The sequence below is a fragment of the Helianthus annuus genome, chromosome 5 (genome assembly GCF_002127325.2).
Source record: "Helianthus annuus cultivar XRQ/B chromosome 5, HanXRQr2.0-SUNRISE, whole genome shotgun sequence".
Lineage (NCBI taxonomy): Eukaryota > Viridiplantae > Streptophyta > Magnoliopsida > Asterales > Asteraceae > Helianthus > Helianthus annuus.
In genome coordinates, this window is record NC_035437.2 from 136,988,494 (window position 1) to 137,049,904 (window position 61,411).

The following is a 61,411-nucleotide window of genomic DNA, read 5'->3' on the forward strand; positions in this document are numbered from 1 at the left end:
CGCCAGTCCTTTTCGTCAAAAAGAAGGATGGGTCGTTCAGGATGTGCGTCGACTATCGGGAATTGAATAAGTTAACCATCAAGAACCGCTATCCCCTGCCTCACATTGACGATTTGTTTGATCAGCTGCAAGGTGCTACGTGTTTCTCGAAGATCGATCTACGCTCAGGCTATCACCAGTTACGCATTCAAGAGGAGGATATACCCAAAACCGCGTTTCGCACCCGTTATGGCCATTATGAATTCGTTGTTATGCCTTTCGGTTTAACCAACGCACCTGCGGTCTTCATGGATCTGATGAATCGAGTGTGTAAACCATATCTCGACCGTTTCGTCACCGTGTTTCAAAAGTCAAAGTCAAAGTCAAGATTGAAGTCAAAGGAAGAAAAGATTGCTAATTACGATCTGTCACTCCTTGCTCAAATCCTGTTTTGACTTCTTGGACTTATAATCAGTCTATTTTATCGTTTACGTTGGTTGTATTATGTGGAGTATCTGTTAATAATCGATATTTATCACTATTTATCGCATGTTTAATCGCTTTATCGCTTATCGCAATCGCGCTCGCAACTCGAAATACGCATTTTGGTTATTGATATATGTGGGTGTGTGCCTTATGTGTTACTTGTGCATGCTTATTTATGTTGTATGTGGTAATCAATCGAAACGCAATCGAAACTCAATCGCAAATCGAAATGGTATAATAATTGGTGGAAAAGAGATAGTGCGAGATATGAGTAGTTGGGATTAAAAGTAATTTGAATAAGAAACTATATCGCATTCGCATCGCTCGCAATCGCAATCGAAATGGAAAAACTCGTCAAAACAATTGACTGATCGATCAGGCAGCTGACTGATCGACCAGCCAGTCGGCCGGCTTGCCAACCGATCGACCAGCCCCTTTCCTCTTTAGGTAACCCTATAAATACCCCTTGTCACCATCATTCTTTCTACTTTTGGCAACTGACGTCCGAACAGCTTGCTCTCCTCACTTTTCTTTAGATTTCTCTCGATTCCGGTAAGATCTCGTCCTAAATCTTGTACTTCCTTAATCTACACGCACTCCTACACCTTTCTATCTTTTGAATCTTAACTTTTAACCGTGAAATCACCAAGATTCAAGGTGTTCTAGGATGACGTCATCATGTGTTCTTGAAGAACTTCATGTTTTGGCCTCAATCCATCAAGAACAACTTAGATCTAACCAATTTCCACATAAATAAACAAAGATCTTCCATAGATCTAAACATATTCACAATGAAAAGGATTCAAAGATGGTTTTTCTAACTTTCTTTCAACTCTTTTACACTCAATGCCTTCAAAACTGATCGAAACGGAGCTTGTGCCGACCTACTACTCATTCTTGTGGTTGTGTGGCTCAAGATCTGGATTCTATCCACGAGGTTCACCGATTTCGGTTAAACATGGAAACCGCCTCGAACAGTTAACTAATCGGATTTGGGTGATTCCTGTCCGATCAGGAGTACCAAGTATTGACGAGGTTTATGTTGTTTAGCACGTTATCACAACACCTCGATAAAAACGACAAACAATCAAAACAACCAAGTGTAAGACGAACAGGTCGACCAGGACGGAGTGCCGTTCGATCGGACTGTTGTCCGATCGAACAACCAATCCGAACGACTGGCCAAACCGAACAACTTGCACCTTGGGTCCCACACTTAAACTATTCACCAACATTTGAAGTCTGATCGTTGAACGAGTTGTCCGATCGAACTACCATCCGACCGGGTTAACCACTCGAACATGTGACAATTAAACTTCAACACTTAAACAATTTTCAACATGTTCAATGCACTAGGAATGCCACCCGATCAAACTGTTGTCCGATCGAGTGACAGCCTGCTGTGAACTTGTTCTCACTGAAATGCCCAACCAATCAGGTTGCTGGCCGATCGACCGATCGTCCGATCGACCGACCTGAAAGGTAGAGATACTTCAATGTTTTCAAAATGCTACAACAAAAACTTCAAAAGTCAAGCCATCATACACAAACACATCTTCCCCAAAGGAAGTAAGAATCCACTCGAACGGCCGTCCGACCGGACAGCCGTCCGAACGGACTGTCACTCGCACGATCAGCTGTCCGATCGGACTACCATCCGATCGACCAGCTGTTCGACCCACCAACACTTGTTTCGTTTTACGCGTCACTTATCGTTATGCTATCGAACTATTCAGTTTAACCCTACTCTCTAGCGCTCCCTTCAATCCATCAACCGCTGTGAGTATACTCGATCCCTTTTTGCTTTACGTACTTTTGGGTGTTACATACGTTACTTATACTAAATCACATCGAACACACTACGCAATACTTTAAACGCTAACCGTTACCGCATGTTATACGTGACTTAATGAATGCTTGTTTGTTATGTTTACACATGGAATGCTGTCTACCTGCCTTAGCAACGGTAGTACTATTTGTTTTTACTCAGCACCCGTTCACTCAGGGGTTGTTAAGGACAATTACCTACATGGCTCACAATGGTGAGAATGTATCGCGAACTGCGTTGGGCAGTCAACCCGCAGTCATTGGTATCGATAGGTTCATGTCGATAACTAACATGCCTCATTTTACACTGTGTACATGCTGGTAACGCTTTCAAACTCTATATGCTATTATCAAACTTGTATGCTCGCCTTTACACTATGTGTAATGACTTTTACTTTAACGTATGTGAAAGGTGCTTAAGTTGCTAGGATGCTTATTTGCATGGTGATGAAATTGAGGCTAGCGAAGGTCTATAAACAATAAACAATTGTCTGTAATAAAAATCTGAGTCGTCGGAACAGAACAATTTGCCTAGATCTTTTCTGTAATAATTGTATTATCTTATATGACATGGTATGGGACGTGTTGCTTTTAATATTTGGTAAATATAGTCGTTATGGAAACTTCTGGACAATCTGTTTCGCTCAGTGCCGCGCCCCGATGTTTCCGCCATCGGTTGGGGTGTGACACAAATTGATTGAACAGCCCATGTTCGAGTTGCACGATTTTAAATATGTGCTCAAGCTAGAGTTAATATCTTTGACATGAATGAATTATTGTGCGTGTTCGAGTTGGGTGACTTAAACCACCATGACACCCTTAATTTCAACACCATTATGTCCCAATGATCTTGTTATCTTCAGCTTATATGCATCATAGTCACATGTTAGTACATTCTCAAGTCTGGTGGCACCATTTTCAAATATGAATTTGTTACCTTCTTTCATAGAATATTCCATCGTCATATTAGCTAATGACTCCTAAATAATACTAACACGGGTTAATAATCTCATGTTATATATGGGCAAATATTTAAGTGAACCATCTTTTTTTCCTAACATGCAATCACGAATGTGCAGCAAGAAATGTTGAGAGGCCTCAGAAGTTTGGTTGTCAGTGATTTCTGTTACAGAAGATTTGTCCAAAGGAAGCAGCAGCCTGAAGAAAGAAGAAAGAATGAGGGGCAACACAAAAATGTAATTTTGTAAATCTTATAACCTAGAGGTGGCCATTTAGATCCTTACTTATGAACGAGTCGATCTGTGTTATGTTTTATTTTCAACAGGTAACCCATTTGATAGATGCACTTGCCTTTTAAAGGAGGGGTTCCTGGTTTAAACCTGAGCAACGGTACTGGTAATATTAAGGGATTGTAACATTTGCCGTTAAAAAACTGATTGTCTGATTGATGAATAATTAACCTAGACAAAAAGAAAGGGACACTTAGTTGATTAATGAATAATTAACCTAGACATAAACAAAAAGACACTTAGTTCAAGAAACACGTGTGAAATAGGGCATATAGTATTCAACCTGGACATAAAGAAACAGATACTTAGTTGATTGATGAATAATTAACCTAGACATAAAGAAAAAGACACTTAGTTCAAGAAACATGTGTTAAATAGGGCATATAGTCTTCAAATTGGCATACTTACATTGTTCATGGGCCATTCAACAAATAGGTTCTCTTTGGTTGTATCCACCCGGGCATCTATAATTTGTGGATTTTATCGCTATCTCGTTCTTCAAAATAACAAAGTATGCATCTTAGTTACCAATTTTATGTGAATCTATTCTTTAAGAAACAAAATATTTACCTCTTGTGCAGATAAATCCATGGATGTTAGACAAGACCATCAAAAAACATCTTTGAAGGGTAAAATGTATCACTATGTGCTACATATTGAGTCAAAGAAACCAGGTGAGAAGACTTATTCCAGACAAGCAAATGATTGCAACATTTCTAATTAAGTCTTCTATGTCTAACTTCATAGAACAAATCACACATAATAAAGTACACAACTCAGTTATCATATCTTGTATTAAAGACGACATAATCCCTTATACGAATTTGGGAGCAATACTATGTAATACTAGGAAATACCGACTCTTAAAGCTATAAATGTTATAACTTTTAAAATATACATTCCCGTATATTGTAATCATACCCTTTTAGAAATTTCAACTTCCTCAACTATTTAGAGACGAATTACAGTTATTATTGAAAATATGTATACCCGGCTAAATATCACATAACTCTACATATTTCCATGTTCTTACATTCTCTTTTTGGTTTTGTATGTCTCCATCGCAGTGTTATTATTGAAAATGTGTATACCCGGCCAAATATCACATAACTCTACATATTTTCATGTTCTTACATTCTCTTTTTGGTTTTGTATGTCTCCATCGCAGTGTTAAAAAGAATATGAAACACATTTTTCTCAATGTGCATGGCATTGAGGTTGTGTCGAATTAGCAACATCATTGAGTAAGGGTTGTTTCGAACCCCAAAACCTTAATATGTATGGATAGGTATAGAATGCCTTCGTAACTATTGAAAGCCACAAAGTTGCTCCCCTATTTGTTCACCACCATCAGCGAGGTTGGACAATTTATCACATCTCTTTCAAAGATATAGTGAGTGTAGAATTTATATCTTCTAATGTAACCAACTTCGATGATAATCAAACGAACGCTTACCCTACATTTTCTAATGGAAAGGCATCCAAATCACCGATGCATAATGGGCATGTTATCTTTACGTATGTGCTCTAACCCGGTTATATTGCAAAGGCAGAAAATCACTGACGGTACACAATGGTATAGTTTTCGTCGTGAAATTATTCGTATGTTAACCATCATACGTTGAAACAATAAACCGCTTTGATACTACCGTTGGTAATGAAAAACGAAATTGAAATGCATAAGATGATTGACAAACCAGGTTATGATTTTTGAATACACAATTGTATCTACCCTACTTGTACTTGTTGAATTGGCGCAATTTAGGACGCACCGCTTTACAATACGACACATAAACAAACAGTTACTAACTTACACCTTTATAATCTAGATCCCTAAGTATTTATAATGACACTTTGACCCATAAAACATACTTTACGAGAATGACACATCATACTAATAATAATAAGCTTAGTTATAACATGAATAGCGAGAATATGGAAAAAAAGTGAATAAACGAATAACTTAAAAAACAATAGTTATAAAACTTCTTAAAAATAATTGATTTTTATTTATGTTGTTGGTTTTAATATTTGTTTTAGCTAAGGCTGTGGGGTGTGGTATCGGGGAGGAGGTCGGGGAGCTGATATGGCCTCCTTCCTCGAAGGGGAACACCCCCCCCCCCCTCCCTGCGTCGTCTAATCTTTGGTGCAATCGGTGGGAAATCCCTGTTTGCCCTGATTTGTTGTTGCTTGTTGATGTGTGTTGTTGTTTGTTGATTGGAGGGGAAGAGAAAGAGAGTGAAGGGGAACCATACCCTTTGATGGGAAGGGGAAGGGGGAGTGGGGAGGTGAGGGGAAGAAGACTCCACACCCTTCAGTCTAATGCTAGAATTTTGATTGTGATGGCTGATATTGGTATTTTGGTTACCGTGTTTTATTTCATTGAAGTATTTAGTTAATATATATTGTAGCATATACATAAGTACTGTAGCATATACATACGGATTCATACGTAATACTTAAAAAAGCCTTTTAATATTATAATAAACTTTTTTTCAATAAGGGTTTTATCTAACTATTTACTAGAATGTCAACATTTTTTATTGGTTCCGTCTAAATCAGTTATATATTCCTGTTCCCAGGACTCAATAATACGTTTCAAGAGAGCTTTTTTCCAATTGGATGCATTTGAAGAACAAGTAGTTACATTTTACCAAAAAAATATTTTATCCCGTTATATATAAAATGCAACTCATATCTACTATTTTGCCATTAAGCACACTGAATGAGAACTCATACACAACACCTTCCTGAAATAAAATGATACTCGTGTTGCATAATAGCTGGATAACAAAACCGATACACATTGTGACAATACCTACCTCAAAAGTCTCAAGTGTCGGAACGAAAACCAATCGACATAAAAACAACTAGGGTGGCAATTCCTAAGATGACACTAAAACAATCAGGTTTTTTGGTTGCTATATATAACCTGTTTAATAAGTGGTCATCGTCGGATTGAGTTTTTTAACCCATTTAATAAAACAGGTCGTGTGAAGGTTGACCAGTAGGTTTAGTTACATAAGTCAACCCTCCAACCTGTTTAACCCATTTATTAAAGCCTCTCACCACTTTAAACGTTTACAACTTGATTACAACAGTCATCTTGTTTGCCTTGTTTTTACAAATTGAATGAACGGCCCATGTTCGAGTTGCACGATTTTAAATATGTGCTCAAGTTAGGGTTGATGTCTTTGATACGAATGAATTAATGCGCGTGTTCGAGTTCGGCGATTTAAACCACCATGACACCCTTAATTTCAACACCATTGTGTCCCAATAATCTTGTTATCTTCAGCTTATATGCATCATAGTCACATGTTAGTACATTCTCAAGTCTGGTGGCACCATTTTCAAATATGAATTTGATACCTTCTTTCATAGAATATTCCATCGTCATATTGGCTAATCACTCCTAAATAATACTAACACTGGTTAATAATCTCATGTTATATATGGCCAAATATTTAAGTGAACCGTCTTTTTTTCTAATGTGCAATCACACGAATGTGCAGCAAGAAATGTTGAGAGGCCGATCAGAAGTTCGGTTGTCAGTGACTTCTGTTACAGGAGATGGGTCCAAAGGAAGCAGCAACCTGATGAAAGAAGAAAGAATGAGGGGCAACACAAAAATGTAATTTTGTAAATCATATAACCTAGAGGTGGCCATTTAGATCCATTACTTATGAAGTATGCACGAGTCGATCTGTGTTATGTTTTATTTTCAACAGGTCAAGTGCTGACTAAAAAGGAAACAGGTCAAATGGGTCAAACGACTCAAAAGTCTCCCAAAGTGAGCTAACAAAGCATCTAAGTACATAACGATCTTATCTATATGTTTTATTCAAAAAGTTAAATTATTATTGCAATAACGTTGGTTTAATTTTATCAAGTATATCCATCTCATATTATCTATAAAAAACGAGCAAAAAATGACACGACGGAAGAAAAACATACACCCGTTTTGACCCATTTTTCTACTGCGATTATAAATATATTTCTTCAGACCAGTTTTGCATAGTACCTGATCATTGCCTGATTTGGGAACTGCATAAGTAGTCTTCCTCTTCTTGCTGCAAGATGTCTTCATCATTTGTACACCAGAATCTTCTTCAACAAAATTTTGATCTATCACCTCTGCAATGTTAATGATTAGGACAAGAGTATGATCAATTATTAGTACAAATAATGTCTCACATGATCATGCCATGTGATGATGCAAGTGTATAATTGGGATAAACATATAGGCCCCATAATTAAGGTGTTGGCCTGTTTGGCATGGACCAACCCCTCCAAATAGCCCATTGGGCTTAAAGAACATGCATGCATTTTGTTAGCTTCTACATGATAAAACTCGGGAATATGTATATGTAAACGGATTCTAGTAGGATGAAAGAACCTGTGTTATCGCAACTTGTTAATGATGGTTTTTCTTCCGTAGCTCCTTGTTTGTTTCCATTTCTAAAATGCCGGATCCATGTATTTGTTGATGAAACATCGGGACTATTTGCTTCATTACGCCCCAAGTTTTCTCTCCTAGGACCAATCCTTGACCAAAACCCATGCTGTAAAACCTTAAACTGAAATTTACATAATGTTAGATAATCTTATATCAAATAGGAAAAACTCTTAAAAGAGAAGACTAGAGCGTACGGAAAGGGAAAATAGCATCAAAATTAAATTTTAAGCTTAATGTGATTTTTTTTTTAAATTTCATAATCACATAAGGCAACCGGGTACCAGTTTAGTGTACCAAACTAAATGGTTACACTATACTGGTACCGTGTAACTGAGTGCCTTTCTTGCTATGAGTCCCTTTTTATGCAATTTGAATGTCAATGTTTATATGCAATTTAAACCTGGCCGGAAGGGAAACGGTTGCTTGCACGAATTCTCCTAGATGACAATGATTCTGACGAGCACTCGTTTTCAATTGTCCCATTTCGCGTATCCAAAGAGTTATATAACTGGTTAACGAAAGAATCTTCCATTGACTTTAGGTACAAACTATGTTTTTCATCGGTCCATTCTGATGATCCTCTTTTTGGTGATTCCTGAGACAACATTTTTTCAAAAAGCATCGAAACTGAGTATAGAATTCACGCAGTATGATGAAAAGGTCAAATATATATGACTAAGAATTAGGCCATCAAAAAGTCCAAACAGCAACCATGGAACATGCCTGGACAACAACTTCATAACACATGCAACAACTTCAAATTATAAATGCATTTAGATTTCGGCCATTTAAGGAACTAATATGTTTGTAATCACTCCTAATAACACGTTTATTGACTTCCATTAAATTCCCACATGCCATTTGCCCGTACTCGTAATTCTATATCCATATCTAATCCTTAATATTTAAAAGAAGATAACTAGTACGGTTTCAAAGGTATTGCTAGTTTCGCGCACTCATTCAGACTTCAAATGACAGCCTTTCATATTCTTAAGGGTTTTCGAAATTAAACATCACAACTTGAAAGCATTGAATTGAAACAACGAACAAAAAGATACCGGTGAATAATGTTTTTTGTGTGCTTAAAACCAGATTTCTTTATATATAGAGCTTAGAAACCATTGTGTGCTTAAAACCAGATTTCTTTATATATAGAGCTTAGAAACCAAAGATTAATAATAACTAAAAAGATAACCAACTAATGATAGTAACAATAAACCATCTCAAACTAGAATAGAGATATAATTCTAACTAACAAAGAAACTTTAAGATAAAGATAAATGACAAACAATATAATAATAAAACTCAATAACACAACACAATAAACAAACAAACCCCTAAATCCACCCAAATCAAATCATTCTAGATTCCAATAACTGAACTCTCAAACAAATTTAAAAAAAAAAAATAAATAAGAAATCAACTCAAACACAACATAAATAAAAACAAATCCTTAGAAAAACATAACTTTCATAAACAAAACAAACCCTATTAATGTAAGATCATATATATACATTTACACTTCAAACAAACATCAATGGCCATACCATAAACGAACTCTCCTCCTGCTCCAAAATATTATTCAACCCACCGTCGTTGCCGGTGGTCTCCGACGCCGCCGAACACATCTGGTCCGCCGTCACCAGTGGTGGAAAAGTATTCTCCATATCACAGTGATCGGTCAAAAAGATAAAAAGAGAAGGTGGAATGTGGATGAGAAGAAGAATGGAACTATGGAAGTGACAGATGTCATATGGGTATCCACATGGCATGCTGCCACGTCTGCAGAAGTTCATGTTTTGACATGAGATATTTTTGCTGCGCCGCGGATTTTTATTTGTACGGTGCAGATATTTTTGTTGGTTTTTAAAATATCAACCGCCTGTACTTTTCTTTGCTTTATTCTTTCTCGAGTGTAGCATGTTGATATTTGTGGGTAGCATGTTGATATAGATAATCTTTTTAAATTATATTTTCTTTTTAATACATTTTTTGAACGACATATGGATAATCTTTTTAAATTATATTTTCTTTTTAATACATCTTTTGAATGACCAAGAAAACTTTCATTTAAATACAAAATGGTTTATGCGTTGCGAAATTATATTTTCTTTTTAATACATCTTTTGAATGACCAAGAAAACTTTCATTTAAATACAAACTGGTTTACGTGTTGCGGTGTACTAAGCCGAATATTTCCCAGTTTCATAATATATACATATGTTTCGGTTACTTGTACATATTACTTGTAACATTATCTTAATAAAAATTACATCGACTTAACCAATTAAAACAAAACACTACTACAATTTTGCTATAAAAAAAAGTAAAACAAAACATTACCATAGTTTTGCTAAAAAAAAGTAAAACGATTGCAAGAATGTAATCTAGAGCTGGAGGCAAAAATGCAATTTGTGGGAAGCTAAAGCGATCGGGGCAAATTCGGAATTTTAATTGAGGTTAAAATCGTAATTTGTTTGAGCCAATGGGGCAGTGTTAGACAGCAATCTGGCACTAAAGCGACGGTAATACTGTAACTTTAACCGGAGCAAAATCGTAATTTTGAGCATGGGCAAATTCGTAATTTCAATTGGGGGTAAAATCGTAATTGTTCGAGTCAATGGGGGAGTGTTAGTGTGACACCTCGGACATTTATATCAAATAATATGGCAACACGTGTCTGGAACTCTCAAGTATTCCAAATATACGAAAGGGACAATTTTGTATAAAAATATGGAAGATGATAAGTGTAGGGATCAAATATGATAAAATGCCAAGTTTTTTGGTTTTTGACGGTCCCTTACGAACCGCAAGCTATAGCCTTACGGTCCGTAAGGCAGTTTAAATATCTGTGGGCGCCAAGGCTCCCTTACGGACCATAGCCAACCCCTTACGGTTCGTAAGGGGATCGCTGGTAGACAGAAGTGAGTTGGCACCTGCAGCCTGCTCTCCTGCATCATACTCGCGATTGTGCCACCTTTTCTCCTCCTTGATACACCTGGGGTGCCACTAATCACCACCTTAACACCTCAGGGGACACTTGTCTTAATTTGGAGGCTTGAATTCAAGTATAAATAGAGGTGTTCAAGCACTATTCCAACTTGCACCTTCATTCTTTCTTTCTCTCATCTTTGGAGTTGTTTCTGATCTAAAGAGGTCTCCTCTCTGGAGTTATAATCCTCCCTAGAACACATGTAAGTGTTCTAGCTCAGACTTTTTCCATTCCTAGGCTATTTATTAGCTGAAAGTCAAGCAAATTGACTTTTGCTTTGACTTTCGATTCTCAACATTTCGGTCAAGTCAAAGTTCGAATCGAACTTTGCTACATGATCGTAATAATGAAGACGTTAATCCCTTGTGACTACACACTCTGAAGATCACGTTGTGTAGGCGAAATGACGAGTCAAAGTTATATTAAAAAAAGTCAAAACGCATATTTTTGCAAATTACATTAAATGAGTTTTTAAATATGGAAACCTTAATTTTTGACATTATAACAGTTTATGTAACATATTATGACATGTTTAATCATGTTCAACTCGTCATTTCCTCCTTAGAGCTCATTCCTAATCGAAAGTCAAATAGTTTGACTTCTGCTTTGACTTTCGATTTTGACCCGTTTGGTCAAGTTTAGAGCATGTATAAAGGTTGTTATATGATCATATTATTGCAGGCAATAAACCTTTGAGGTTATACCTTTTGATCATATCATTTGATAGGTTATTTGATAAAGTCCCCACATTGTGCCTTAAAAATACAAAAAATGCCCTTATGGCATAAAAATGGTTTAAAACCAAATGAACTTGTAATCTGACTTTGAAATTGATTATTGTAACACCCCGTGTTTTCCAAAAGTCAAAGTCAAAGTCAAGTGTTGACTGTTATTGGAATTAAAGATTAATAAAGATTAATTTCATTTTAGTTTCATTTTGATTTTCGTATTATTTGGAGTAAGTGTTGTATAATCAAACTAATCGACCGATAATCGAACTGTGAATCAACGATCGACTGTGAATGATAGGAAGTAACAATGCAATAAAGCTAGTCAATCAATAATCAAGCTAATCAAATCAATCATCGAACTCAAGTGTGGATAATTTTAATGCTTTTATACGTGTGTGTGTGCCTTATATGTTACTTGTGCATGTTTACTTTTATGTTAAAGTGTGTGGTGAATCAATCAAATCAATCAAGAATCGAAGGTGAATCAAACTCAATCGAAATCGAATCCAAATCGTGGTGTAAGGATGCTTGTATGTTAGGTATAGTAGTTGGAACTAAAAGTAATTTGATTAGGAATTCTATCATTCTCAAATCATCGTTCATCGAAGTCGAAATATCAAAAATCGTCGCGAAACACTCAAAACCAGGCAAGCCGATCGAACAGGGCAACCTGATCGAACAGGCTAGCCGATCGAACAGGGCAACCTGATCGAACAGGCTAGCCAATCGAACAGGGCAACCTGATCGAACAGGCTAGCCGATCGAACAGACTGTTCGATCGGACAGCTGCTCGATCAGGGATGCTGTTCGATCAGCTGACCCTTTCCTCTTTTGGAAGCCTATAAATAGGGCTGTCCTTGTCAAGCTTTCCACTTTTGGAAAAGCTCTGACCGACCAGCCTCTTCTTCTCACTAAATCTCAGATTTCTCTCAAACCGGTAAGTATTTCCCTCTAATCCTTGTACGTTTTTGTTCATTAATCGATTCTCCATCTTTCTATCTTTCAAAATCTGAATTTCATCCATGAAATCACCAAGATCTAGGTGTTCTTGAGTGATGTCATCATGGTGTTCTTGGTGTTCATCAAGAACTTCATGTTCTTGACTTCATTCAACCATGAATAAGCTAGATCTAACCGATTTCCACATCAATAACCTAAAATCTTCCAAAGATCTTAACATTTCACGGTGGAAAAGGATTGGAAGACGGGTTTTCATCTATCTTTCAACTCTTTTACACTCAAAAAGGTGAAAACGAGACTTGAACCGATTTACAATTCAATCTAAACAAACACATGGTTCAAGATTCGGGTTCCACCGGGAGATATACCAATTTCGGGTTAAACGTTAAACTTGGGTTCCAAACCGTCTCTGACCAAGTTTGGGTGATTCCTGCCCGAGTCAGTAGACTAAGTAGGGACTTCAGCTTTGTGGTTCAACTCGTAGTCAAAATATCTCTAAAACATCAACAATTAACGGGAATAACCAAGTGTTAAGTGATAGGTTAACCGAATCGAGAAGCTGGTCGAACGGCTAGGCTGTTCGATCGAACAGCCCAACCGAACGACTATGCCAGCCGATCGACTAGGCTAACCGATCGACTAGCACTTAGACCCACCAACTCACAAAGTGTAGTATTGACGAGGTACTGTTCGATCGACTACGCCACTCGATTGTAATCATTACTGCTCGGATCATGAGATACTATACTTCAAAACACTTAGACTTTTCGAAACATTGGAATGTCACCCGATCGAGCATGCCAGCCGATCGAGTGACATATTTGAAAAACAATGAAGTGCTAGCCGATCGGTTGGGCTAACCGATCGAACAGCTGTTCGATCGGCCAACCTGAAAGGTAGTACAAACCATCATACACAAACACATCCTTCACATCAAAGAAAGAAACAATCCACTTGAAGGAACCAGCCGATCGAGCCAGCCGGCCGATCGAACGGATGTTCGAACGGACTTTCAAAACCAATCGAACAGCCCACTCGATCGAACTGCTGTCCGATCGAATGTCCTACTCGATCCAAGTACGTTGTTTACTTTTCCGCGTTACTCATCGTTGTGTTATCGAACTATTCAGGCTAACCTATTCTCAGTGCTCCCTTCAATCCACAACCAACCACTGTGAGTATACTCGATCCCTTTTTGCTTTCAGCACTTTTGGGTGTTACATACGTAATCTATCAAATTCACAAACACACAAACTATTTGAACGCTAACCTACTTGCATGTATTACTTGTCTAAATGATTGCTGTTTATTATGTTTACACGTGGAGTGCTATCTGCCTGCTTTAGCAACGTAGTACTATAGTTTGGACTCAGCACCCGTTCCCACGGGGGTTGCTAAGGACAATTACTTGCATGGATTACGGTGGTAATCATGTATTGCGAACTGTCTCGGACAGTCAACTTGAAGTCATTGGTATCGATGGTCCCATGTTGATAATTTACATGCATCGTTTGCCCTTGTGTACGTGCTTGGTTATGCGTAAACTATTCGAACTCTATATGCTATATCAAACTTGTGTACTCACCTTTACATTATATGTATTGACTTTTATTTTAACGTATGTGACAGGTGTTTAAGCTACTAGCGTGCTAGGGAAGCGAGGCAATAATAAGCTTCTAGGAGCCCGTGACCTTAGGGCAGTGTCCACGTACCTGTACCAGGGTCATAATTATCTGTAGATCTTGTACTGGCACCTGTGGTCAGTAAGATTTACAGTTAGTCGTCTAGAAGTCTTAAAACAATATTAATTCAGTCTGTAATAATTAAGAACATGAGTTGTCGGAACAGTTCCCATATTGTTTGGTTGATTTCTATGATAACTTGTTATTATTTGGGACACGGTATGGGACGTGTTATATAACTGAATTGTATGATAGTTGTTGTGGAAACTTCTGAACAATCTGTTTCGCTCAGTGCCGCGCCCCGATGATTCCGCCATCGGTTGGGGTGTGACAGATTGGTATCAGAGCCATAACTATAGGGAATTAGGTTAGACACGATCTAGTCCGGATCGCTGTCTTAGAAACCTAGACTATAGTTAGGAACCAAGAGACCAAGTTTATGTGCTTATTTTATGCTGTTTCCTTCTATTCTATCATTACATCCGAACTCCGAGCCAAATTTTGTAATTTGGACGGGATTAGGTGTGAAACCCGCAAATTCCTGCCTAAATTACAAATTTTTGCCAATTACTTTGTGCTAATTTCTATCAACAAACGGGGGAGAATTATACCAAATTAGGGCTGAAACCCGTAATTTGATGAAAACTTTCCTCTAAAATTTTCTTAAAACAAGGAAGAAATTGCTGAGCTAGGGGTGAAACCCTAACCTTGGCAGTTATTCCAACTTTAATTTTATCTCGCCAAGGCAATTGACGGACTCCAACGACCTGAACTCACGAGTATGACCTAGAATGCGCATGCATAATGCCCAAGAATCGAGGCAGGAACATGTCCCCTAGAGTCGAAAGTGACGACAAGTCAACTGTGAATAGTTAAATTGCCATGGTTAGTCAAAGTCTAGTAGCCGCAGACAATCCATTTTCCGATTTTGAGTGTTGTTTTGTTGAATTTATATGATTTACCTGTTTACGTGTTTTAAAATTTGTTGGTTACTCCATTTGTTATCAATCTGCGTGACCTTTGCTGCTATCCTATCTCGATTCGAATCCCTGTTGATGTGATCTAAACGAAACCAGTGTGCTATGCTACGCTATACGACTAAGTTAGACGATACAGTGTGATGTTACTCGATGTGTTGTATGTGACCGCTATATTCAAAACTTAGAGGCGGTTAGGAAACTAAGTGTGCTACTACGTACTGTAGGAGGAAGTACGTGACATTAAATGCCTCTGTGATAAAATTGCGTACGTGTTAGGAAATTAAGTGCTCTATTTGCTTAATTGCTTATGTGTTCTAATTGCTTCTGTGCTTATGTGCCTCTATGATTATGTGCTTATGTGATTATGTGTGTTACGTGACGAGAGATGCGACGTGATTCTAAGCTTTAGAGATCTAAGAACGTGTGAGACTCGAATTCGTTGTGTTGAGCCTGTGACGATGTCTATTGCAGACCATGTCGTCATCTGGACAACCTAGATCACGCTCACGTCTTACCCGCCAGGAGAAAAGAGATCGACGTCTGGCTGCTATCATCTCTAAGACCGTGGCGAAGGCCGTGAGTGAGGTTTATGAGAACGCCAGCAAATCATCTGAGATGTCACAAGCTGATGCTCCGAAAGAATCCAGCAAGACTGCTTTTAGCTTCAAACAATTCAAGGCTTGTGGGCCAAAAGAGTTTACCGGTGAAGATGGCCCTACGGCTCTGTTTCATTGGTTTGACTCGGTAGAAGTCACCCTTCGTCAAAGCGGATGCCCAGATCACCTCCGTACTCTCAATGCTACCGGTGTCTTCCAGTCGCGAGCTTTGGACTGGTGGACCGCGGAAAGGAACAAGCGCGGGAACGACGCTGCATACGAGCTGACGTGGAAAGAATTGAAAGCGATCATGCTGGACGAGTTCTGTCCTCCCCACGAACGCCAAAAGTTGGAGGATGAGTTCTGAAGTATCAAGCAAAAGGAGGGAGACAACGCTGGTCTCACCGCCCGTTTCAAACAACTGAGCATTATCTGTCCAGATCAGGTCAAGACTCCTGAGATGACCATCAAGAAATACATCCGTGCTCTTCCGGATTGTATTGCAGATTATGTGTTCGCCGCCAAACCCGCATCAATCGAGGAAACCTACCTACTCGCTGCTGAGATTAACGACAAGCGAGTTAAGGCTGGTGTCTGGGATAAGCCATCCAAGTCGTTGCATCAAGTTACTGCCGCATCAACCGACAACCCTACTGCTCAAGTCTCCAAGTCCTCGAGAAGAAGAAAGAAGAACAAGAATTGCGCCGCCGCAACCAATGCTGCTCCTCTTCAGTCAGTACCGCCACAACAGCAACAACCACAGCGCACTGCGCCAGTGATCAATGCGCCGCCAGCTAAGCGTGCGTACACCGGCCCCCACCCACTCTGTGCTACATGTTCTTATCATCACCCGGTGGGTGTGGCCTGCCGATTCTGTGTCCACTGCAACGTTTACGGGCATTTCACTGCGAATTGCCGCTATGGTCCTCGTCAGACGCAAGCTCAGGCTGCTGTTAACCAAGCCCTGCTACCTGCTCCTCAAGCTCCTCAAGCTGCACAGGCCCCGGCAAACAATGTTCGGACCTGCTTTGCATGTGGTGACCCTAACCACTTCGCAAACCGGTGCCCGAACAGGGTGGTGAAACAAGAAGCTCAACAACCCCAGCAACAACAACAACAGCCTCAACAGCAAGCAGCTCACGCCAGAACCTTCAACATCAATGCACGTCAGGCTCAAGCTGACAACAACGTGGTCAATGGTACGTTCCTTGTGAATGGTATATATGCATCATGTTTGTTTGATACTGGAGCCGATAACTGCTTTGTGTCCTTTGAATTCGAGAAACTTCTTAGACGTAAGCGCTCTTATCTTTCGTCGTCATTCGAAGTAGAAGTCGCTACCGGAAGAACAATCGCCGTCAATTTCGTGCTCCGTGATTGTACTCTCGAGCTCAACAATCATATATTTCCGATTAATCTCATTCCAATGCAACTCGGAAGTTTCGATGTCATAGTAGGCATGGACTTTCTTCGTGAAAACCGTGCTGAAGTTGTGTGTGCCGATAAGATGATTCGTTTTGTGTTAGCTAGTGGTGATATTCTATGTGTGTACGGTGAAACTACTGCAAAAGATCTCAAGCTCATGTCCTGTCTTCAAGCTCGCAAATATCTCCGCAAGGAATATCGAGCCTTCTTGGCCAACATTGTTGTAGCAGAGACGGACAAGAGAAAGAAAGTTGAAGTCAAGGATGTTCCTGTTGTCCGAGAATTTCCTCAGGTGTTCCCTGATGATCTTCCTGGATTACCTCCAAGTCGTGATATCGACTTTCGAATCGACCTTATTCCAGGAGCCAACCCAGTGGCCAAAGCTCCGTATCGACTCGCTCCATCTGAGATGCGAGAACTCTCGAACCAACTCCAAGAGTTACTTGAAAAAGGCTTCATTCGCCCGAGCACTTCTCCATGGGGCGCACCAGTCCTTTTCGTCAAAAAGAAGGACGGGTCGTTCCGAATGTGCATCGATTACCGGGAATTGAACAAGCTAACCATCAAGAACCGATACCCCTTACCAAGAATCGATGACCTGTTTGACCAATTACAAGGTGCTCAGTGTTTCTCCAAGATTGATCTACGTTCAGGCTACCATCAGTTGCGGATTCAAGAGGAAGACATACCCAAAACCGCTTTTCGAACCCGATACGGCCACTACGAATTTGTTGTCATGCCTTTTGGTTTGACCAACGCACCCGCGGTCTTTATGGATCTGATGAATCGCGTGTGTAAACCGTTCTTAGATCGTTTCGTCATTGTATTTATCGACGATGTCCTGATTTATTCCAGATCGAGAGCCGAACATGCGCAGCATTTGCGATTGGTTCTCGAGTTGCTTCAGGGAAACCAACTCTACGCCAAATTCTCCAAGTGTGAGTTCTGGTTGGAGGAGGTTCAATTTCTGGGTCACATTGTGAATAGTCGGGGTATACACGTTGATCCTGCAAAGATTGAGGCAGTCAAGGGATGGGTTACGCCAAAGAATCCGTCAGAAGTTCGCTCATTTCTCGGATTAGCCGGTTACTACCGGCGATTCATCGAGGGATTCTCAAAGATTGCTGTACCGCTTACCTCCCTTACCCATAAAGACAAGCCTTTTGTGTGGGGAACCGCGCAGGAGACTGCTTTCCAAACCCTCAAACACATGCTGTGCCATGCACCAGTTCTTACACTGCCGGACGGAAGCGATGACTTCGTTGTCTATTGTGATGCTTCAAACCTTGGACTTGGCTGTGTTCTCATGCAACGAGACAAGGTTATAGCTTACGCATCTCGACAGCTCAAAATCCACGAGAAGAACTATACAACCCATGACCTCGAGCTAGGCGCAGTTGTCTTTGCCTTAAAGATTTGGCGACACTACCTGTATGGTACAAAGTGTACGATCTTCACCGATCACAAGAGCCTACAACATATCTTTAACCAGAGGGAACTCAATATGCGTCAACGCCGATGGGTAGAACTTCTCAACGATTACGACTGTGAGATCCGTTATCACCCAGGCAAGGCGAATGTAGTTGCAGACGCCCTCAGCAGAAAGAATTACGTGATAGGTGTTCGAAACATCCAGGCTCAGTATAACCTCGAAGCTCTCATCCGCGAAGCACAACACGCTTGCTTTAACGAGCGTACGTTGAAGAAAGAACGAATCTATCACGATGGAACTCAGCTCGTGAGCAAAGCCAACGGGATATTCTATTATCTGGACCGAATCTGGGTTCCGAGGAGGACAGATTTGCGAAAGATCATCATGAACGAAGCCCACAAATCCCGATATTCCATTCATCCCGGTGCGGACAAAATGTACCAGGACCTTCGCTACAAGTACTGGTGGCCTGGGATGAAAAGGGATATTGCTCTATATGTTGGTAGCTGTTTAACTTGTGCTTGAGTCAAGGCTGAACACCAAAGACCTTCAGGCTTACTCGAACAACCGCCGATACCCGTATGGAAGTGGGAAAGCATAGCTATGGATTTCATAACTAAGCTTCCGACCACGCCATCAGGTCACGACAGTATTTGGGTTATAGTCGACCGTCTAACCAAATCAGCCCACTTTTTGCCTATACGAGAAGACTATAAGGTGGCCAAGCTAGCCCAAATCTACACCGACGAGATCATTAAGAATCATGGTACGCCTCGAGACATCATTTCGGATCGCGACGCTCGGTTTACATCGAGATTGTGGGAAACCTTTCAAGCAGCTCTTGGTACGACGCTGAATTTGAGTACCGCATTCCACCCGCAAACCGACGGGCAGACTGAAAGAACGATTCGTACTATTGAAGACATGCTCCGTGCGTGTGTTATTGATTTTGGTGGTAGTTGGAGCAAACACCTACCGTTAGTCGAATTTTCGTATAATAATAGCTATCACTCCAGCATCGAAATGGCACCTTTCGAAGCCTTGTATGGTAGGAGATGTCGCTCGCCTATTGTATGGCACGAGGTCGGTCATTCACAATTGACTGGGCCCGAGATTCTGCAAGAAACGACTGACAAGATCCACCAGATAAGGGAAAATTTGGTAAAGGCCCGGGACAGACAAAAGATGTACGCCGATAAACGACGCAGGCCCCGCGAATTTGCAGTTGGCGACTACGTGCTCCTAAAGGTATCACCTTGGAAGGGAGTAGTCCGATTCGGCAAAAGAGGGAAACTTGCGCCTCGATTTGTTGGACCTTTTAAGATTCTGGAAAGGATCGGTAAGGTTGCCTACAAACTCGAATTACCGGAGGAACTCAGCAATGTCCACCCGACTTTCCATATTTCAAACCTTCGAAAATGCGTAGCCGACCACGACGCAATAATACCACTCGACGATCTTCAGGTCAATGAGACGCTACACTTCGTGGAAAAGCCTGTCGAAATCATGGACCGACAGACCAAGCAACTCAGACGCTCTCGTATCCCTATTGTAAAAGTACGATGGGAAGGCAAACGAGGCGCGGAGTTCACTTGGGAACTCGAAAGTGACATGAAGGCCAAGTACCCGCAGTTGTTCAGATAGATCTGAAGCATCAAATTGGTGAAATCACACGGTGATGTACGGTTCTCGGCCTAATTTCGGGACGAAATTCCCTAAAGGAGGGGAGACTGTAACACCCCGTGTTTTCCAAAAGTCAAAGTCAAAGTCAAGTGTTGACTGTTATTGGAATTAAAGATTAATAAAGATTAATTTCATTTTAGTTTCATTTTGATTTTCGTATTATTTGGAGTAAGTGTTGTATAATCAAACTAATCGACCGATAATCGAACTGTGAATCAACGATCGACTGTGAATGATAGGAAGTAACAATGCAATAAAGCTAGTCAATCAATAATCAAGCTAATCAAATCAATCATCGAACTCAAGTGTGGATAATTTTAATGCTTTTATACGTGTGTGTGTGCCTTATATGTTACTTGTGCATGTTTACTTTTATGTTAAAGTGTGTGGTGAATCAATCAAATCAATCAAGAATCGAAGGTGAATCAAACTCAATCGAAATCGAATCCAAATCGTGGTGTAAGGATGCTTGTATGTTAGGTATAGTAGTTGGAACTAAAAGTAATTTGATTAGGAATTCTATCATTCTCAAATCATCGTTCATCGAAGTCGAAATATCAAAAATCGTCGCGAAACACTCAAAACCAGGCAAGCCGATCGAACAGGGCAACCTGATCGAACAGGCTAGCCGATCGAACAGGGCAACCTGATCGAACAGGCTAGCCAATCGAACAGGGCAACCTGATCGAACAGGCTAGCCGATCGAACAGACTGTTCGATCGGACAGCTGCTCGATCAGGGATGCTGTTCGATCAGCTGACCCTTTCCTCTTTTGGAAGCCTATAAATAGGGCTGTCCTTGTCAAGCTTTCCACTTTTGGAAAAGCTCTGACCGACCAGCCTCTTCTTCTCACTAAATCTCAGATTTCTCTCAAACCGGTAAGTATTTCCCTCTAATCCTTGTACGTTTTTGTTCATTAATCGATTCTCCATCTTTCTATCTTTCAAAATCTGAATTTCATCCATGAAATCACCAAGATCTAGGTGTTCTTGAGTGATGTCATCATGGTGTTCTTGGTGTTCATCAAGAACTTCATGTTCTTGACTTCATTCAACCATGAATAAGCTAGATCTAACCGATTTCCACATCAATAACCTAAAATCTTCCAAAGATCTTAACATTTCACGGTGGAAAAGGATTGGAAGACGGGTTTTCATCTATCTTTCAACTCTTTTACACTCAAAAAGGTGAAAACGAGACTTGAACCGATTTACAATTCAATCTAAACAAACACATGGTTCAAGATTCGGGTTCCACCGGGAGATATACCAATTTCGGGTTAAACGTTAAACTTGGGTTCCAAACCGTCTCTGACCAAGTTTGGGTGATTCCTGCCCGAGTCAGTAGACTAAGTAGGGACTTCAGCTTTGTGGTTCAACTCGTAGTCAAAATATCTCTAAAACATCAACAATTAACGGGAATAACCAAGTGTTAAGTGATAGGTTAACCGAATCGAGAAGCTGGCCGAACGGCTAGGCTGTTCGATCGAACAGCCCAACCGAACGACTATGCCAGCCGATCGACTAGGCTAACCGATCGACTAGCACTTAGACCCACCAACTCACAAAGTGTAGTATTGACGAGGTACTGTTCGATCGACTACGCCACTCGATTGTAATCATTACTGCTCGGATCATGAGATACTATACTTCAAAACACTTAGACTTTTCGAAACATTGGAATGTCACCCGATCGAGCATGCCAGCCGATCGAGTGACATATTTGAAAAACAATGAAGTGCTAGCCGATCGGTTGGGCTAACCGATCGAACAGCTGTTCGATCGGCCAACCTGAAAGGTAGTACAAACCATCATACACAAACACATCCTTCACATCAAAGAAAGAAACAATCCACTTGAAGGAACCAGCCGATCGAGCCAGCCGGCCGATCGAACGGATGTTCGAACGGACTTTCAAAACCAATCGAACAGCCCACTCGATCGAACTGCTGTCCGATCGAATGTCCTACTCGATCCAAGTACGTTGTTTACTTTTCCGCGTTACTCATCGTTGTGTTATCGAACTATTCAGGCTAACCTATTCTCAGTGCTCCCTTCAATCCACAACCAACCACTGTGAGTATACTCGATCCCTTTTTGCTTTCAGCACTTTTGGGTGTTACATACGTAATCTATCAAATTCACAAACACACAAACTATTTGAACGCTAACCTACTTGCATGTATTACTTGTCTAAATGATTGCTGTTTATTATGTTTACACGTGGAGTGCTATCTGCCTGCTTTAGCAACGTAGTACTATAGTTTGGACTCAGCACCCGTTCCCACGGGGGTTGCTAAGGACAATTACTTGCATGGATTACGGTGGTAATCATGTATTGCGAACTGTCTCGGACAGTCAACTTGAAGTCATTGGTATCGATGGTCCCATGTTGATAATTTACATGCATCGTTTGCCCTTGTGTACGTGCTTGGTTATGCGTAAACTATTCGAACTCTATATGCTATATCAAACTTGTGTACTCACCTTTACATTATATGTATTGACTTTTATTTTAACGTATGTGACAGGTGTTTAAGCTACTAGCGTGCTAGGGAAGCGAGGCAATAATAAGCTTCTAGGAGCCCGTGACCTTAGGGCAGTGTCCACGTACCTGTACCAGGGTCATAATTATCTGTAGATCTTGTACTGGCACCTGTGGTCAGTAAGATTTACAGTTAGTCGTCTAGAAGTCTTAAAACAATATTAATTCAGTCTGTAATAATTAAGAACATGAGTTGTCGGAACAGTTCCCATATTGTTTGGTTGATTTCTATGATAACTTGTTATTATTTGGGACACGGTATGGGACGTGTTATATAACTGAATTGTATGATAGTTGTTGTGGAAACTTCTGAACAATCTGTTTCGCTCAGTGCCGCGCCCCGATGATTCCGCCATCGGTTGGGGTGTGACAATTATATGAAATAATGAAATGTGTTTTGGCATAATGGACTTATCTTGAACCTATTCGACCACCTGATACCGTATATGTGCGTACGACTAGTTTATATAAAATAAAATATATAAACTAGCTGAATCGGGTCAAAACTTTTCAAATTCAGTTCTAATCAAAACGTTTGGTTATTTGAAGCATATTACATGAGTCCTTACACTCGGAAGGGTATAAACCACATTCTATCTGATCTACGCTTAATCTAGCGAACCGTACGTATCTGTTAATGTTAACTGGTCAAAGTCAAATGACTTATATAAGACCCGTTAACATTCTAATGGATCATCATTCTAATGGATCATAGTCTCGTTCATTCCAGACTTGGAGCCTCCAGTAAATTGCGCCTGTTTTAGTTGTTTTGATTAATGGTTGTGCTTAGTATATTTGATTTGTAAATACCAGCATAGGTAAATACTCTTAGCCAATTTTATTTTATAAAGGCTTGGGATACGACACTAACCGTTTGGTCGGGTATTGAAAAAGGGCGAATGATGTCATAGAAAATCAGTTAAGCCATTTTAAACCGTTTTGCTTGATAACTTAAACATCGAGGGTTAATACGATCGTGTCCTGGATATCCCGACTCATTTAATTGCAACTGGCCACGACCTAAGCGCGGGGTGTAGGCATACACCTGACATATGCTAATGTTATATTTATATGATATTGAAAATGTGGTGTGTCAGTTAATCATGTACCAACGTTGAGTTTTGGTCTAGTAAATTGCGCCTGTTTTAGTTGTTTTAATTTATTTATCGTAATTTTGTCACAAAGATTATAAATTTTGCGACGAAATTTCTACAAATGCTTGTTGTGTGGCATTTTTGTCGAATTTTGTGGAAAATTTGGGTTTTCGCTTTTCTTTTTGTCGGAAAACTGTAGGAAAGTTGTAGCAAACTTCAGTTGTGGGAAACTTTTGTAGAAAACATGTTGTTTTCTAGATGTGACGGCTTCTGCCCAATAAGAAATGTGTAAGATTCTTCATTTTTATCGTACTATGTGCTAATTTAAATAGAGTTTGACTTTTGCATTCTGCCACTTCGTTTTGCCGAGGTGTTTAACTTGTAGTTAGTTGATGATGTATTCCTTAGGCTTTGATAAAATCTTGGAACTGTGTACCACAGTCACCACCCCTATCGGTTCCTATATATTTTATTTTGCAATCACTTTGTTTTTCTGCCATTGCCTTTAATTGTTTGAAGTAACTAATAGCATTGGATTTCTCTTTCAAAAAGTATGCCCAAGTCTTCCTTGTGTAATTGTGTACAAAAGTTATAAAATAACAACACCCTCCAATTGAGTGTGTTCTCATTGGGCCACATATGTCGGAATGTACTAATTGTAAAGGTTTAGAGGCTCTCCAGTTGTCTTGTTTTGAGAAAGGTTTTCATGCATGTTTACCAAATGCACAACTTTCCAAATATTATTGATCTTGTTTATAATAGGTAAACCTTGTACGACTTTATACTTCATAGTGAAGTTCTAATCTCTCACATCCAAGTACGAGGGTTATTTAGTATATAGTTTAAAGTTAGTTTAGATGGCGGTTACAAAATACAGGGACTAAAGGTGGCAAACCAGAAGATAATAACCACCACCCCAAGGGTTGCGAAACCCCTTGGGAGGCACCTCTTGATCGATCGGCAACCACAAGAATGGAAAGGACGCGACTATTGGATCCTAGAGACGCACCTATTCACGTTTAATCACATCCACATATTCAAGAGACGCACCCGTTTGTGAAGAGACGTGTCTATTCACTCACATCCATTAGAAACTATAAATAGGCTTAGAATTCATTTGTAATTTTCATTCCATTGTATTCAAATCAGAATCACTTATACTTTCACATTCAATAAAGTTATTCGTTCGATTGTTCGTAGTTTATCATTGTGTTCGTGTGCATAAGGGTTCTGACCAACAGTGGTATCAGAGTACATGTTTCAAGTCTGGGAAGAAGAAGAAGAAGAAGAAATCGATTGGAACATCATAACCAGGTTCTCTCGAATTTATTTTTTTAGGTTTTGTATTCGTTTCAAAATTGAATTGCAGTTTGATTAATTGATTGATAGTAACCAAAGATTTCGTTCATTTGAATTCTTTTTGAAATTCAATCTCGAATCAAATCTGTTTTTTCAAAAGGAACATAAATATGTTTTAGAAAAGAACGTAATTCAAAACGAATAGCAAGTTAGAAACTCGAGAAAATCCTGTGTGGTACAAAATCCTGTGTGATACAAAATCCCGTGTGGTACAAATCCTTCGTGGTACAACCTTCGTGGTACATAACCTTCTTGGTACATAACCTTCGTGGTACAACCTTCGTGGTAGATAACCTTCGTGGTGCAAGACCTACGTGGTGGAAAATCCTTCGTGGTGCAAGAACCTTCGTGGGGACAAGACCTATGTGGCAAAGCAAGAAAGAAAGACTTGTGTGGCAAATCAAGACCTGTGTGGCAAAGCAAGAAAGAAAGACCTGTGTGGCAAATCAAGACCAGTGTAGCAAACAAAACCTGTGTGGTACGAACAAGTTAAAACTTGTGTGGTGCAAGCAAGAACAAAGAATGAAGTAAAGCAAGGAAGATAGGAAAGAAAAAGTCTAAGAAAGCAAATCAGAAAGGAAGTATGTCAGGAAGAGACGACAAAGAAAGCACGTCAACGTCAATTCGCGAACAAGGAAATATATCCCTTCAATGCCCAAAGTTGACTGAATCGAATTACACTCAGTGGGTAATCTTAATGGAAACGATCTTAAAGGCATATAGTTTTTGGGATACGGTTGTTTCAAAAGAAGGGGTAGATGAGAAAAAGGCGCATACAACGAAAGCAATGATCTTCCAAACGTTACCGGGAGATATTCTACTGCAAGTTGCGCAATATGAGAGTGCAAAGGAAGTTTGGGATGCAATCAAAGTTCGATATCTTGGAGCCGATATGGTTCAGAAATAAGCACGTCTGCAAACTTTGAGAAGTGAATTAGAAGCCTTAAAGATGGGAGAAAATGAAACAATACGTAGTTTCGCAAGCAAGTTGGGTGGTATAAAATCCAAGTTTAAAAGCCTCGGTACCACCATTAAAGATAAGAAGATTGTAAGGAAATTACTTATCTTTGTTCCGAAGAAGTTTCTACCGATTGTGGCATCCATCGAGCAGTATTCAGAAATAGATACAATGACATTTGAAGAAGAAGTGGGTAGGATCACGGCATTTGAAGAATGCCTCAAGAGCCAAAACGAACCGGAGAACAATAATCTGTTAATGGCAAGTTCAGACAATCATTCTAGAAATTGGCATCATGGAAAAGGACGTGGCGATCAAAATCATGGTAGAGGACGTGGACGAAGTTCGTTTAAAGGAGGAAGAGGACGTGGACGAAGTATGGATCGAGGAAATAAGGATAAGAGCGAGTTAAAGTGTTATGAATGCGGTGAATTCGGTCACTTCGCATACGAGTGTAGCAAGCGAAAAAATGAAGAAAAAGAGAAGGACGAAGAGGCACATCTTACATTGGAAGAAGAACCAATGCTACCGCAAGTCAAGCAAGTTTAACACCTACAACAACTCAAGGATGTTCGTGATTAGGGGGTGAATGAAGTTCTAATCTCTCACATCCAAGTACTAGGGTTGTTTAGTATATAGTTTAAAGTTAGTTTAGATGGCGGTTACAAAATACATGGACTAAAGGTGGCAAACCAGAAGATAATAACCACCACCCCAAGGGTTGCGAAACCCCTTGGGAGGCACCTCTTGATCGATCTTGATCGACCGGCAGCCACAAGAAAGGATCAAGGGACGCAACTATTGGATCCTAGAGACGCACCAATTCACGTTTAATCACATCCACATATTCAAGAGACGCACCCGTTCGTGAAGAGATGTATCTATTCACTCGCATCCATTAGAAACTATAAATACGCTTAGAATTCATTTGTAATTTTCATTCCATTGTATTCAAATCATAATCACTTAGACTTTCACATTCAATATAGTTATTTGTTCGATTGTTCGTAGTTTATCATTGTGTTCGTGTTCATAAGGGTTCTGACCAACACATAGCCCTTCTGTGTCAATTGGCATACACTCAACAAGTTGTGTTTCAATCCATGTACATAATAGACTTTAGGAATTCATTTTTCTTCATTTGTGATTGTGAATTTTACTTCCCCACAACCAAGTACTTCTATGCGCTTATCGTCTCCAGTTCTCCCTCCTTTTTTTGGGATTCATCTAAACTTATAAACATGCTTCAATCTCCTGTCATGTGATTGTTGCATCCGCTGTCTAAGTACCAGCACTTATAGATCATCACATCTTCTACATTGAAAATCATAAATAGTGTATTGTCTAGCTCTTCTTGTGTGCCTTGAGTATGTATCAGGACATTGTCTTTCTTTTCTTCTTCTATTCGTTTTTGTCAGAATCTTGAAGTGTGCCCAAGTTTCTGGCAATGATAACAGTGGCAGACTTATGAACAATCATCGGGTTCCCAGGAACCCATTCTGTTTTTAATTTTTAGTGTAAATATATATAAAAAACTGAAAAAGAACTCATAAGTAAAATATAAAGTGAACCCATAAACAAAAAGCTTTGGTTCCACTGGTTAAGTCGCGTTCTTCTTCCGTTGATACCCGGATTCGAATCCCGTATTAGGCACCTACTAAATTTTTGTTACCATTTTTTAATTCATATTTTTTTTCTTTAATGAACAACCCATTTAGGGTTACAACAAAACAAAGCACAGAACAAGTGAACAACCACAGACTCACAGTCTCGTAGGTATCGAACAAGAACAACAGCGCCTCCACCCTCACCCTCTTCCCTCCGGCTGTCCTCCTCCCTCCAGCGACCACCTCACCGTCCTCCCTGCAATGGAAGGAACCAAGCAGAAGGTTTGTAATATTTAGCGAAACTGCAATGTAAGGAACCAAGCAGAAGGTTGTGTTATCGATTTGGGTGGCGAAAAGCCGAGGAATTTGGGGTAAATCAGGGAAAATTGGAAAAGGTCAGATGGCTAAACCTAGGGTTCTTGCAATCACACTTTGTTAGAGAAATTTAGTGGTGGTTTACTTGATTAAGTGATTTGGCTGCTTGCGATGTCCTTTATGAAACCCGAGTTCGAGTCTTGTGATGTGCTTAATTGATTTGGCTGCTTGTGATATGCTTAATTGATTTGGCTGCTTGTGATGTGCCTTATGGAACCCGAGTTTGATTTATTGATTTGGTTGCTTTGTTAGAGAAATTTATTGTTTTCGTTTGGATCACACTTTTGATCTTTAACTCTCTTAAGAAGACCTATGGCTTGCTAGTCCAAATAACTGTATCATTCATGTAGAGTGCCAATGCATGCCCAGTGAATTCAATTCTATTATCGTCCAGTCCGTATATATTTATTTGCCTGCATAAAACAAGTCAAACATGTGAAAATATTATCAATGAAGCTAGAAGAACTGAACATGGTTTGTTGAACACATTACTTCCTGGACCGCCGACATTTTGTGACACTAGTGTGAATAAGAACGCAAACTAAGGCACCATTAACCACGGACTTGCTTATGTGTATGAGTTCCTTGTATCGTATTTTTATTATGTAATGAACCTTACCCGATCCGAACCGTCGAACCGGCCTGAATTTTTTATGTCAGTCATATGATTGAAACATCTATAAAAGTGAACCCAGTGAAAAAAATTCATGGATTCGCCACTGAATGATAACATCATATTGGACCATTATAACGGCCTCGTCCATGTCCTCTACCCCTACTATTATTAGTGTATTATTAGTGAATCAGTGTGGTTGTCTTGTATTTTAAAGGCTTGATCATATTGTCTTAGTCACAATTTATGCGATTGTAGTATGCTTAACAACTCCTCTATGGTGATGGTATCTAAATCTTTGGATTCTTGTACTGCTACCATAACTGATTCGATCTTTATGGTAAGGGCTTCTTAGTATCTTTTCAATTATTCATTGATCGCTAATCTTTTCTTCACTCATCCTTAATTGATTTACTATGATTGTGATTCTATTAAAATAATCTTCTATACTTTCCGTTTCGGACATCTTTAATGCATCAAAATCACATCTTATGGTTTGAAGTTTTACGTTTCTTACTCGATTTTCACCGCGATATGATTTGTGTAATATTTTCCAGGCATCTTGTGCAGTTTTTGTTGTTGCAATGCGTTCAAACATGGTTTTATTCACTGCTTGAAATAGTATATGTGATGCTTTCCTATCGTTCTTAATGGTTTCTTGATGTTCATTGAGAATACTTTCCGCTGCCCCTTGTTGTGGTTTTTTCGTATAACCATTCTCTATTATTGCCTAAAGGTCTTGTGATTCCAAAAGAACTTGCATTTGTATATGCCAGTGATAAGAATTGTGACCATGTAATTTAGGGATCTATGTTTGAATTGTTCTTGGGGTTGCCATGTCGAATGCTTCGTAAATTGTTTTAACTGTCGATTTGGTGGTTGCACAACTCTTCATTCTTGTAGTGTATTGTAGTCGTATGGTATTGATTTGTAAGATCTGTATCGAAGGATTGTTTGGCTCTGATATGAGATTTGTTGGAATTCTCCAAGAGAGAGTATATTGTTTTTGTAATTCATATGAATTGAATGTGTGTCGTATGTACTAACTAATAATCTAGCTAAAATATTAAACAAATAATTCCAATTTTTCAACTCAACACAACAAATGTTATAATTTCTTGTAGTATTACTTCCAAACAAGAGAACATGGGTATGTTTTTAAAATAATCATTATGCAACTATGTACAAAAAAACATGACTGTGTTTCCTTAGGATGTACTATGGAACTGCTTGATTCGGAGTCAACCCTACACTTAACTTGCGATCTATAATTATAATGTGGAGTAACATTGTCCACCAATTTCCTATTCTTCTTGTAATGAGTTTTAAGCTTGTCTGAATCGACTCCCAATGATTAATGACTACACGAGCCAGTGCGGTGAAGAACACAAATGCAGAAATACTACCTGAGATTATGAACAAACCAGTGAAAAGTCCCAGGTCTAGACCTGTAGAACCTCTAGATTGATCTTCAGCTGATCCAGAACAATTAGAAAATGATCTGAGCATATTTTCTTGTAAAGTATCTACCTCTCCACTCTGTGTTACCTTCAGAACAGCCTTGGAAATATCCTCCACCAATGGTGAACCCTTCCGAAACATCTAATACATAATTAAGAAAAGAAAAGAACAATGTAAGAAACACTAATAACTTTACAAATAAGTTTCTCAAGTGTTCCACTAAAGTCGCTTAAACGTAATTTGTTTATCTAAAGCACTCAACTATTAGATTTCTACAAGAGGTTGTTTTCACGACTTGAACCTGTGACATATATCCTTGTCAGATGACAGCAACTTTACTGTTGCTCCAAGGTTCGCCCCTTTGTTGTAGGATTATATATGTTACATTTAGGTCACTTGATTTTTTTTAAATCAACATATTTAAATAGTTACGTGAACATCTAATGAAAATTGAGTAACATTAGAGAAAAAAAAAACATGAGTGACTTTAGAAGAACGCTTGAAAATTTTGATTACTATTGTACGTGTGACGGTTTCCATTTATCTATTTTTTAGTCCCAAATTAAATGTGAATCTTACAAAACCAAAACCGCCAAGTTTGTAGGTATGTCCAATCTTTTCATAGCCATGACAATACTTTGCAAGAAAGACATTTGCATGTGGAGCTACAAAGAAGGCTGCTGCTATTTCTCCCCTCTTAAATGCACCATCATAGTCATCGATTGAATTAATCTGCCTAATCTTCTCCGCCTTGATATTCAAGACGTTCACCAAGTAAGGAACGATGAAAGAATTCCGATTGCAGCCAACATGACTTCTCTGAAGATCTAACGCCGGTTGTAACTTTGAAATTGTAATAATTGAAGAGAGTGTAGCAGTAAAACAGGCAGCAACAATCACGTTTACACAAAACCATGTAGCAAGAACCAACCGAGATAAATTGTTCGTGATCAATTCTCCTGCAATATTAAGTCACCCTTATGAGCTACAGATTATGTGTTAACAAGACAAAAAGTAGCTACTAAGTAATTGATGGAAACCAAATAATAATATTGTTACAACCGACCCACATCCATAGAATGTCAGGATTGTGACGTACGCTTAAAATCATAAGTGATTTATAAGTCGGGCAACTGTAAGGCAAACTGTAAGGATTGTGTCTTCGGAATCATCATAACGCTTAGGTCATCCTATTAAACTAGTAGCTGTTACGCGAACCATCACATCTGCTCATGCCTCAACTGTAAGGCCAAGCCACATCTTACATCTTCATATATGTTTCTCAATCATTTGCAAACCAAGCCACATCGCTTGTTTGGAACCATGTTGTGAACTTAACCAATTCGTGGTTTTTCTTTGGACCGAACCAAAACTCGAAATGGTACAGGGAGTGGTGAAAATGTGTCAGCAAAATGCCACATTACACTCCTTGGTCAGTCACGATGCGCGTGAATGGATGCTCTCTCTTCCTTATTGCTAACGAAGTAACGACCTTTCGTCATTCCCACTTATGAACCCATCAAAGGTTTTACCTTGCTCCAATGTAAGATACGACAAGATTTCCAAATCTCTTTCCTTAAAATTTAATAGACACAAAATCATTCAACTTCACTTTAAGAATATATTCTTAACCTTTGATTAGCACACTTTCAAGAGGGGTCTCTTAGTCTCTATATCAAATCAAGCATAATACTGGACTGCTTCTAGTTATCATTATTATTCTATGATAATTATAATAATAATAATTATTATTATTATGAAATCACTGTCATTACCCAACATTGAAATAGTATTGATGTCTATTATGATTATGAAATTACCAGTGTTGCCTATTATACTAATCAACCATGTAACCGGCCAGTGTTGCCTTTATTACTAATCAACTATGTAAGGAAACATTCATCTGCATTAATTTAACTACATCCCAGCTTTACATGCCCCCCCCCCCCCCCCCCCTAAAGAATTTGACACAAGAATGGGGACTTACTGTGAGCAAATGACAAAACTGCAACTGCAAACCATAGCATCTTGCTAGCATACTCAAAGACAGAAGTGGCAACAAATTCGCTGTTCCCATGAGTGTGTTCATTAAACCAGACAACTGAAACTGTGCCTATCGTCATTGCCAATAATATAATCCACAATTTTCTTGTGAAGGCATAAAAGAAGATAAACCTTTCCTTCATGATATTTGGTTTCATGGGCACCACTATGACTAGTCCGGAGTCCAAGTAAGGTTGTGAAAACTCAGCATACTCGTACCGATCTGCCATTATTTCGGTATCACCAACAGCTGCATCTAAGGTCTGCATGGTAAAAGTTTGATTATAAGTAGCACATGTTAACCTATTAATAAAGGGATTGCTTAAATGTGTGCCCCTTGTATGCTTTAACGAACACCTCTATTGAATAAAAGTAGGGAGAGATGAAATGACTGATTTAGTAGAGAAGAGATACATTTAGTAAAAATAATAGGGATGGGGTGTGTGTAGCACAACCCCTTGTTGGTGTTTTAAGCTTCAAAATCACACACAGCAAAATCACGAACATGAAGGTGTTTACTGTTTAAAACCCACTCTTCATTCATTGCAAAATTTACATGTAAATAGTATTAGAAGTGATACATAAACTTAATTATATTCGTGATATTTACATGTAATTACTTATATAACTTATGATTCGGTACATTTGATAAGTGTGGGTGTTGATGATAAGCGGGTAATTCAAAACTGCCCAATGACAGTTTTCCCGCCAAACTTCAACCGCCATGTTCACACATATAAATATGTCCGGTCCGGCAACATGTTATGGTACCAAGACATTCAAAGAATTCTGTTTTGTTTGTCCATTCATACTTTCATTATTCCATCCTTTCATTCTCACTGTTACTGCATATCATTGATCATGGATGTCAATCCGATCAATAATCCTAATTCCTCTGTCAAACCTTTCGAATCCCACCATGAAGATGATGATGACAGTAGGCTTCCGCTAACATGTGGTATCAGAGCCACTTCAACAACTTTACCATGTCAACACTGTTTTGACGAACGAAACGATAGGGAGAGAAGAAATCATCGGGTAAGATTATGCTATTATTGCCACCGGCCAGGACATCAAATTTATGAATGCAAATCAAAAGAAAATGACGAGGCAACACAACTCATAAATCAAGCGATTTATGCCGGAATCCAGACTCAAAGAAGGGATGCAGAGGATCGAGACGAAATGATAGTGACTGGCACTGAAGGCGGCCAGTGGGGAGACATAAGGTATGTCAGTAATTCATTCTCGCATCAATATGCTGGTAATTTAAATGTTTTCAAACGAATAAAACATTTAGTTGGTGTGGATGCAAATTCTGGGGAAAACGATTTTCTTTTCATTGGGGTTATAGGGGCTGTCGAAATCAAATCAAATAATGAAAGATTAAGAATACAAAGCGTTTTTTATACACCGGAATTTGACAGAAATGTCTTGAGCATGAACCAATTAACCTTGCAAGGATTCACGGTTAATAAAACCGGAGATACTTGCAAGATTTTCCCAATGTTCTCGCCTCCGGTGGTAAATACGGTGAATGAAATTACTAGGTTGTCAAAAGAAGAGGAGTTGGGATTAAAAGAAAAAGAAAGGGTCATGAATCTGAATGATGTGAACGAAAAATACAAAGAAGGCTATCTGAATTCGTATTTTGAGGATTTACATGTTTCCTCTCATGAGACGGATTGGAGTGTTATGATAAGGGCCATGGAATTCAAAGACTTCAATGATTGTAAGGCTTTGTTAGAGATGATGGAAGATGGAAAGTTTGTGTTTCAATATAAACACGAATTAGAAAGGAAGTTCGAAGAGATGTTACAGTGGTTTATCACTGTCAAGTTGGGTATAACAACAAGACCCATTCCGCCGCAAATGGTTGATAATTGGAAGATAGATTTGCTGAGTCTATACATGATAGTGGAGAGAGATGGGGGATACCGAAGTGTAACAGATGATAACCTTTGGCCTGTGATCGCCAAAGACATGGGATACGAGTACCAAGATGGAGAGTACATGAGGATAATATATGCCATGTACCTTGATGTTTTGGTCTATTATTACAGGTTTAAAGATATTCAGGAAAAGGCACATGACAAAGAAATGATGAAGGAAAGGGAACCATCGTCGGAAGGCTGCCATGGACGAAGTGTGAGTGCAGAAGCTGTGAAGGATGTTGCTGCTATGGACCACTATGCTCTATATGCAGGCAACGATTGGGAAGGGGCTTGGAACATGCACAAGAAACGAAGGAAGTTCGACTTTAAGGAGGCAAGGAAAGCTGTCGATGAAGCCAACAAGAGTGTGCTAATGTTCGCCGCTAAACATAATTAAGTTTAGGGGGAAGTATTATTAGAAGTGATTCACAAACTTAATTATATTCGTGATATTTACATGTAATTACTTATATAACTTATGATTCGGTACATTTGATAAGTGTGGGTGTTGATGATAAGCGGGTAATTCAAAACTGCCCAATGACAGTTTTCCCGCCAAACTTCAACCGCCATGTTCACACATATAAATATGTCCGGTCCGGCAACATGTTCCGGTACCAAGACATTCAAAGAATTTTGTTTTGTTTGTCCATTCATACTTTCATTATTCCATCCTTTCATTCTCACTGTTACTGCATATCATTGATCATGGATGTCAATCCGATCAATAATCCTAATTCCTCTGTCAAACCTTTCGAATCCCACCATGAAGATGATGATGACAGTAGGCTTCCGCTAACAAATAGAACAAAAACAAAACTGACGTGAAGTATCTTGACCACTACCCGTTACTTTGACTCGAAGATAAACTAGTTAACCCTTGTTCTAGAGTCTAGACACACTACTTGCATAATCAAAAAAAATTGACCCATCACCTATTATAAACAATAATCCTGTGACTAAATAACAACTTTTCTGTTGACCCATTCCAAACTATCCACAGCTGACCCGTGACCCATGACCCATGAACAATCCGATTAGACCTACACCCTTAATATATTATGCAAATATAAAGCTTAGGAAAAAATATTATACCTTGTTATGAACTTCAGCGACCAGGTCATCATACGTGCCGTTATAGGGAATAAAGACATAAGACAATGAATAATTAAGCTTCTTCACGGCAGCTTCAAATACTTGTATCGAAAATCCAGTCACGTAGGTTTCATTCTTGTCTGGATCATAACTAACATTAACAAATTGCCTGAAAGCACCTCTTGCTGGCACGCCAATCTTTAGTGGTTTCTCTTCATTTCTCAGTACGCGACCCATAGGAATTCTTTGGGTACCACCGGGCCAATAAATCAAATTGAGGCTTGCCTCTCCAGTTCCAAGTTTATCATTTAAGAAACCAAATGCTGGTGACCAAAATTCAATCTCTCTATAGCTTCTGCCAATTACATTGATAATGCAAAATGTTGGAAGTTGAGCTAGTTTTCCATCTTTGAAGCTTATGTCCCCGCTTACGCCATTGAGTTTAGTGTGTATGATGCTATGTGACAAGTTCATTGATGAACTTGACCCGTTTGAAACTTGAATAGCCTTGACAACAACTGAAGTTGCATCATAAGCGCGCAGGGCGTTGATACTAGGATTCAGATATTCTTCATTAGGATATTTGTTTCTAAATCTTTTCCGAAACTGAACTTTGAAGTTTGTAAAATGCTTACCGGTCTCTGCAAAGTGGGTTTTGAATCCAACAACACCCTGCATGTTTAATATAACAGATTGGTCAACTGAATCAAGAAGGCTTGATATATCATCTGAAATGATCCATACATAGCCCTTTTCCATCATACCCAACTGCTTTGCTTTCTTAAAAAGTAGGATACATGATCTTGGAGATGATTTTAAAAGTATAAATATCCTATTTTCCTTCATCCTGAGCTTTTTTAACTCTTTTATAATGTAGCTACTTGGGTTTGGCAGGGAATGCAAAGGAGGAAATACTAGCGGCCGTTCGATGGTTGAATCGACCACTTGGAGTGCATCAGAGAGTAGTGTTAAGAGACCAGGACTAGCGCTAAATGTACTTTGATCTTCATAAATTGGTGTCACCTTTCGCCAACTGAAGTGGCCAACTATGGCGGCAATGCATTGCATATGGATTTTGACATCGTGGCTAATTTGAACAAAAGATGACATTGTTGCTGATTCTGGAAATGAAAATGTAGCTGTTGGGGTTAGAGATATGATTGGGATGTTCTTGGTGGCTTCATCAAAGTCAGAAACTAAAGTGGCTTCTTGAGAACCTATTGTTCCAATAATTGCTTTAACTTGTTCATTAGGTCCATTACTGTTTTAAAAAGAGAGTTCATAATTAGGAAAAAGAAAAAAAAGTTTGTTTCCAACACTTGAGTGTGTGTGTGTGTGTGGGTGAAATTCATTACAGATCACTAAATTATTAGGAAACAAAAGAACAAACATAATTGATTTAATAATTTGATCAATATAAAAACTATTAAACTAATTTATTCATATGTATAAAAATTCATTATTGTTTACCTACACATGTCTACGTTGTGCGTAGTTAATATAAGCTACACACGACTTACACACGTGTATGTTATATGAATAAATTAAATTTGTAGGTTATAAACTTTACAATATGGAATATGTTGTTCTTCTCTACCTTTATAATATGAGTGAGCCGAGCTACCCTGAGAATCCTTGACGCGCAAAACCGGGCAAGAACAGGTATCATTAGTAGTCCTGCAAAAATCATGAACAGCCATCTCCATGGCTATCGTCTGTTCTCTCCCAATACGAGAATTTAGTTCAAGCACACCACCTATAGCTCCACCCACAAGTTGGTGTTTTGAACAGTTTGGTGTTTTTCCATGGTTTGCAAGCACAATACACATTTTAAGAACAAAAGTGCCATATAGAAACAGCAAACACATAGAGAATCTCATCTTCAGATCCATAGGAGCTAGAGGTTGACTTTGGATGATGAAGATGTCTGTATTTTACATGATTTTAATAAGTACTTATGTCAACTATGTTGAAAATGAGAGCAATGAGCACCAGAGTCTAGATTGTATCATATTTCCAATTTGTTGACAGAGTCAGGAATCTCAACTTGGTCTTTACTAACCCCATTTGCAATTATTTAAATTCTGTAATAGGATAAATCAATAATATGAAAGGGGGACCAATTTTGACTTGTGTTTGCAAATATAAAGTTTTTAAAACTTTACCCTAAGATGGGTGATCTCATAAGGCTTCTGTTGGGCAAACAAAAACAAATATGTTAGTTCCGTGTGGGCAAAGCAGGGGTGCATGAAAGACAATTGTTGCAAATGGTATCAATGCCAATCATGTTCTGTTGTTTATACGATGGTGGGGCAAACCTCATTGGGAATCATGAGTCCCAAAGGAGGGTGTTTGTGACACATAGACAAATCCCACATCGTTATGTTATGTTATGTCAACAGGAAAGATGGTGAACGAAAAAAAATCCAACCTTAAATATCACCTCACATGTTTTTGGTGTGTTAGCTGTGGATGAGAGAACCTCACACTTCATGCTCGGGTGGTTGTAATCCAAGGATGGGCAACCTCATGGGAGTCTGACTCGGGCAATCAAAAACATATTCATGAGCTTCTTGGAGACAAAATGGACAAATTCGGTTGGTATGAGGAGTGGAGTGTTGCATACTCGATTTAATATCCGAGTACTCATCCTAAATGTTTCGGTTTCTAGTTTGCCACCAAGCTTAGGATCATGGTCCTTAATGAATACCTTACGTGGTTTCCAAATATAACATGTGAAGATCAAGCCACTAAGGCTTCAAAGATTAACATGTGAAGATCAAGCCATTAAGGCTTCAAATACAAGTGTGAGTAGGGATGGCAATCGAATCCAAAACCCAAAGCATTTGGGATAAGAAGGGCCAGGTAATCACGTATGGGAATATTTTTATTTGTTTGCAGGTTTGGGTCTGGTATAGGATTTGGTGATATACCCATTTATCTAACCCGATTACCCGATAATGTATACCCAAAATTTATTTTTGTGTTTTTAATATGTATATATGATAGATATATCTATTTTCTTTTTATTAAGGCAAGTGAATCTTCACTCCAAAGGCCCAAATTATAGGAATCTTTGTTTCATTCCTTTGAATCTTCACCCAAAGTCCCAAATTATAAACACTACCTAAAAATTAGAGGAATCTTTGTTCCATTCCTTCATGTTCACATACTTTTTTAGTTTATGACTTGGCTTCATGGGTATATTTGGTTTAGGTTTTTTGTTACTGAATTTAGGACTTAATCTAACTGTAGTTACATCTACTAAACTTCAATAGTACATTTGCAATAGCATATTTATTTCTCACTATAGCTGAACCGCTACGTTCCAAAGAAGTTGAAACAAACGGATATTTTTAATAAACTAACGAGTTTACCCAAAATCCGCAGGTATACCTGGTACCTGACGGGTTTTGGGCCAGGTTTGAGACAAGCTTTTATAATCAAGTATGGGTATGGGATTACTCATACCCGTCCCTAACCCGTCTCATTGTTATCCCTAAGTGTGAGGTTACCTTGATTGAAGATCATAGTCTTAAAATATGAGTGTGAGATTCAAATATAAAGGTGAAGATGATGAGTTCTCAAATTCATTTCATTGTAGTTTATAGACCTGGGATCTACATACAATGTAGTGGTTTATGATTAATTAGGTATTAGCAATAACTATGTGTACATTAGAATTAATGTGTTAGTGTGGTGTTGCTCCTTATATTAATTTTATTTTTTTATTTATTTTAGGTAAATTACAAAAATAGTTTATACAGTTAAAAAGACTAGAATGTCCTAATATTTAGGGAAGAGTGTTAATAATGTCATAAGATTAGAGCTGATTGAAACAAAAATAAACTATGGGATAGTTAACTGATAGAACAAACCAACTAACCAGGGGATTTCAAACAAAACCTAGAGCTTTTGTTAACATCATGCATACTTCATACTCAAAAATGAAGAACAGAGCAGGACCATATCACAATGGTCAACAAGAAGTCAAGCATACAACAATCCTCATATCATCAAAACAAGTAAACAACAACAGCAACAAGGTAGGTGCACATAAATCTAACACGAGCGGTTCAAATAATCCGTTACATATAAACCTCCATACCTATATACTTGGAGCACTGACACAACGGGCACATACTAAGCTTACTCTCACACTCTTTACACAGACAAAGATGCTTACATGGCAACAAAAGCATGCACACTTCATTCACCCGACACACCTTACACGTCATTGCGCCATTAGTACCACCCTTGCAAAGCAAGTGGAAATCAATCGCCCGACCATTGCAACATGAAGCCGTGTCGTCAACCTCACTGTCACCACATCCTTCTTTACTATCTTTCCCCTGCGCGTACACTTGTTGAAGATTATATTTCAGGGTGTTGATCATGTTCTCGTTGTATTTCGCCCGTTGCTGCCATGTGTCGGCTTTCATGGCTAATTCTTCGACCTGCAATTCGAGTTCCATGTTCTTCTTGTTGATGTTTTCCACCATGGCTTCTTTCTCACGAAGCTTTTCGATGAATTTATCTTCAACGTGAGAGATTATTTGAAGCTGGTTCGTTTGCACCTTTTCAAGTACCGCTTGCCTGAGTCTGTCAGCCTTGATTACGATTACAAAAAAAATATTATTACACAAATCATATACCATTCTTAACTACCGATACCAAATTAAATATTCAAGATTCAAGATTTAACTATAGAAACCAAATTAAGATTCAAGATTTAACCATTGAAACCTGATTAATACTCCACATTCAAGATTTAACTACTGAAACCGAACTAATACTCAAGATTCAAGATTTAACTATTGAAACCAAATTAATATTCAAGATTTAACTATCAAAAGCAAAAAAAAGTATTCAAGATTAAAATTTATGCATAAACAGAACAAGTTCTTGAATATACCTGAATTTTCATGAACCTATCGATCTCGGCATCCTGTCTACGCATCTCGAGTTCAAGATCATCACCCAAAAGCCCTGAAATAAACGACGACTCACCCGACGAAGCCAACCTACCATTATCAAGCGACAACCCTAAACCCGTTGAAACCGTCCGAGGCTGCAAGAAATCAATAGATGACATCTGTGAATTCGCATTATGATTCTCCAAAAACTCCTGCTCTTTCGGCCGCGAGTTTCTCAACTCCAACTCATAATTCCGCTGCAAATCGAACCCGCCATCGCTAACATCCGCACCCGGAGCAAACCCCACCACATGAACTAAATCCCAACAAAAAATTAACAAATTAACAACTAAATTTCCAATCAAATCAAATCCCCACCTTCAATTAACACAAAAATTAACATTCACATCTACAAAATAAATAAAAAACAAAAAGAGGGTTTTTAGGGTTTACATTGAGGTATGTACGGAGGATGATGAGCTTGATCGGCGTTCATATAGTTAATTGGGGGTGAAATTGGAGCATCAATGTTGTTGAATACATCTCTAAACATCGAAACAGAAAGATAAAACAAGAAGTTAATAGAATTAGTGTAAATAATCATGCGATTTAGGGTTTTGAAAACGGAAAGAAAAGAGGTTTTAGAAATACCTGAAGGGTTTTGATTGTTGTTGTTGTTGTTGTTGTTGTTGGAGGTAGTTTTGGAAGTGGTGGTGGTCAGGCATAGCCATGCCCGGCTTCGGTGGTGGGTGCGAATTGAGGAGAGAGAAGGGGGAGATTGTGGAGGTTGAAGATGAAAGTTTTGGATTGTGTTTTGCAGTTTGGTCCTTTGAGTATTAATATGAGGTTGGGTTTAGATGTTTACAAGTGCTTAACTTTTGGGGTAAGTTTTGAGAATGTTTGAGATGAGGGTTTGTTTTGAGTGTTTAACTAGTGATTTTAAAACACACACGTTCCATTTATCATCTCTTACCCCCCAATTTAAAAAAATTTAAGATCACTCGATGTGGGATAACGCCCTGCCCACGTCAGCCTATAACGCTAGATAACGCCATTACATGGGGATTAAAACGCGTCACTGGAGCGCTGCATCGTGAGGGTGTGTGTGAGTTAGAGAGAGAGATATCCCTTTTTTAAAAATCAATCACGCAGTGTCACGTCATACACCTTTTTTAGCTAAATCACAACACACTTGTTAAAGTATGGGTTAAATAAAGCCATACTGCCAACGTGGTAGTTACGTGACACTTTTTAGTTAAACCACAACATGTAATCTAATAAAAACATCACTACATTGCACTCCTGTGACAACCCTCATTAAACCAGGTATCCGTACGATTTAATTAATAATTAATTGCTGCTTAATTACTGTGCTTACTTGAAATTACTGATGAACTGCTACTTGACTGTTGATACTTGTACATATCTGCATCTTACTTTGATTTCCGTCACTACATAATTTACATGCTGTACTCTAGTGACAAACATGATGCACAAAAGCACAGTAGCACCGTGACCGGATAACCTATTGAACATGCTGATAAAGCCAGCATCAGGCAGACACTGCCTCTAAGGCCTGTATGGGCCAGAAATATTTTACTACACCCATATTGAGTGTAGGGATACAAGGGTTGTAGAACTGCGTCTCTAGGAATAAGATATAATGACTGGATGTGCCTAAAACGTACTCTAAGCACGAAACACAACACTTTTATTTATATACTAGCTTCTGGCTAACTAATAAAGTGCCAAAACATGAGGAAAATATTCCTGACACTTTGGGAAATAAGATGTGTCACTAAAAATGTTATTTACGACACTTAAAAGCTTATTTAAGCACTTTAACGGATTACTATCCAACCAAACAACCGGACTTTACCCGGAACATAAAAATATTGACATTAACAATATTGGTCTTTTTCTGAGCCAGTTAGGGTCCCTGAATACCCTAACACCCGCATTAGAACGCATCACACCACTAACCGAGTTAAATCCTAAACTTAACAAGATTAACCTAACTAATGTCTAACTATTTAGTTGGATTTGAACTAGTACCCCCCCCCCCTTGAAATCGGCCAACTAGTGGGGACAAGAGATGATTTCTTTTGATTAAAATATTATAGTTGCCTAATATCTTGGAGACATGAGAACCAATGGTTAATTATCATAAACTTTGTCTATAAGTAGCCTACATAATCCATCATATTCATCACCACTTAAACTCTCACACACACACTCCCTCTTGCTCTCTAACTCTCGGCCGAACTCCCCTCCCCCTCTACATCCATTTTCGGCTCTTGATCATTCCATTCCAACATCATACAAGTGTTCAAGGTCACGCATAAGGAGTCTTGGAGCTAACGGAAGGCGAAGGACCTCGTTATCTTGCTTTTATCCACCACTTCTTCGCATAGATTCTTCCCTAGCCCCGAGCTAGATGTATAACACTTAAAACACCCTCTCGAACTAATCTAAGGTGGTTAATAAGATTTGTAACGGTTAAAACTCGGAAACTTGCATTTTGAATCTTTAAAGTCTACCAAATACATGAATCTTGTTGGTTAAAAGCTTAATAATTGTGTAAAAGATGTAGTACTTGAAAGATGTGACTATTTAGGCCCGATCTACGTTGTGGTAGCTCGGATCACCATTTAACCCGGTTTGGTTAAGATCATGGATCTTGACATAAGCTTGTTTCTGACGGTACAAGGGGTAAAAGGTGAAACTCTACCACACGAGAAGCATGAACTTGTGTAAAAGTATTTTTACTTGTGAAATCGTGTTTAAAACTAGCAGATCTACGTATCTGCAAGTGGTATTTTCAAAGGACCAAGTGTCGAGAAAATCATGTTTTCTAAAAGTCGGATAACTGATGTGTGTAAAATGCAACATATAAATCACATCAATTAAGGCATAAAACTAACCCTTTTTAAGTACTAATGTTGGAAAAAGAGTGTTTTTGTCTTCCTTTTGTATTTTCAGGATGAAATGAGCTCAAAATCACAAAAGAAGCAAAAAGACAACTAATTCTACCATAAATACAAGAAAAGGAACAAAAGTAGACTGCCCGGACCCTCAACGGCACCTCCCAAGGCAAAGAAGAGAAAACAGAGTCTGAACACGCCCCGTGTCCAGCGAACACGGGGGCGTGCCCAGGAAGCAGCAGAAAAGACAAACCAGTAGAAGCTTCCATTGCCCACCACGGGGCCGTGTCCAGCGGGCACGGGGGCGTGGTGAAAGTACAGCAGGCGCATTAATTGTAATTGCGAATTACAATTAATGAAGAGAGAGAATGTCAGACGGGCACGGGGGCGTGTCCAGCGGACACGGGGCCGTGCCCAGCCTTCTGTTCAGCCTATAAATAGAGGAGTTTGGCTTCATTCTCTTTCATCCCTTGGCACACCACCTCTCTCACACTTCATCCACCACCCACCACCACCATAACACCATCATCCACCACCATCATCCATTGTCCATCGTAGAGTGTGTGAGTCGTCTCGGGATCCAAGATTGATAGTAAGAGTTCTTGACAATCAAGGCCATGTTTGCCTAAGTCTCTTACATCACTTGGTGAAGACAAGTGTTTAGTATAATACTTTTTATTTTTAATCTTTTGCACTTTTTATTTGGTTTTGTATTAATGACTTTAATAACTAGTTACTTATGTTGAAGGTGATCTTTCCTTATCGTTTGTCCGTGGTGTCTTGGCATTATTTTACTGTCTATATAAAATAAAAGATTTTCACCATTCATATCTCCACGGTCTATATGGAGGTATGTTGGCTATCTGGTCGGGGGTTAAGGGAACGGTTTGGTAAGGGTCTTGCCCTTGTTCAGCGTTTAGAGGTCCTGCTTGGGACCTGGGTCAAATTTAGTAGGATCTCCTTCAATACCCATAGGTATTGGATGGCGGAGATTCAAACTCTTTGACCCCCTCATAAGTTAACTACTATTAATACTATAACCCGGCTATTTAGGACTGTATCCCTGCTGACTCAGACTACTTAGCCGAGGGTAACGTCACCGCCGAAAGCGGGGCCTACCACAATTTGCATTAATAACTTAATTCATTATCTTTCAATAATCCGACCCTTTAGGATTGTATCCTTGCTGACTCAAACTACTGGGTTGAGGGTAACTCGCCTTCAAAAGAGGGGCCTACTACAATAACTAAGATAATCTCTTAAACAAGTGCAAAAGTGCGAAAATAATCAAAGGTTATACTAATACACGTGTTGGATCCAAGTGATTCATCTTGTCTATCTGTTTTTATTTTATTTTATTTTTCAGCATTTAGTTAGCTTTTATTTTCTTAGTTTAAAACATTTTTCTCACTTTTTGATTTGATTAGACGTTGAGGATAAACCGGTACTAAAAGCTCTTGTGTCCTTGGACGACCTCGGTATCTTACCAACACTATACTACGTCCACGATGGGTGCACTTGCCCATATGTGTGTTTAGTGTTAGTAAATATCGTGTTTTATAAATTTAAAACTTGGCTAAAAGTGTAAAAAGGGGCTTAAATATACATCTAAAATATAACACACTTCACGCACATCAAGTTTTTGGCGCCGTTGCCGGGGACACAAGGATTTTAAGAAAGCTTAAAATCAACGGCCTAATCAGTTTTTCAAAACCTTTTCAAAACGCGCGCACATTTTTCTGCATTTTAGTTTAGTTTTGCATTTACAGTAGCCTGAACACGGGGCCGTGCTCGCTGAACACGCCCCCGTGCTGCATAATTTTAGAGTAGATACCCAGATACAGAGTCTGAACACGGGGCCGTGCTCACTGAACACGCCCCCGTGCTCAACGTGACCAGTAACTTTAATTAAAACGCCCAGATACAGACCCTGAACACGGGGCCGTGTTCACCAGACACGGGGCCGTGTCCAGCCTCTGTTTCCGTCTTTATTTTTGTTTTCTGGTCCCGAGACTCAGTTGTGGTCTGTTGAGTGATTCTTATGGATCAATACTCAGGAGATTACAACTACACCTATGATGACGATGATTATAGGGGTAATTATTGCACTAATTGTCGTAACGCACGCTCGGTTCAATATAATACTTCATATCAACCATCCAATTCATACAACCATTATGAGGAGCCCAGGTACGAGCCATCAACTTCATATACATCCTATGAAGACCAAAGGTATGAACCTCCTCCCTCATACTCATATTTTGATGAACCAAGGTATGAGCCTTCATACTCATACTTTGAAGACTCAAGATATGAACCACCACCTTCATATGCTTATTATGAGGAACCATGGCGTGAACAACCCACCTCATATGGGTACTATGAAGAACAAAGTTTCGATCCTTATCCATCATATACTTACAATGAAGAACAATGGTGTGAACCATCTACTTCATATGAGAATTATGAGGAACCAAGGATCGAACAACCGGATTCAAGCTTTGAGGATCCAAATTCTTTTTCTCTCACCGAAGTAACTAATAGGATATTGGAACAACTTAAAACTATCGAACGTTATATAAAAGAATCTCGCGCAAGGGAAGAGGAATCCCGCGCAAGAGAAGAATTAAAAAATGATAATAACGTAGAGGTTGTTGAAAGTGTAAAAATGGAAGAACAAGAAAGTGAAAAACCGACACATGAGTTAAACAACGAAAAAGGTGAGTCCGATAATGCTAAAATTCAAGAAGAGTCTAATTTTGAAGAAATTAACCTCTTGTCACCTACTTTCGAAAATCATTGTTTAGTAACCCCTCATGCTAAGTTTTTAAAAGAGTTAAACACTAGTACTAAAATTGAAGAAATGATAAGTGTTAAGTTAACTAATGATCAAACCTCGCTAATAAAAGAAGATCCTTTTGAAATTAACATTACACCGGTTCCATGTTTCTTTCAAAATTCCTTTATTAGTAATATCACCATTGATAAAGATCTTTGTGTTAACATAATGCCTAACTACATTTTTGAAAAATTAAGTGTTAGTGATTTTACTCCACTTCAAATTCCCATTTTTCTATCCGATCGAAAAGTAATGAAATCAATCGGTGTAGTTGAAGATGTTTTGGTTCAAACAAATCAAATGGTAATCCCAACCGACTTCGTCATCCTTGATGACGCCCCCTTAGTCTTGGGAAAACCTTTTGTACAAACTCATAAAGCTTTGAAAAACCGGAAATTCAACAATCTACCTCTTCAACTAGGGGCATTCAAAAGGAGCATAGATCTTGAGCGTTCAATGAAATATCCTTTTGGCAATAATGACCCCCTAATTGAAGATGAAGCTGAACCACCCGATACGACTAATGAAGAAGACCACTTTGTCGAAGAAGAGATAGCCATAGAACAAACCTTTAAGGTTCTTAATCTAGATGAGCCACAAAATAAGGTGTCTTCTAAAGAACCACCCATTGAGCTCAAAGAACTTCCTAAAGGTTTGGAATATGCTTTTCTAGGCAAAGATGGTAGTTTACCCGTAATTATTTCATCGAAATTAAGTAATGTAGAAAAAGAGAAATTAGTTAACCTGCTTAAAAAACACAAAAACGCGATCGCTTGGAAGCTTGTAGATATTAAAGGAATAAGCCCTTCCATGTGCACGCATAAAATTTTAATGAATGATGACTACAAAACGGTAATTCAACCACAACGAAGAGTGAACCCCAATGTTCAAGAAGTGGTTAAGAATGAAGTCATCAAACTACTTGACGCTGGACTAATCTACCCTATCTCCGATAGCCCGTGGGTAAGTCCCGTTCAAGTAGTCCCAAAGAAAGGAGGTATGACGGTAATAACTAACGAGAAAAATGAATTAATACCAACAAGAACCGTCACAGGATGGAGAGTTTGTATAGATTATAGGCGATTAAATGAAGCAACAAGGAAAGACCACTTTCCTTTACCCTTCATTGATCAAATGTTAGAAAGATTATCCGGTCATAAATTTTATTGTTTCTTAGATGGTTTTTCAGGTTACTTTCAAATACCGATAGCACCAGAAGACCAAGAGAAAACAACTTTCACATGTCCCTACGGAACTTTCGCATATCGACGCATGCCATTCGGTCTATGTAATGCGCCTGCAACATTCCAACGTTGTATGGTAGCCATTTTCCATGATATGATCGAAAAGACAATGGAAGTCTTCATGGATGACTTTTCCATCTTTGGAGACTCATATGACCAATGCCTCGATAATCTTGAACGAATGCTATCCCGATGTGAGGAAACTAACCTCGCCCTTAACTGGGAAAAATGCCATTTCATGGTAACAGAGGGAATAGTACTCGGTCACAAAATCTCAAGCGAAGGAATGGAAGTTGATCGAGCAAAAATAGAAACTATTTCTCGATTACCTCCTCCATCCTCCGTGCGAGCAATCAGAAGTTTCCTAGGACACGCCGGATTTTATAGAAGATTTATCAAAGACTTTTCAAAAATTTCAAGGCCTCTAACAAAATTACTTGAAAAAGATGCACCCTTCATCTTTGACAAGGAATGCAATCAAGCATTTCTAACCCTCAAGGAAATGCTAGTCAATGCACCTATCATGATAGCGCCAGATTGGAAATTTCCTTTCGAAATCATGTGCGATGCAAGTGACTTTGCTGTTGGAGCAGTCTTGGGACAAAGAAAAGAAAAGCATTTTCACCCAATTTATTATGCTAGTAAAACTCTTAATGATGCACAGGAAAATTATACAACTACAGAAAAAGAATTACTAGCAGTGGTGTTTGCTTTTGATAAATTTCGTTCTTATCTTGTTCTTTCTAAAACAGTAGTCTATACAGACCATGCAGCCATCAGGTACCTCTTCAAGAAGCAAGACGCAAAACCCCGTTTGATCAGATGGATTCTACTCCTCCAAGAATTTGACATCGAAATCAAGGACAAAAGAGGAGCAGAAAACACTGTTGCAGATCATCTCTCACGCTTAGAAGACCCAGCTTTGGAGACAACCAGAGACGAGCAAATCAACGAGAAATTTCCCACGGAATCCTTGGAAATGATGGAGAGTAGACAAGAGCCATGGTATGCCGACTACGCTAATTTCCTAGCTAGCGGTATAGTCACCAAAGGATGGCCACATCATCAAAGAAAGAAATTCTTTGCTGATGTAAAGCATTACTTTTGGGAAGACCCCTATCTTTTCAAAATGTGTGCCGACCAGCTCATCCGAAGGTGTGTCCATGGTAATGAAGCACGAAGAATTCTCCGTCAGTGTCATGAAGGTCCATACGGAGGACATCATGGTGCCGCAAGTACCGCACGAAAGGTATTTGATTCAGGATTTTACTGGCCAACCATTTACAAGGATGCACAAAACCTTGTAAAGACATGTGATGCCTGCCAGAGATCAGGTAATATTTCTTCCAAAAACGAAATGCCTCAAAATGGCATTCTCGTCTGTGAAATCTTTGATGTGTGGGGACTCGATTTCATGGGGCCTTTCCCACCTTCAAAGGGAAACAAATATATACTTGTGACGGTTGATTACTTGTCTAAATGGGCGGAGGCCGAGGCTCTTCCAACAAATGATGGAAGAGTAGTGGTAAAATTTCTGAAAAAACTGTTTTCTCGCTTCGGGACACCAAAGGCTTTAATAAGTGATAGAGGTACCCATTTTTGCAATCATCAACTCGAAAAAATATTAACAAGGTATGGGGTCTATCACCGGGTCTCAACAGCATATCACCCTCAAATAAATGGGCAAGCCGAAGTGACTAATCGAGGTTTAAAACGAATACTTGAAAAAACCGTAGGAATAAATAAAAAAGAATGGGCCGACAAATTAGACGACGCTTTATGGGCTTTTCGAACTGCTTATAAAACCACTATAGGCACAACCCCATATAAACTCGTCTATGGAAAAAGTTGTCACTTGCCTGTAGAAATAGCTCACAAAGCCTACTGGGCAATAAAAAACGTGAACTTAAATTTAGAAAATGCCGGTAAAAATCGATTTTGTCAAATAAATGAATTAGACGAGCTAAGGAATTATGCATATTCTAACTCCGAAATTTATAAGGAAAGAATGAAAAATTTGCACGATAAATATATTAAATCTAATGAATTTCGGGTAGGAGATCAAGTTCTATTGTTTAATTCACGACTTCGATTATTTCCTGGTAAGCTAAAATCTAGGTGGTCAGGACCTTTTTCTGTCACCCATGTTTTTCCACACGGTGCAGTAGAAATTAAAACTCGAAATGGGATACCATTTAAAGTCAATGGCCAACGGCTAAAACTCTACCGAGGATCCATTGAGGATGAGGAAGAGGAGATCTCACTTCTAACGGTTAACGAATAAACTCATACCCGACATGTCACAGGTAAGTGTACGTTTAAAAACCGGTAAGTCTTCTAGCCATTTTCGGAAATAAGGGGCATGCACACGAGCACACTAAAAAAAAAAAAAATTTCAAAAACTTTGCTCGGCACGGGGCCGTGTCCGCTGGACACGGGGCCGTGTCGAGGCAACTGTCGGGATAAAACCCTCTTTTCCTATCAGTTACACCATTCCACACGCCCCGTATAGCCGAAAACGCTCTGGTTTGAAGCGATTTTCTGCAGTTTTTCAACGTCACCACCGAATCTAACAACGTCAAGGTATGATTCTATCCTCTTTAGTAGTTAGATTAGTTACTTGCATGTAGTTAAAACATCAAAAATTGGGGAAAAATCTAGGGTTCTTCATGTTCATCCGGATCGAACTCAAAATTTTTGATGAAATTTGTTAGTAGTAGTTTAGACTAGTATAGTAGGAAGTAAATAGACAAGTATTGTTGATAGATTTGTTCGATTTCCAACTAAAACCCCAAACCCTTGTTCTTGAACCGAAAAACACGAAATCGAAAGGGTAAACGGTTTGTTTTGGGAAAAACGACACTTAGGGTTTCATTTTCGGGGGAAACCGCTACTATTGGGCTAGAAATTTTCAGGTTTTCGAAACCGGGACGAAAAATGGAATTTTTTGGGTTACAGACACCTGGACACGGGGCCGTGTCCGCTGAACACGGGGCCGTGTCCAGCCCACTGTTTGCAGTTTCGCTCCAAGTCTCCTTGTTTCGTACTAACTTTTGATGTATTCTTTCAGATGTCAAAATTCACGAGGTTTAACGCAAGTGAACTGGACGCTAGGGCACGGTACGAGATACTACAAACAAGACCGGAGGAGTACCCTAGGTGGGCGTGTACCGACTTGCTAACTATGGTGAATCAACTTGACCGATTCAACAACATTGTGAGAGGTCCACTGGCTGTTGCGTTGAACACCCGGCTTCGGTCGGTGCATCAATGCACAATGGAGTTCTACAGCACCTTCATTTTCAACTCGAGATGTGACCCGTTTGACCATGATGCGGTCACATTCCGATGTGGAGGGACCACGTTCACAACCTCCATGGCACAGTTTGGATCTATCATAGGGCTATATAGTGACGAGGAATCGGGAAATGAAGAGAATACCGGGGGATTACGAGACTTGGATGCAACTGAACGCCAAGCCGCATGGGCCCAAATAGGTGAAGGAATCTACAACCCGAGCAGCACCAAAAGCACCAAACTGAGGGACCCGCTATACCGCTACATCCACAGGCTCCTCACCTACTCGCTGAACCAGCGTCACGACAGTAGTGGCGTTGTTGGGTTAAAAGATTTGGTCGTCCTTCACTGCATCCACAACCAGAAGCCTCTCGATGTTCCGTACCTCCTACTGCGAAACATGCACCTAAATCGCCTTGCTCATGCTCCTACACCAATCTTCTTCGGGGGATGGGTGTACCGTCTTTTCAAGCACTTCACGAATATCCCAAGGTCCTTTGAAAGGAGTCCATGGTCGGGACGGGTCGATTACCACATTTGCCGAGCCATGAACTTACTTTATGAGGCGGAAGACGGGACGGTGAGCTTTCAAAGGACGCAAGGCTATGCATGGAACCCGCAGGAGGCCTAGTTCTTCATGCACCACATCCCCATTTTCAGTACCCACCCCAAGGCGATCCGGGCCAATCCTCCTCTCAAGGAGGTGGTTTTCCTAACTTTCAAAGTTTACATGATCTTTTGCAGGAAAACCTCATGTGCACAAGGAACACCTACAATCTCGCCAACAACACACACCACCGGGTTGGAGCTATCGAGCGCAACATTAACGATATACAAGATGATATCGGTAGCATCCGGGAGTACATGGCGAAGCATGGGGGTGGAGGTGATGGTAGTGATGAAGACATGGAGTAGGAGGCTTGAAGGAACAAGGGGCTGGTTGGTGATGAGCCCACAGGTTTAAGTGCCCTTCTCTCTATCAAACAATTCATGGCCTGCGTGCCATTTGTCGAACAATTTACTTTCCCTAACTATTTCTTTTATCTTTGTTTTATTTTTACTTTATGCTTGGATGATACTTGACAATGGTAATTTAGGATGGTTTGTGCTTGTTTGGTTTGGTATTGAGTGATTAAACAGGTGCAATGCAAGGGTTAGAGTGCTAAACATTAGCACTTGCAGCCCCAAAATGGAGAAACCGGGAGAAAAAACCTATTTTTCAGGCTCACAGACTGTCCACACGGGGACGTGTCCAGCCGACACGCCCCCGTGTTCATCTCCCAGACCTGCTGTTTGCTTACTGACCTGCAGTTTTTGCCAAGCACGAGGCCGTGTCCACCCGACACGCCCCCGTGTTCATCTTCTGTAAGTTTTCAATACTGGCAGTTCACCACGGGGCCGTGTCCAATGGACACGGGGCCGTGCCCAGACTGCAAGTAACATAAATCTTTGCTTTTTAACTTACTTTTACACATTCTAATCAACCAAAAACATTATTTTTGGGCACATTGAGGACAATGTGTAATTTAAGTGTGGGGGGGGGGGGGATGCTAACACCTTGAATTTTGCAAATCCTAAACACAAGCCTTACACAAAACTCTATTGGAACCGCTAAACACCCCAAATTTTTTCAAAAACTTTTTCATTTTTTTTATTTATTTACTTGTCTTAGTTTAAGTTGGGAATAACAAGTTCTAAAAAGGTTATATTTTTACAAGTTTACAACCGATAGCGTCGTGATAACAAAGAACCAACATAAGAAAATTATGAAACGGCATAACAAGTCTAGTTAAAAATTCGATTATATATACTTGATCACATTAAAAACCCATTCCCACAAAAGTGAGTTTTGAGCCTTTATTGAGCATAAAAATATACATATTTAGACTAAATGCTCATTTTTCGTTTCTTGTGTGAATAGCCGCTTGGTTCTTACAAATCTAGAACTTGCCACAACGATACATTCCCGGTCCTTACCAACTTAAACCCAAGTAAGTAAATGATGGAGGCATTAGGACTAACCGTTTTTCTTTCAACACCATTATTTTTAATTTTTTTTATCACCTACCCAAAATCCCCCTAGATAGCCCCTTTGAGCCTAAACCTTTCATTTCATTACCCCAAAAACCCTTTTCACCCACCAAAAACCTTTTTTATTTTTCACCCTTTATTTTAGTAACAAGCTCGGTTTTTCGTAAAACTCGCCGCTTGTTTGGAGAAATACTTCAAAATAAAAAGTCGCTAAAGACAAGGCATTTTACGAAAACCGACGCTTTTACGATTTTCGCCCTTTTTACTAACCACTAACCCAACCACCCACCTTTAACCCAAGCCTAACCCTTTACCCCAAAAAGTCCTCTTGATATTTACAAAGGTAAAAAGTTAAAAAGGAGGAGGATTGATTGCTTGGCAAGCCTATGGAAGGCGTAAGTTCCATGCCGCTCTCGAGTGATTCACTAAAAATATACACCTTCGGCCGAGTGTTGAGTGATCCCCCGTGAGGTATGTGAACTTGTATATAAATGGAATTTTAATAGGGCATGCTATGCCCAAATAAGTAATTTATCTTATGAAACATTCAAAATAAATCATAACGAATAGGATTGTAAATAAATAAAAATAAAACTTATAAAAACCTTGGATTCCCGACACTCTAGGACAAGCTAAAAACTTCTCTTCTACCTATTCCATTTGGGAGTGTAAGCCACATTTAAAGAGTTTTGCTTGAGGCAAGCAAAAGTTCAAGTGTGGGGGTATTTGATGTGTGTAAAATGCAACATATAAATCACATCAATTAAGGCATAAAACTAACCCTTTTTAAGTACTAATGTTGGAAAAATAGTGTTTTTGTCTTCCTTTTGTATTTTCAGGATGAAATGAGCTCAAAATCACAAAAGAAGCAAAAAGACAACTAATTCTACCATAAATACAAGAAAAGGAACAAAAGTAGACTGCCCGGACCCTCAACGGCACCTCCCAAGGCAAAGAAGAGAAAACAGAGTCTGAACACGCCCCGTGTCCAGTGAACACGGGGGCGTGCCCAGGAAGCAGCAGAAAAGACAAACCAGTAGAAGCTTCCATTGCCCACCACGGGGCCGTGTCCAGCGGGCACGGGGGCGTGGTGAAAGTACAGCAGGCGCATTAATTGTAATTGCGAATTACAATTAATGAAGAGAGAGAATGTCAGACGGGCACGGGGGCGTGTCCAGCGGACACGGGGCCGTGCCCAGCCTTCTGTTCAGCCTATAAATAGAGGAGCTTGGCTTCATTCTCTTTCATCCCTTGGCACACCACCTCTCTCACACTTCATCCACCACCCACCACCACCATAACACCATCATCCACCACCATCATCCATTGTCCATCGTAGAGTGTGTGAGTCGTCTCGGGATCCAAGATTGATAGTAAGAGTTCTTGACAATCAAGGCCATGTTTGCCTAAGTCTCTTACATCACTTGGTGAAGACAAGTGTTTAGTATAATACTTTTTATTTTTAATCTTTTGCACTTTTTATTTGGTTTTGTATTAATGACTTTAATAACTAGTTACTTATGTTGAAGGTGATCTTTCCTTATCGTTTGTCCGTGGTGTCTTGGCATTATTTTACTTTCTATATAAAATAAAAGATTTTCACCATTCATATCTCCACGGTCTATATGGAGGTATGTTGGCTACCTGGTCGGGGGTTAAGGGAACGGTTTGGTAAGGGTCTTGCCCTTGTTCAGCGTTTAGAGGTCCTGCTTGGGACCTGGGTCAAATTTAGTAGGATCTCCTTCAATACCCATAGGTATTGGATGGCGGGGATCCAAACTCTTTGACCCCCTCATAAGTTAACTACTATTAATACTATAACCCGGCTATTTAGGACTGTATCCCTGCTGACTCAGACTACTTAGCCGAGGGTAACGTCACCGCCGAAAGCGGTGCCTACCACAATTTGCATTAATAATTTAATTCATTATCTTTCATTAATCCGACCCTTTAGGATTGTATCCTTGCTGACTCAAACTACTGGGTTGAGGGTAACGTCGCCTTCAAAAGAGGGGTCTACTACAATAACTAAGATAATCTCTTAAACAAGTGCAAAAGTGCGAAAATAATCAAAGGTTATACTAATACACGTGTTGGATCCAAGTGATTCATCTTGTCTATCTGTTTTTATTTTATTTTATTTTTCAGCATTTAGTTAGCTTTTATTTTCTTAGTTTAAAACATTTTTCTCACTTTTTGATTTGATTAGACGTTGAGGATAAACCGGTACTAAAAGCTCTTGTGTCCTTGGACGACCTCGGTATCTTACCAACACTATACTACGTCCACGATGGGTGCACTTGCCCATATGTGTGTTTAGTGTTAGTAAATATCGTGTTTTATAAATTTAAAACTTGGCTAAAAGTGTAAAAAGGGGCTTAAATATACATCTAAAATATAACACACTTCACGCACATCAATAACACACTAACAAGTATAATTATTACAAACCACAAGTGTATAAACACCTGTGAAATGAAAGATCCGACAAAATAACAATCTTTGTGAAAGATGACGGGAAGTTGTAAAGATGGATTTATTCTAAAAACGAGGTTTTTACGAGATTAAACTATTTTATACAAAGATCCACAAAATATAACGGGATCTACACTATAGTTTTCGGAAAAACCACAAGTTCATGTGATTATGCGAATTACATACTTGTCGACTAGTTTGATATGTCGAAAATTGATTGATTGATTAAAGAAGTGTTGAAATGATTTTGTAAAAGAAAATGATACGCTTGAAAGCGTGGCCACCTCCAGTTACAGGGGAAACTCTGGCGAAATTTTTCTAAAAACCTAACACTTAGAATTATTTACAAGTGTTAGAATTATTTTGATATGTTTTCAAAATATATTTCGCCATGACTTTATTTACAAATATTCGGAGGTGGGATTTTCACAAAACTAAACTTGATAAATATATATTCGGTAAATATATTTTCACCACACTGTTTATGATTATTTTGTGAAAAATACACAAATATTATTTTTAGAGCAAAAATAATATTTACAAACGTTGACAAATCCAAAATAATACAAACGCTTTCACGATAAACATATAAGTTACAACGGTAATTATTATTACCACACGATTACTAAAACGTAACTTACGCATTATACGGAAATAATTATGAACGCGTATTTTATCAACGTATTGTTTTTGGGAAAAATTATGTGAAATGGAAATATAATATTTTTGAGAAAAATATTTATATTTGGAATTAGAAATGAAAATATATTAAGCGAGACTTAATATTATAAATTGAACGCACATGTATTAAATCCCCCATCCTTGGGAAGGAGATTAACTACCAAGTACATGTAAAATATAAACGCGAAATAGTTGTCTAACTATTTCCCAAAAACCTAAACTATAAAGCTAAGGCACGGCCATCCGTCTAATAGAATTAGTACATGTAGGTCGTCGCACAGCAGACATTCGGAGTACTTGGTAGAGACGCACTGACTGTGAGTTCATGTCCCCCTTTTCTCTTAACTGTTTTCAGTTTTCTAAACTGCGGGGGTGAAATACATGTTACAATGTTTATGATTACTTTATACATGGTATGGTTAGCGCAAGGAGGGTTACTTTTTAGATCATGTGAATGGGTAGGCGGAAACTTGAGGTCATTAATCCTCAGGGTAGGACCGAGGGGCAGGAGCGATAGATCTATTTGGGTGTAGCGAGCCCAGTCCCAGGCCCAGCATAACGGACCTTGGGATGACTTTGTACCCGACGCATAAATCTGCTAGGTTTGAGCCTTCCTACTTGCATTTCACACATATCAATGGCCTTGCAAACCATTGGTGATCTCTTTTTCCTTATTTGCTACATACCATGATTTTTGATAAATACAAAGGTTTATTTACTCACTTACGCATGAACTCGCTCAACATTATTGTTGATTTTTCAACTTACATGTATTTCAGGGAATTAAAAGGTCTGGCACGGTATGGCACGTTTTCCCGCTGCACTAGTTTCCAAGATCATCCGGGGTTTAGGGAATGTGACTCTTTCCTGGACAAGTCACAGTCCTTAAACTGTGTTTATGTTATGTTTAAGTTCGTAATGTTTGTTGAACAAGGATATGGTTGTTAGGGCGTGTTTCCCGATAAAACAATGGTACTGTATTTGGTTTTTAAAACTTAATGGATGATTCTTGCATGTTTTTAATTCATATAGCTTTGTTATGATTAAGCTATGGTATTAAGAAGTCACACCAAATTAACCACGCTTCCGCAAAGCCAGGGTGTGACAGCTTGGTATCAGAGCTCTGATCATAGCGAACTAGGATTCTTTCTCGAGTCTAGACTATGATTACTAGGGCTCTCACGAAAACATTTTTACTGCATACCACTTAAGTCCAGATCCAAAGCCTTTTTATAAACAAATGTTGAGCACATTTTATTATTTTTAGGCTCAGTCTTGGAGGCTGAGGCTCGGTCTTGGAGGCCGGGGCTCGATCTTAGAGATCGAGGTAGATGTTATTTATGTTAGGCTCAGTCTTGGAGGCTGAGGCTCGGTCTTGGAGGCCGAGGCTCGATCTTAGAGATCGAGGTAGATGGCTAGTAAGACTAGGAAGAGTAGGCTCAGTCATGAAGGGTCATGGAGGCCGAGGCTCGATCTAGGAGGTCGAGGTGGATGATAGAGCAGTCTTAGAGACTGGAAGGAATTTGGCTAGTGGGACTAGGAATGTCAGTCTTAGAGACTGGGAAGAATTTGGCTACTGGGACTAGGAATGTCAGTCTAGGAGACTGGGAGGCTAGTGGGACTAGGAGAATTATTTGATTGTTTATTGTTGACTTACATGTTTATATGAATATATGATTGATTATTATACGTATGTGTGTTTGTGTTACAAACGTCATGCCTTCATCATGTACTAGAAAGATGGACACTACGAATCCCATGGCCATAGTATCAGACGACATAGTTTCATCGGAGCACGAGGAGTACATTTCCGATACTACCGGCACACACAATGACGACTTTCAGCCCTTTTGCGCTGCCTGAAGTCGTAGCAGAGCCTACTGATGGCCATCTTGTTGGGAATTTGCCACTCACGGTGATCCCTGCTCCTGTGCCCCTTGCCGCTTATCCCATTGTTGATATGCCCCCCCCCCCCGACGTGGCCTCTGACGACGATAACGATCTACTAGAAGAGGACCCATTCGAGGGCGAGGCCCTATTGCTGCTGGTATTAGCCTACTGCTTGCGGACGCTCCTGCAGGGGAAACTCATGCCCATTCCCCTGTCCCAGACTCATTTGAGTTCCTGACATCCGCATTTTCGCATACACAAGGAGTGCAGCACCATTCACATGACGCCGACCCTGATCCGGCATCATCAGCTACACCGGTTCCCGCACACAGCTTTGAGTTTGATCACGGTATTAAGGGTGATCTTGTTCTTCCACCCGGTTTTGATCCAGACCATGTCCTTGAGTTCATACACCTAGACCAGCCCATGGAGGATCCTGTAACCCTCTATGATGGTTGATCCAGCTGATTTTGAGATGGAGTTGGTTGATCCGGAGCCAGCCGTGGCCCTTGAGCCAGGCGTTGCTCCTAACACCGCATTAGAGCATGACCCTGTTCATGCCGATGCACCTGCTGTTGCTCCTTGATTGATCATCTGCTTGGGCGAGAGAAAATTTGGGGTAACTGTGCAAGACAATTTATTATTACGGGGGCCCACGTAATAACGACTTGTAGTGCACAGAAATCCTGGTGGACTCTGCGGGTCAAGCTAATAAAAACCAATGTAGCAGGAAATAACTCGAACACGAATGACCAAGGCGATGAAGCCTCGAGTTCATTCTATTTCAAGCAACCAGCCAAATTGGCAAGCCTATGTGAAGGCTCAGAAAATTTATTTCCCCACCCATACATTGAGTATATTTATGTGTAAAATTGGGTGAGTACATGATGGCTTATGGTGCTATGTATCTCCTAGACAATTGAGATGATGTCTAACCCGCTTCATGCCACTTCGGCAAAAGAGAATGCCACCCAGGCGTGACACAAACACCAGTATGTTGCCAAGGATAGAAGCCGAGCTTCAAAAACGTAACTCATAGGCAATTGCACGACATGAAGCTCTCCGCTTCTAGCACAGCAATGGCACTACTGGAAATAATCCCCAGCTGACCGCACCTATAAGCAGTTCCTAAACTGCAAGCCTTTGAACTTCGACGAAACAGAAAGCGCCATTGCATTTGTTCGTTGGTCCGAAAAGATTGACTCCAATCTAAGAAAGACTAACTGTTCGCCCCAAACAGAGTGATACCTTTACCTCGAGGTCATTTCTAGACGGCACACTCTCATGGTGGGACCATCAGGTTCAGGCCCTTAGCACGGATGCTACTTATGCACTGAGCTGGGACGAGCTCAAGGAAATGATTGAGAAGAAATGTTGTTCTAGGACTGGAATTCAGAAGCTTAAGGTGGAGTTCTGGAAATTGAAAATGGACAGACCTGAGATTCCTTAACATGTCCAGCAATCGCACGACTTGCCTAGGGTCATCCCCTACTAAGTCATTATTGTTGTATGATACAGTTATGTACGTGTAAGCTTTACATTGTGGTCTCGATTTGTGGTAATGCAATCGCAGTATTCTCATCACTTGTGATGTTTGGTCTATGGTTTATGTTCTATGACATGAGATGTTATGTGGCTGATTTATTGATAGCATGAGATGTTATGTGCTGATATTGTTGAATACATACGTACATTTTACCTGCTACGACCTAACCTACGTGAAACATCTTTTAGAAGATGCCACCAAGACGCGAAATGCGCATGCCCATCTCAGAGGCGGAACTTCAAGAGATAATTGCTGCAGTTATAGCACAACACGAGGCCCTACGCTCTGAACCTAGCAGAGGTACCTCAGAAAATAACGGTTGTCCCTACTGGCACTTCCTCAACTACAAGCCTCCGAAGTTCGACGGCACTGGAGGTGCCATAGCTTTTGTGAAATGGATTGAAAGTATGGATTCCATCTTTCGAATGAGTGGTTGTACGCCAGAACAACAAGTCCTATACGTTTCTGAGTTGTTTCAAGATGGAGCTCGACTATGGTGGAACCTTCAGGTTCAAATAAAGGGCGAAACCGCAGCATATGCATTATCATGGGATGAACTGAAGGGAATGATGCATAAGAAGTATTGCTCCCAAGCGGAAACCCAGAAGTTGGAAGGTGAATTCCAGAGCCTGATAATGGAAGGTCCAAAAATGTTGGAATACATGCAAAGACTTCATGATTTGGCACGAGTAGTTCCGTACTTGGTGGAACCAGAATTAAGGAAATTAGGACATTCCATTTGGGAATTGGCACCTCAAGTCCTGAGCTTAATGACAGCATCTACGCCACCAACAACTATGGCTGCAAGTAAGATGGGCTTGGCACTCGTTACGGAAGCCATTAGACTAGAAAAACTTGCAAACCCTGACAGGGAGACTCAGGTAGAGTCGGCTGGAAAGAACAAAAGGAAGCTCACCGAAGATACCCGAACGAATAATGATGAACAAAGATCTATTCGAGGTTGTTTTGACTGCGGAGACAAAGGGCATTTCAAGAAAGATTGCCCTAACAACAGACAGGCCAATGATAAGATTTACTTAGAAACTAAAGCAAGACGTGCTGGGTGCAAGTATCACCATGAATGTGGATGTCGGAAGCCTAGGTGCGGGAGAAAAGGGCACAACAAGGATGGTTGTGGGATGAAGAGTCCCAGACAAGGAGAAAACCGTAACAACGCTCAAGGTGGAAGCAGGAAAGGAAATGGCCGAGTGCTAGGATGCTTCCATTGTGGGGACATTGGACATCTTAAGAGAGAATGCCCGAAGTTGAAACAAGACCGTGAAAGAACACCCAGCATCGGAGTTTGTGAAGCATGCCAGGATCCAGGCGTGATTACTGGTACGTTCTTTAACAACCAAAACTTTTGCATCTATTTTGTTTGATACTGGTGCCGATCATAGCTTCGTGTCACTAGAATTTAAGAATATTCTTGGTTTGACGCCTAGTAAGTTAGACGTCCCATATTCGAGCGAATTAACAAATGGAAAACTAGTGGAGACCAGTGAAGTTGTCCAAGGATGTGTGATGGAATTCGGAGGGCACGGGTTTACGCTAGGCTTACTACCAGTCCAGTTGGGAAGCTACGACGTGGTAGTAGGAATGGATTGGTTGTCAGGAAACAAGGCCGAGATAGTTTGTCATGAAAAGGGTCGTTCGTATCCCGCCGAAGATGGCGAAACAATTGTGGTTCACGGAGAAAAGCGTGATACGCCGTTAAGAATTATCAGCTGCTTGAAAGCGCAAAAGTGTTTGCAGAAGGGATGTGCTGCCTTCCTGGCACACATTGTGGATAGGAAAGCTGAAGAACCGAAGATCGAAGACATCCCTGTCATAAGGGAATATCCAGAAGTCTTCCCAGAAGACTTGCCTGGATTGCCGCCTCAGAGGCAAGTGGAGTTTCGCATCGATTTAGTTCCAGGCGCCGCGCCTGTGGCTAAGGCACCGTACAGACTAGCTCCGTCTGAGATGCAGGAACTGTCGACACAACTTCAAGAGTTGTTAGA

General features: G+C 39.7%; 3 protein-coding genes and 1 long non-coding RNA gene across 7 annotated transcripts; 1 reads left to right on the top strand and 3 right to left on the bottom strand.

Moving 5' to 3' along the window:
• Positions 1 to 3,247: 3,247 nt before the first annotated feature.
• On the bottom strand, positions 3,248 to 9,842 carry LOC110941391 (cold-regulated protein 27). 2 transcript variants are annotated; one of them, XM_022183022.2, is made up of 5 exons: positions 9,549 to 9,842; positions 8,402 to 8,596; positions 7,942 to 8,122; positions 7,567 to 7,679; positions 3,248 to 3,450 (listed from the first exon to the last, which is right to left on the bottom strand). In XM_022183022.2, exons 1-5 carry the CDS (start codon positions 9,795 to 9,797, stop codon positions 3,406 to 3,408), a joined length of 783 nt encoding a protein of 260 aa, XP_022038714.1. In that variant the 5' UTR covers positions 9,798 to 9,842; the 3' UTR covers positions 3,248 to 3,405. The 2 variants fall into 2 exon arrangements, with proteins under 2 accessions (XP_022038714.1, XP_022038713.1); XM_022183021.2 differs by lacking the exon at positions 3,248 to 3,450 and adding an exon at positions 6,893 to 7,138 and having other exon boundaries at positions 9,549 to 9,836.
• Positions 9,843 to 28,130: 18,288 nt separating this feature from the next.
• On the top strand, positions 28,131 to 29,788 carry LOC118492544. The gene is made up of 2 exons (XR_004894385.1): positions 28,131 to 29,372; positions 29,590 to 29,788. It is a non-coding gene; the product is annotated as an uncharacterized LOC118492544 (long non-coding RNA).
• Positions 29,789 to 30,138: 350 nt separating this feature from the next.
• Positions 30,139 to 37,462, bottom strand: LOC110941390 (glutamate receptor 2.7). Of its 3 annotated transcripts, none has more exons than XM_022183019.2 (5): positions 37,163 to 37,462; positions 35,566 to 36,686; positions 32,481 to 32,799; positions 31,073 to 31,452; positions 30,139 to 30,634 (listed from the first exon to the last, which is right to left on the bottom strand). In XM_022183019.2, exons 1-5 carry the CDS (start codon positions 37,455 to 37,457, stop codon positions 30,251 to 30,253), a joined length of 2,499 nt encoding a protein of 832 aa, XP_022038711.1. In that variant the 5' UTR covers positions 37,458 to 37,462; the 3' UTR covers positions 30,139 to 30,250. The 3 variants fall into 3 exon arrangements, with proteins under 3 accessions (XP_022038711.1, XP_022038712.1, XP_035846601.1); XM_022183020.2 differs by having other exon boundaries at positions 35,566 to 36,809; positions 37,148 to 37,462; XM_035990708.1 differs by having other exon boundaries at positions 35,566 to 36,826; positions 37,163 to 37,225.
• A 2,096-nt stretch (positions 37,463 to 39,558) lies between these two features.
• On the bottom strand, positions 39,559 to 41,315 carry LOC110941389 (probable BOI-related E3 ubiquitin-protein ligase 3). The gene is made up of 4 exons (XM_022183018.2): positions 41,133 to 41,315; positions 40,935 to 41,026; positions 40,481 to 40,797; positions 39,559 to 40,175 (listed from the first exon to the last, which is right to left on the bottom strand). Exons 1-4 carry the CDS (start codon positions 41,210 to 41,212, stop codon positions 39,654 to 39,656), a joined length of 1,011 nt encoding a protein of 336 aa, XP_022038710.1. The 5' UTR covers positions 41,213 to 41,315; the 3' UTR covers positions 39,559 to 39,653.
• Positions 41,316 to 61,411: the final 20,096 nt, after the last annotated feature.

Excerpts from the sequence above, each read along its gene's own strand:
- LOC110941391 (XM_022183022.2), bottom strand. The coding sequence starts at position 9,797 with ATGAACTTCTGCAGACGTGGCAGCATGCCATGTGGATACCCATATGAC. Across the intron at positions 8,597-9,548 it reads AGGAGGAGAGTTCGTTTATG|GAATCACCAAAAAGAGGATC; the intron begins GTATGGCCATTG and ends ATGTTGTCTCAG. Across the intron at positions 8,123-8,401 it reads ACCGTTTCCCTTCCGGCCAG|TTTAAGGTTTTACAGCATGG; the intron begins GTTTAAATTGCA and ends TGTAAATTTCAG.
- LOC110941390 (XM_022183020.2), bottom strand. The coding sequence starts at position 37,457 with ATGGATCTGAAGATGAGATTCTCTATGTGTTTGCTGTTTCTATATGGC. Across the intron at positions 36,810-37,147 it reads TAAAGGTAGAGAAGAACAAC|AAGTTAAAGCAATTATTGGA; the intron begins ATATTCCATATT and ends GACCTAATGAAC. Across the intron at positions 32,800-35,565 it reads TCGCTGAAGTTCATAACAAG|ACCTTAGATGCAGCTGTTGG; the intron begins GTATAATATTTT and ends TTTACCATGCAG.
- LOC110941389 (XM_022183018.2), bottom strand. The coding sequence starts at position 41,212 with ATGGCTATGCCTGACCACCACCACTTCCAAAACTACCTCCAACAACAA. Across the intron at positions 41,027-41,132 it reads CAACAATCAAAACCCTTCAG|AGATGTATTCAACAACATTG; the intron begins GTATTTCTAAAA and ends TTCGATGTTTAG. Across the intron at positions 40,798-40,934 it reads TCCTCCGTACATACCTCAAT|TTCATGTGGTGGGGTTTGCT; the intron begins GTAAACCCTAAA and ends GTTGGGATTTAG.